This window comes from Pinus tabuliformis, chromosome 1_2, assembly GCF_031772625.1.
Source record: "Pinus tabuliformis cultivar Carrire ecotype Pingquan chromosome 1_2, CPIR1, whole genome shotgun sequence".
In the NCBI taxonomy this organism is placed as follows: Eukaryota; Viridiplantae; Streptophyta; class Pinopsida; order Pinales; family Pinaceae; genus Pinus; species Pinus tabuliformis.
In genome coordinates, this window is record NC_142298.1 from 779,074,451 (window position 1) to 779,146,539 (window position 72,089).

The 72,089-nt window shown below is 34.1% G+C and overlaps 1 protein-coding gene across 1 annotated transcript; it reads right to left on the bottom strand.

Annotated features, from left to right (window-relative positions):
* Positions 1-17,091: 17,091 nt before the first annotated feature.
* On the bottom strand, positions 17,092-17,999 carry LOC149208182 (uncharacterized). The gene has a single exon (XM_089394029.1). It carries the CDS (start codon positions 17,829-17,831, stop codon positions 17,301-17,303), a length of 531 nt encoding a protein of 176 aa, XP_089250155.1. The 5' UTR covers positions 17,832-17,999; the 3' UTR covers positions 17,092-17,300.
* Positions 18,000-72,089: the final 54,090 nt, after the last annotated feature.

Genomic DNA, 72,089 nt, shown 5'->3' on the forward strand with positions numbered 1-72,089 from the left:
GTTAGAAACCCTACAAATCTTGCCTTAAAATTCTATCAACTTATCATATATAAATAAAAAATAGACATTATCATATATAAATCAAAACTAGACATATGCACAATCAGCATCAAACAAAAATCCTAACTCAAAATAAGATATGGTATAGAGATAATAAAGCTAATACATATGAGATTGACCCTATAAACACAATATTAATCAATACAACATGTAAAACTTAAACTAAATTTTCATCACCTATAACAACAAAAACACTTTCGAGACTAAAACACTCAATTTTACGTAAAAGTTTAGGAAGGCTTTATATCAAGTGTTGAGCTTACACACTACATAAAATTTTATAAGAAAATAACACCAAAAACAAAAAAATGATTTAACTCATCTAAAAATTCCTTATCATCAAAATAATTAAAATCAAAGTGGATTTAGAAAAGAACATCCATGAATCACATAAATCATAGAAGCCTGATGTAGATGAAGTACACAAGTATTCCATTAATATCTTTGACGTAGACGGTTGCACTGAAGACCATGTTCTTGATGCGATATAACACTACTGCTTACCATGGGATACAACACTACTGCTTACCAACCTTCGATTCTGATTCAACAAGTAGGATCATGAATTGTATTATTTGAAACAATAAATCCTAGATATAAATTTAAGACTGGTTAAAAGTGAACACCCCTAAGACCCATTTATTTCTCGAAGTATTCAAGGGGTGACCTTCATTATCTGGTGAGGCAAGACGAGAAGCGATGGCGGAATGATACACAGTGTCACGAAACATAGAACTGTCCCGAAGGTTCTCCCTCCATAGTTTTGCCTTCTCTGGAGTCAAAGTTGGTGGGAAAGAAAATCCAGGCCGCCACAAAAAGTCATTTTCTCAAAGAAGGGTTTGCTCTCCAAAAATTGGCCTGAAATAACAACCATTAAGCCTGGCCAGATAGCATAAAAACAAGATAAAAATTAAGCTATTCAGCGTAGATGAAGTGTGGGAATCTATCTATGTTTTACAAGGTCTTGTACCAAAGAAAAATACAGAGAAATTAAATTACCCACTGCAGATGATACATAACATTCAATGTATAAAATCATATATATATATATATATATATATATATATATATATATATATATATGATGATGATGATGATACATGATTTTTCTGGATATAGCTAGAATATCTTACAACAAGTTTATAATTCTCGCCCTAGGAATTTTCACGGCTTTGAACGGTTGAAAATTATATAAAGAAATTTACTCTTTTCTAAACTAGAATCTTCCTAATAATATCTTTCGCTAGAATTTACATCAAACATGACAACTTCCATACAAACCGGAAAAAGAGTTGTCAATATTGTGCCAATGGTCCGTTGGTCTATATATATGTATATATGATTCTATATATAGAAGAATCATATGTATATGCGCCCCACATATGACAGTAAGTGTCAAATGCATGATCTGTCGCTGCAAAATATAATTTTCCGTGAAATGCGATATTGATATTCAAAGAGTGCTGAGAAAATATATGGAAGCGTGAATGTAGCTTGTTGAAATATAATTTCAACTGCAGCTCCATTAAACGGCGACCGTAAAACCATTTCAGGAAAACCGCCAGGCTTATCGCACCGCTTTTCATGAGCAAGTGGTATTCTCTCAAATGCCCCCGATACTGTACACCTTTCGACGCGTGTCCACAGTACTTTTTCCAAAACCACTTTTTATCGGGACGTAACGTTCGTTTGATTTGACCAAGCGATATCCATTGGATTGAGATGAAGGCTGTCCACCGTCCGATTAAGCCAAAGTTGATGTTCAGGCCTGCACATGAACATTGCGTGAAGTTTTGGGTTTGACCGCCGTTTGCTGCAGTAAAATAATTAATGATATTTACTCCTGTTCGTATAATGTAGGTAGAAATTTTAAATTTTAATGTTTTTATTTTTACGGAAGTATGGGCATAGGTCAATGTATTTTGTTATGTTTTTTTTGGTTTTGTGCATATGTAATGTTTGCTGTTTTTGTTAAAAAAAAAGTGAGATTGAACCACACAACAGCGTGTGAGTAAAAGCCATTACACAACAGTGTAACATTTTGTATGCAGAGGTAGATTGTTTCTTAATGTAATATGCAGCAGCGTGAAGCTTGTTTAGGTGTTCGTTGAAAAACGAAGTGTAATGCACAGCAGTGCAAATGAATTGTAATTTTTGTTGATTGGGCATATGAAATGAAACTCGCAGTAGAGCATATGTAAGGGATTTCTTTTACAACAGTAAATCCATGTAAATTTTTTTTCAGCAGTAAATGTAAAAGAAATTTTTACACACATTAGTGTAAAATTTCTAAAAGAGATAGAGTAATTTTTTAAGTTCTTGGTGAATCCCTCTGTTAAGAGGATGAAGTTTGTATAAGGCAGTTTATTAATGAATACAAAGCTTTTATGTGTGTTGCTGAACCTCTGTTCTCTGGAAATATTTTAAGCTTCCCTGTGTTAAAGATCCTGTGACAAAAACAGAGTATTACTCTCTGTTCAGTGATTTTGTTTTGGAATTTACCAGAAAATTCCCAACAGTGGTATCAAAGCTTGTCTAGGCTCTTTGAAGGTGTGAAAGAAGCCGAAGGAAGGACTTCTTGCTACAGCAACTTCTCAGTCAAGAAAGGATCCAGGTATTTCTCAAAGTTTTTCTCGTGTAGATGTTGAAGACAGTCAATGATTTTAAATACACAGTCAAATATTTGAAGCATAGTTTAGAGTGCAAGGAATGGCTGGCTCCAGCACCAGCACTAGCATGGGTATTTTTAATACTCAGCTCCCACATTTTAATGGGAAAAACTATGACTATTGGGAAATAACCATGAGAGCCCTGTTTGCCTCACAAGATTTATGGGAACTTGTTGAATATGGGTTTGAAGAACCAGGAGATGAATATGAGTTTAATAGATTAACTCAGGTAGAGAAAGATCTGTTGAAGAGCAATGGGAAGAAGGATTCAAAAGCCCTCATATTTTTGTATCAAGCAGTGCATGAGAGTGTGTTTCGAAGGATATCAGCAGCCAAGACATCCAAAGAAGCATGGCAAACTCTCAAGACAGCCTATCAAGGCATGGAGAAAGTGAAGACAACAAAACTACAGTTGCTGAGGAGAGATTTTGAGAACCTGTGCATGAAGGAGTTAGACAATATTGACTCATTCTTCACACATGTGATTGGTCTGATCACACAAATAAGATCTCATGGAGAAATTCTTGAAGAAAGGAGGATTGTGGAGAAACTGTTGACGGTCCTACCCTCAAAGTTCGATGTGATTGTCACCACCATAGAGGAGACAAAGGATCTCTCAAATTTCTTAATTGATGAACTTCATGCATCACTGATAACACGTGAGTAGAGGTTGAGTAGAAATGAAAACTCATCTCTAGAACAAGCCTTTAAGACCCAGATGTCCTTTGGAAGAGGAAGAGGTCAAGGCAGAGGAAACAAGAGAAGAAGAGGCAGAAGCCAAAACAGAGGTGGAAGAAACAGTCCAGCAAATGCTCAAGGAAGAGGCAACAATCCAAATCAGAACCAAAGCCAAGGCAGTAGCCAACAAAGTGGACAAATCATGCTCAAGGACAAAGGTATGAAAAATCCAATGTCCAATGTTATTATTGTAAAAAATATGGGCATTATGCAAATGAATGTAGGAAGAAGTAGCATGATATGACTAATAGATCAAGTACAAATATCACTAGAGAAAATATCAGCCAAGATAATGTGCTTTTAGCTTGTAAAATGGCTGAAACAAACAATGATGATATATGGTTTCTAGATTCTGGTTGCAGTAACCATATGACAAGAAACATAGCCTTGTTTTCGAATTTAGATCAGAGTGTGAAGTCACAAGTCACACTTGGGACTGATATTAAAGTTTCTGTTATGGGGAAAGGAGAAGTAAAAATATTTACAAAGAAAGGTGAAAAGAAAACCATAGCAGATGTCTATTATGTTCCTGGAATGAAGTGTAACCTCTTAAGTATTGGACAGCTTGTTCAAAAGGGGTACAATGTTTTCTTTGTGGATGATGTATGCACCATCATGGATAGAGCACCCACCAAACGATGTATTGCTGAAGTGAAGATGACAAGGAACAGGATGTTCCCTCTCAGAATAAAGGCAGATTTAAAAAATAAAGAAGTAATAGCAACAGTGACTCAAGAGGCTTTCCAAAGCGAACCAAAGGATGAAAATTGGTTGTGGCACTTGATATTTGGACATCTCAACTTTGGAGGTCTTAACTTGTTTAGTAGAAAATGAATGGTAAGAGGATTACCATTGATAGAGAAACTGGATAGCCTTTGTGAAGGTTGTATCTTGGGGAAACAACACAGAGAAATTTTTCCATCAGGGAAAAGCATAGGGGCAAAAGCACCCTTAGAGATTGTCCACTCAGACTTATGTGGACCAATGCAAACTCCATCACTAGCAGGCAGCCAATATTTTGTAACAGTCATTGATGATTTCACCAGAAAGACTTGGGTTTATTTCCTGAAGAATAAAAGTGAAGTGTTTGAAAAATTTCGGAATTTCAAAGCACTCGTGGAAAACCAAAGCGGGCTGCATATCAAAGTTCTAAGAACTGATAGAGGAGGTGAGTATATCTCAAAGGAATTTCTACGTTTTTGTAGAGAAAATGGAATATATAAGCAATTTACAGCTAGGTACACCCCGCAGCAAAATGGAGTAGCTGAAAGGAAGAATAGGACCATCATGGATATGGCAAGGAGTATGCTAAAGGCAAAGTATTTGCCAAATGATTATTTGGCTGAAGCTGTACACCGTGCATTATATATTTTGAATAGGTGTCCTACAAAAGCAGTCATGAACAAAGTGCCGGAAGAAGCATGGAGTGGGAGAAAGCAAGGAGTCACCCACATGAAAATTTTTGGATGTGTGGCTTATGCACACATTCCAGATCAGCTAAGGAGGAAGTTGGACAACAAAGGGGAGAAATGTATTTTCATTGGTTACAGTGAGGAATCCAAAGCTTACAGGTTGTATATCCCATCTACCAAGAAGTTTTTTGTGAGCAGAGATGTTCAATTCATTGAGGAGGAAGCTTGGGATGGAAGCATAGAGAAAACAGTGAATGTTAAAAACTGTTTGTCTCATGATGAAGATGATGAGGAGATGGCTGAAATACATCCCCAAACAGCAACACCAACACAAGGGCAGCAAGAGACACCCTTGAGGAGAAATGAAAGTGCTTCTCCAAGCACATCACAAGGAGGAAATTCAAGTGCGTCTTCAAGCACTTGTACACCAAATGAAAGAGGTAAGAAATTCAGAAATTTAAGTGACATTTATGATGAAGGTATGAATTCTTTGTTTGCTTTATATTGTCATGTTGATGACCCTATTCATTTCGAAGAGGCAATTAAGGATAAGAAATGGATAGAAGCTATGGATGAGGAGATCAATGCCATAGAGAGAAACAAGACATGAGATTTGGTTGAACTACCAAAAGGAAAAGAAGTCATTGGAGTTAAATGGGTCTACAAGACCAAGAGTAATGCTGAAGGCAAAATAGAAAGACACAAAGCAAGGCTGGTTGTCAAAGGATACAAGCAGCAGTATGGGAGAGACTATGAGGAAACTTTTGCACCGGTTGCAAGAATGGAAACAGTGAGAGCAGTGCTGTCCATAGTAGCACAAAAAAAGTGGAAAGTTTACCAAATGGATGTGAAGTCAGCATTCCTAAGTGGAGTGTTAAAGGAAGAGGTCTACATTGAACAACCTCTAGGTTATGAAAAGAAAGGCCAAGAGTACAAAGTGTGCAAATTGAAGAAAACTCTTTATGGGCTGAAGCAAGCACCAAGAGCATGGTACAGTAGGATAGATTCCTATCTACTGGAAAATGGATTTGATAAATGTGAGGGAGAACCCACCCTCTACATCGAAGAAAAGGATGGTAAATTATGAATTGTTGTGTTATATGTTGATGATGTTATTTTCACAGGTAATGATGATTGCCTTATTGAAAATTTCAAAACAGTCATGAAAGAAGAATTTGAGATGACTGACATGGGTTTGCTGAGATACTTCTTAGGAATAGAAGTAGATCAAAATGAAAATGGGATTTTTATCTCACAAGCAAAATATGTTAATGAAGTATTGGAGAGATTCAATATGCAGGGCAGCAAGGCAGCAATCACTCCCACAGTGATGGGATTAAAACTCAGCAAAGAGGACAACAACAAGGATTTTGATCCTAGTTTGTACAAGAGAACAGTTGGCAGCTTCATGTATTTGACTGCAACTAGGCCGGATATAATGCATGTTGTTAGTTTAATTTCCAGATTCATGGAGACGCCAAAAGAAGCACATTGGTAGGCAGCAAAAAGAATTCTGAGGTATGTTAAAGGTACTAAAAGATTTGGGATTTTATATACTACTTCAGAATGTTCAGATTTTTATTGGATACACTGATAGTGATTGGGCTGGAAGTGTAGATGATCGGAAAAGCACATTCGGTTATGTTTTTCACATGGGTTCAGGAGCCATTTCATGGGCTTCTAAAAAGTAGCCTATTGTAGCGTTGTCTACAGCAGAGGCAGAATATGTGGCAGCTACAGCAGCACCATGTCAAGAAGTTTGGATGAGAAGGATGTTGAGGAGCTTGTGTCAAGAGCAAACAAAAGGAACAGTGATTTTTTGTGACAATAGCTCAGCTATTGCATTATCCAAGAATTCCGTGTTTCATAAGAGAACGAAACACATTGACAGAAGGTTTCATTACATCAGGGAATTGGTAAGCAATGGAGAAATTGTTTTAAAACATTGTAGGACTCAGGAACAGGTAGCAGACATTCTGACCAAGCCATTGGATCAGAAAAGTTTTGAATTTTTGAGGAAATGTCTGGGTATGACTAATAACCCAGCAGTTGAAATTAAAGGGGAGTGTTGAAATATAATTTCAACTGCAGCGCCATTAAACAGTGACCTTAAAACCATTTTAGGAAAACCGCCAGGCTTATCGCATCACTTTTCATGAGCAAGTGGTATTCTCTCAAACGCCCCCGATACTGTACACCTTTCGACGCATGTCCACGATAATTTTTCCAAAACCACTTTTTATCAGGACATAACGTTCATTTGATTTGACCAAGCGATATCCATTGGATTGAGATGAAGGCTGTCCACCGTCCGATTAAGCCAAAGTTGATGTTCAGGCCTGCACATGAACATTGCGTGAAGTTTTGGGTTTGACCACCATTTGCTGCAGTAAAATAATTAATGATATTTACTCCTGTTCATATAATGTAGGTAGAAATTTTAAATTTTAATGTTTTTATTTTTACGGAAGTATGGGCATAGGTCAACGTATTTTGTTATGTTTTTTTTTGGTTTTGTGCATATGTAGTGTTTGTTGTTTTTGTTAAAAAAAAAAATGAGAGTGAACCACACAGCAGCGTGTGAGTAAAAGCCATTACACATCAATGTAACATTTTGTATGCAGAGGCAGATTGTTTCTTAATGTAATATGCAGCAGCGTGAAGCTTGTTTAGGTGTTCATTGAAAAATGAAGTGAAACGCACAGCAGTGCGAATGAATTGTAATTTTCGTTGATTGGGCATATGAAATGAAACTCGCAGCAGAGCATATGTAAGGGATTTCTTTTACAGTAGTAAATCCATGTAAATTTTTTTCAGCAGTAAATGTAAAAGAAATTTTTACACACAGTAGTGTAAAATTTCTAAAAGAGACAGAGTAATTTTTTAAGTTCTTGGTGAATCCCTCTGTTAAGAGGATGAAGTTTGTATCAGGCAGTTTATTAATGAATACAAAGCTTTTATGTGTGTTGCTGAACCTCTGTTCTCTGGAAATATTTTAAGCTTCCCTGTGTTAAAGATCCTGTGACAAAAACAGAGTATTACTCTCTGTTCAATGATTTTGTTTTGGAATTTACTAGAAAATTCCCAACATAGCTGATGACACCGACATAGACAACTCCCTTTACGCCCGTGGTTTCATGAGAGATACCATGAGTAAAAAAGTTCCATGAATGATACCATGTAAATTTTTGGTTCCATAGGGAAGAAAAGAGTATGTCAATGACCAGGAAAAATTATAGGGAATATTTTCAAAAACTTGGGAAGAAGTTTGAAGTGGCATTAAATGTCGACCAATGGCACAACATTGGCAACTCTTTTTATGGTTTTATGAAAATTTTCTATTTGAAGAAAGTTATAACGAAAACATTAGTAAGAAAATTTTAGTTTGGGAGCAAAGAATTCCTGGGTCAAGAATCATAAATGTGTAGTGTGATATTCTAGTTATATCGAGAAGAATCATGTATCATCCGATATTCTAGGTATAATTATATACCAACCACTTTGGTAGGCTAACGCATGTCTAGGGACTTCTTTTAGAGTATGAATAGCTGGATGATCTAATAGGATTAGAATATATGGAACCTATTACCATAGATGGTCTCTTTTACATTCAACTAATAGTTCATTAATAACCCTCAATGCTTTAGAAATTAAATATGAAATTAAAATATGTGGAGTCCAACTCACTAAACACACCAATAATAGAGCAACTCTCTCTCACCATTGAAGGATGAAAATGCTCTAACTTGAACCATACACTTATTGCCATGACATCAATATCTCTCCATTAAAACAACTTCATGATCCTCTGCTATTTTGAAGATGAAAGAAAAAATACTCTCTTCAAAGGAGAAATTTTATCCTTTCTAGGAAGCAAACTAACCCATACTTCACTAATCTAGACCGACATATTTGAGTAATGGGTGAATAACCATGTAGAACTCAATATCACATCTTTTCAACACTCTTAAAAATCCATTAGTGAAGTAAAAAAAATTCTTTCTCACCAGCTCAATTTGAATGTACAATTTATTTATGGTTGTTATCCCTTGAAGAAGTGCATACTCCACGAACAGCCTCTCTAATCCATTGGCCACCCCTCTTGAAACCTTCACCATTATCATACCATTGTTAAAACCCATACTCATCTTGTGTTGCTCTTCCCTTTTGATGACACAAAACTTGATTGACTACAATGAACCCACTTAGGGGTCTATATACTTTTTGGACTAGCTACTCGCCCAAAATTACTCAACTTGCACACACTCTAAACTCGACTTTCCCAAAATATAACTTAACTCAAACTCACTTGACTTGACTCAATGATCTGAATCTCCTAAATTTATCTAACTCTTGCATTCAAGAGTAATTACAATTCCAACACTCCCCCTTATTTACGACTGTATGACTCAACATAACTCAAATATGACTCAACTATGTCTGCTAGGCTTACAATAGAAATTTACTCAATCACCACTCAAACATGCTTGTTGGTCTATGTCTCATCTAGGCTTACAATGACTCAAAACTTTGATTGTTATGAAACCAGCTCACCAAAAGATACAAAATATAGATGAATGCCTTAGAAATAAGCCTCTTTGAGGGGGCAACCTCCTTTACATTACACAAATGAACAATTCCTGGATGATACAAATGACAAGATCTCCTTTCTATATATAGGAGTCTAAGGGGTCATAATATAATCAGAGCCGACATAACAATAATAATCTAAGGGCACACTAATAACAATATTGGGCTTCTATGGGGCACAATAATAAAAATATGGGGACTACATGGGCACAAATTTATAATAAGGGGGTTGTACTAATAACAATAAGGGGTTACAATAGTAGTATAGGGACCTAACATGACCCTCTCCTTCAAAAAATGTTGTCCTCAACACTTGAGTAGTTCTTGATGCTTCTGTATAAAATTCTTGTCCTCCCATGTGGAATCTTCAGCGAATAAGTTTTTCCACTTGATGAGATACTCTGAAATTGATCGATTTCATAGCTGTTGGGTTCTTGTTTCTGTGATTGCTCCAGGTTCCAATATGATTTTTCCTTCCTCATCAAGCTTTGACAATATTGTTTGAACTGGGATTTTCTACAACTTTTGAATGAGCGGCGACACTTCTTCATCCTTCTTCCATTCATCCCTTGCTTCATTTATCCAATCTGGTTGGATAATAGAAATAACACAAAACAATGTTTCCACATCCTCATCCCTTCTTGAGAGTGCATATGTAACAACATTTGGTTTCCCGTTTTTGTAGATGATTTCAAAATCATAACCCAACATATTTGTGACCCATTTTTTCTTTTCTTCTAAAGATAATCTTTCTTATAAACGGTATTTCAAACTATCATGATCTAGTTTTACCTTGAAGTGTCTTCCCATTAGGTAAGGTCTCCATTTCTTAAGTGCATGTAGTATTGCCAACGTTTCCTTCTCATCAATATCTTTCTTGAGATGTAGCCGTAAAAATACCCAATCGCCTACATCAAAACTTCTTTCACTGCAATGTTGATATGCCTCTTGTTTCATTCGATTATGAACCAAAGTGGCGTTATCCTTTAAAAGTTGGAGAACTTGTTGTTGATGCTTGATTGGATCTTTCACTGCTTGAACCTTTTTCTTCTTGATGTGTCCTTCTATGTTGAGAGTTTGAGTGGTAATTTCTTCCAATGCATTACAAGATATGGTCGGATTCATTTCTTGATGCTCGATGTGATCTTTCACTTCTTGTACATTTTTCTTCTTGATATGTCCTTCTATCTTGATAGTTTGAGGAGTGGTAATTCCGGCCAATGCATTACAAGATATTCTAGGATTTATTTCTTAATTCTCAATGTGATCTTTCACTTCTTAAACCTTTTTCTTCTTGATATGTCCTTCTATCTTAAGAGTTTTAGGAGTGGTAATTATTTCCAATTCTTTACAAGATATGGTCGGATTCATTTCTTCTTTCTTTGGGGTTGGTTCCTGGTGTACATCCTCTTCTGTTGATGTTTCTTAATCCTTTTCTTCCTCCTTTTCATAATCTATGTAAAATAATTTCTTCTCAGCACACTAATGACCTTTAGTGTATTTTCTATCAAAATTGTAACAAAGCCCTTTTTCTCTTTTTTCTTCCAATCGTTGCGGTGTAAACATTGTAAGTTGTGGAAGGCTAAGAGAAAAAACACTTCCATAATTATAGTCATGAGTGGTGGGATTCCTTATTTCCATAATTTCGCTTTAAATTTTTCTTTCCAACCTGAATGCCTTCTCCAATGAATCAGGTTCCCAAAGATGAACCTCATGTTGAATGTTATCCTTTAAAGTCCCTTTGAAGACATCAATCCTTTTCTTCTCTGGAATATCATTTACCCTTATATTCAATTTTTTAAAATCCTCAATGTGCTCTACCATTGAACCCTTTTTTTTGAGATTTATCAATTGGCTAAATAAGGTGTTACTCTTTGTATCCTCATAATGTGCTATCATTTCTTCCATGAAAATTGACCAAGTGATAAGTGCTCTACAAGAAAACAACCCTTTATACCATAAAAATTGATTTGGTTTGAAATATGAAGATGCAATACATACCTTTTGTAACAGTTACACCTCATGTAGATCAAAATATTGCTCCATCTGTAGTATCCAATTTATCAGATCCTTGTCATCAAACTTCCTCATATTTCCTTTTCTTGATTTTAGGAGCTCGGTCTTGAAACGACTATAACTCTATAATTTCGGATCTCCAAGTTCTAAAATTTCGTCCTGTAGTAGCCCTCTGAGTCCTCTTTCTAACCCCAAAAGTATAATCAAGATTGGATTCTGTAAGGAAGCGTTATGTCAAATCTCCCACGATGACCCGATTATAGACTAGTTCAGTAGATCGAATTTGTATGAAGTGTCTCGTGTCACTGTTTCAACCTTATGACCTAAAGCCGATACATAGAAAAGTACTGTCCGTCCTCTTTCTGAAACTTCTTATGAAATTTCAATTTGAAGCTCAGAGAGAAAGTTATGATGATTTTCCCAAGGTCACTTGTTTAGGATGTAATTCAGGATCTTGCAGAAACCCTAAATGTCTCAGATTATATCTTTGAAAATATGTGAGACAAGATCTGAAATTCGGACCCGAGCTTCACCAAGATTTCGGTTCAAATGGGTTTTATTTTTAGAGTCTGAACCTTCGTAGAAAAAACATTATAGCAAAACGTTCATGATGACCTGTTTGAGATGAAATTCTGGAGCTTGCAAAAACCCTAACTTCCTTAGATCATATCTTTGAAAATATAGCGATACAAGATCTCAAATTCAGGTGCACGGTTTAGACCGATTTCTTCTCAAATGGGTTTTTTTTTTAGCTTATGAATCTTTGTAGCGAAAAAGTTATAAAGAAAATCCCACGATGACCTGTTTGGAGCAGCGAAACCCTAGAATCCATAGCTTTGATACAAAATGTTATGAAACCAACTCACCAAAAGATACAAAAGATAGATGAACGCTTTAGAAATAAGCCTTTTCAAGGGGGAAACCTCCTTTACATTACACAAATGAACAATTCTTGGATGATACAAATGACAAGACCTCCTTTCTATATATAGGAGTCTAAGGGGTCATAATATAATCAGAGCCAACATAACAATAATAATTTAAGGGCACACTAATAACAATAGTGGGCTTTTATGGGGCACAATAATAACAATACGGGGACTACATGGGCACAACAATATAATAAGGGGGTTGTATTAATAACAATAAGGGGTTACACTAGTAGTATAGGGACATAACATTGACTATTTTGCATTTTCGTTTTCTCTACTTCCAGATTCTATATCCTCCAAATTGCTTCATTCTTAGTTGCACTTTCTTGTTGTAGGCTCCATATTTCTTTAGTTGTTGTTGCTGCGATTTTTCTTTGACTTGTCTTGAATTTGATCTAATTCGGTCTTCTACAACTTCCTCTTCAAGGATTCATTCAACTACGGATTGTTGCCACAACTCTTCATCTCCAAATTGTATTCTTCACACTGCTTCTTACGCTTCATATCCTTGAATTTCTTTCTCCATATTTCTTGATAGCATAATCTTATCTCTTCTTGACTCCACTGTTGAAAAATAGTTCTAATGCCTTCTTCCTTATTTTCTGAAACTTCCATGTCCTTCTCTTCACTTTCATCATTAAGTACTGTTGTTTTTTCCTATACTCCACACACTCAAGATCCATGTTAGAAATATATTCTTTATTATGCTCTTCAGTGAGAGATTTTTGCTCTACCTCTTCCTTCTCTGCTTCTTCACAAACCTCTGTTGCTACAAACATGTTGTCTTCCACTTGGCTTCTTGAAAGAAGTGGGTTTCTCTCACCAAATAAGAACATATCAATGAGATTTTTCTGTTGCATCAAGTGCAACCACTCATCACTAGATAGTTTCTCTTCATCAAAGTTAAAATCAACATAATTTCTAGCCACTCTATTGTGGGATATCTGAGCATGCATGTTCTCATTAACAATTTCAACTTCACCGAATCCATTAGCTACAGTTGGATTCACAAATTCACATCTCACTTTGCAGTCATCATCCACACGTGTCTCATCACAGTGGGATTCACCATCATCTGCACCATCCACGTTACAGTGGAGTCCTTGAGAATTTATATGCTCTTTCTTTGATTCACATATAGAAGCTTCAACTTCTCTCTTTGCAATCTTTGTTGCATCTTCTTCATCCATATGCATGCTTGCATAATGTCTTCTAATTTTATGGTCTTGATGACCATCATTCACTTTTGAGTGGGATTCTCTAAGCTTTGTTGTCCTCTCAGTGTCTTGCTCATCTACTCTCAGATCTACTACTGACTCAATAAATTGTGACACATCTTGCTGTTGCGTGTCACTCCCCCTTGCACCGAATTCTTGTTCCAAGATCATCCATGTTTCCTTGGAAGTTGTAGCTTTTGCTACCTTGCACATAACCGTTTCATCCATTGCTTGTTGAATGAAACTCAAAGCTAGGGAATTAGTAAACATAGGAGGTGGTAGCATGTCCACGGTACACCAATCACCCACGATTTCTTCTTTGTCTTCTGCTGGACTTCTCAGTTCCTCGGCTACGGCCTAAACCTCTCTAAACATGACAACAATCTTTGCCTCTTCTTTTCGATTCATTTTCATAGTCTTTTTCAATCGTGCTTTGCGACCCATGACTATCGTCTTTCCTCTCTCTTATAGCTGCTTTCTTGATTGCATGAAGCTATATTCCATATCACCCCCAAAAAAACATATTTTTATAATAAACACACCCGTAATGCACAATCTTCACCCAAAAGACATTATCATACTTGACAAAACACCAAAATTATTGAGTTGAAGCTTCTGTGATCCATATCAATGTTGAGAATTTTTTTTGGCGAAATGACACTTGTTAGTTCGAAACGCGTCGACAAATATATCATGATGTGATTTCGCCAAAAAATCTTCTCAAAACACCAAAATATCTTTTATAAATTAACAAACTTTGCAAAACCATAAACTTTGTGGTCAATAAAATCCTTTTATAAAATTCTCTTTATATTAAAATACTTGTCACCCCAAATCTTATCAATCCTACACACTTTTTGTTTTTTGTGTTTTTTTTTAAACTTTAAAATAAAATACCCCTTTAATGTCTTTTCAAATAATAAAGACCTTTTCAATATACGACATCAAACTTTTTACAACATAGGCTCTCACACTTTATGGATAACTTTATGAATCTTAAAAACAATACAACTTGCCGATAGATCTTTATTCATGCCCACCAACTTTTGACTTTGACCTTGCCTTTAGACTCGCACACGCTCTGTTGACTTTTGAATATTTTCCACACCCTTTTAAAAAACACCTCAAGAATTTTTTAAAAAACTTAAAAAAAAAAAAAACTTTTAAACTTGCCTTACGGGTTGGGTATGGCCTTTTCCATGTATGGCCAGGCTCACACGGCTCTCTGACTCGTTTTTAATTGGATTCAAAGCAGCGGCATCGGCTGTCAGTGGAGGCTGCTGCCTTCACTCTGTTCAGAAAAGTCGACAAGCCACGGCTTATCGTTCAGTGGCGTCCTGAAATTTTCGACCTTTGTATCAACTGGGGTTCGGGGCTCTGCCAGCGGTGGGTACATAAATTTTTTAGGTTTTTAGTTTCGATATCAATTTGTTGGAAAGACAAAGAGGAAAAATACAATAATTAACAGACACAAATTATAAGAGTTATTTTTTCTATTGATCACACAAAATTTGATTGATTACAATGAACCCACCAAGAGTTCTTTATATTTTTTGGACTAGCTACTCACCCAAAATAAGTCAACATACACACACTCTAAATTCAACTTTTTCCAAAATATAACTTAACTTAAACTCATTCAATTTGACTCAATTTAGCCAACTCTTACATACAGAAATTATTACAATTTCCAACAATACCCATCACTTTAATAATTTAACTCATGCCTAAGGGGAATTCTTGTAGACTATGAATAACTGCACGATCTTATTTTCATTTAAATAAATTAATTTTATAGCCCAGTTCTGGAGTACATTTTCGCATTTCAAAATTGAAGGAAGATGATTTTATTAGCCCATCATTGACGTTTAATAGGATTAGTATATATGGAACCCATTTCGTATTTATGGTTTTAGATGGTTTCTTTCACATTCAACTAATAGGTCATCAATAGCCTTGAATGTTTTAGAAATTCAAAGATGTGGAGTACAACTCAACAAACACATCAATAACAAAGCAACCCTCTCTCACATTGAAGAATGACAATGCTCTAACTTGAACCATACACTTATTGTCATGATATCAATATCTCTCCATTAAAACAACTTCATGATCCTGTGCCATTTTGAAGATAAAAAAAACACTATTTTTATATAAAAAAATTATCTTTCCTAGGAAGCGAAATTTGCATACTTCACTAATTTAGACTCACTCACACATTTGAGTAATGGGTGAATAACCATATAGAACTCAATATCACATCTTTTCGATAATCTTTAGACTCACTCACACATTTGAGTAATAGGTGAATAACCATATAGAACTCAATATCACATCTTTTCGATAATCTTTAGACTCACTCACACATTTGAGTAATAGGTGAATAACTATATAGAACTCAATATCACATCTTTTCGATACTTGTAAATCAAGTGTGAAATAAAACAATCTCTTTCTCACCAACGACAATTTGAATGTAAAATTTATTTATGGTTTTATCCCTTGAGAAAATACATACCTTGCAAACATCCCCTCCAATCCATTGGCCACCCCTCTTGAAACCTTCACCATTATCATACCATTGTTAAAAACCAGACTCATCTTGCCTTAAAATACTCTCAAATTATAATATATAAATCAGAACTAGACATACAGAAAATTAACATCAAACAAAAATCACAACTCAAAATAACATATGGTATAAAGATAAAAAAACTATATAAATATGAGATATTAATCAATACAATGTAAAACTTAAACTAAATTTTTATCACCTATAAGAAAAATACTTAATTAGACGAGACTAAAGCACTCAATTTTATGTAATGATTTGAGAAGGTTTTATATCAGTGGTGCGAACTAAATAAAATTTTATATCTTAATAAAGTCTAAAACAAAAATTAATTTAATTTAATTAAAGAAAAACTATCTTCAAAATAATTAAAATCAAAGTAGATTTATAAAAGAATCTCTATAAATCATTTAGTTGAGATGCTTATTTTAATGTGTAAATTTCTCTGTTTATACTTTTTTAAAATAAAAATTAAAAATAAAAATTATGTTCTAAATCAAAAAATAATATTGACTATAATTGGAAAAGAAAATGAATATGTTGTAAAATAATTAGAAGTAAAAAAAATATGTGAATCAGATATTTATATCTTATATTTTTCAAAAATATTTTAGTTAGAGATTCATACTAACTATTTAAATATCTATGTAAAGTAATTTATGTCTATATCAACTTCATATATATTTATATATAGGAAAAAATATATTAAATTTTAAGTGAAAAAATTTGATCTTTCTATTTATATTAGATCACTACTTATATGTTGATATAAATCCTAAAACCCTGATATAGATGAAGTACAAAAATATTATACAAAAATATTAAAATCAAAATGGATTTAGAAAAGAATCTTCCTGAATCATATAAATCCTAAAAGCCGATGAAGTACAAAAGTATTCCATTAATATATTTGGTGTAGACAGTTGCACTTAAGACAATGTTATTGATGGATACAACACTACTGCTTACCAGCGTTCGATTCTTATTAAACAAGGACATGAATCGTATTATTTGCAACAATAAATCCTATATGTGAATGTAAGACTGGTTAAAAGTTAACACCCCTAAGACCCCTTTATTTCTCGAAGTACTCACTAGTGACCTTCATTATCTGGTGAGGCAAGACGAGAAGCGATGGCGGAATGATACATAGTGTCACGAAACGTAGAAGTGTCCCGCAGGTTCTTTCTCAGTAGTTTTGCCTTCTCTTGAGTCAAGCGTCCCCTCACAAACTTGGAACGCTTGGGTGGAACTTCTTCCCTCGCTTTTTCATCATCATCTGAACTCCTATGCATGGCCTCGTCTATTTCACCATCGACCCATCGCTCCTGATCGGCCAGAGACCAACCATAGAGAGGAAGCCACCATGTCATGGCTCTACTCTGGTCAATATGTGCAGGAAAAATAGCATCCTCTCTTCTTCTCCTCCTTTGATTTTGGCCAGCATCCTCGTTGTCTGAGTAAAATGATCCATTATTATTACTGGAATAGCTGCATTCCGATACAGATATATTAAGAAAAGAGCGACCTCCAACTTGGTGGGAGAGAAAATTCGGACCACGGCAAAAAGTCGTTTTCTCAAAGAAGGGTCTGCTCTCCAAAGCTCCACCTGAAATAATAGCCATTAAGCGAACCAGGCGAGATAGCAGAATAACAAATAAAAATTAAGCTACTTAGTGCAGATGAAGCCTGACAATCTATCTATGTTTTACGAGGTCTTGTAGCAGAGAAAACTACAGAGAAATTAAATTATGCAGTGCAGATGAAGCATGGTATTCAATGCATAAAAGCATATGTGGGTTGCATATATATATATATGATTTTTTTGTATATATAATGATACACACAAATCGAGAAATTATACCTACAATATCTGATGATGATACATGATTCTTCTAGATATAACTAGAATATCTTAGGACACGTCTATAATTCTCCACCTAGGAAATTTTACGACTTCTTTGAACGGTCCAAAAGTATAGAAACAAAGTTACTCTTTTCTTTACTCCCGACTTAAAATTTTGCTGTTAATATCTTTGGTGAGAATTTTTTGAGCGGTCCAAAATTAAACAAATTTGCTCTATTGTTTACTCCCGAATTAGAATTTTGCTAATAATATATTTGGTGAGAATTTTTTGAAGGGTCCAATAGTATAGAAACAAATTTACTCTATTCTTTACTTCCAAATTAAGATTTTGCAAATAATATCTTTGGGAACATTTTTCAAACATGACAGTTTTCATTAAAACTAGGAAAAGAAATTTAACATGGATATTTCTACAGTCAAGTTGATGATAAAGACTTCTGGAAAATTATATGGAAATCATATGCTTAAATTTTTCTGGAAAACCATGTGTCAAAAAACGTTGTCAATGTGATACACCCATTGTTCCACATTCAATGGCACTTCAAAATTCTTACAAAGTTTGGGAAAAAATTCCCATTACTTTTTTCCGCTCAGTCACCGCCTCTATTCTTCACTCTTAAATGGTATCTCTCATGAAACCACGGCCGTAAAGGGAGTTGTCCGTGTCGGTGTCGTCAGCGACATTCACCCTTCCATGCATTTTCCCAGCACTTTCTGAATATCTATATCGCATCTCGTGGAAAATTATATTTTGCAGAGACAGATCATGCAAATTGACAATAACCGTTCGTGTTTTGAAAAAGTGAGTGAAAATGAAATTCAAGACTTCCCTGAAAAAGTTAGTGAAAATGAAATTCAAGGCTTCCCTGCAAATGGACTTTGTTGTTGATCATGAAATTTGGCTCGTTTGGAAGTAGACATTGAGATACGTATTATAATGGAAGCGGCCTCTTTTATTCGTTGTACTGATACGAATATTCGATAACTAAAATGCAATGTCCACGTCCGACGAATGAACTATGATTCGAGTAATGGTAAACAAATAGCAAAAAAACGAGAGAACTGAATGGATTATCACAACATGCATCAATATTCGAATGATTTAACCAAGAGTCACGGATCATGACACTCGATACATCTAGCATTTCATGAAATTCTAATTTTGGGATGTAAGGTTTAGACTAAGTGTGTTCCTATGAATATATAGAAGAGTACATAATATTTGTATTTACTCATTTTTGTAAGGTTAATGAGCTAAAAATTAAATAAGGCTCTTTGTATTAATTTGTGTGGAATATTATGGCTTAGATTTAATAAAAAATAATGATAAGTGATTTAAATGTTAATATTAATGTATAATATGGGCTGGTTAATTTTGTAATGAAATGAAATTTTTAAATAAAAATAAAAAAATACATTTAAAAAATTTAAATATGATTTAAACTTTTACAATAAAATATTTCAAATGATATTTTCAAATATTTTTTAACTTAAATCATTAATCTGAATTATGAAAAAATCATTTCCAAATTAATGGTAACATCAAATCATTATATGTAAAATTTGTAAACAAATGCTTTTCCAAAGGATGTGATGTGATTAAGACACTCATGATTATATTAGTACTAAGTTTTGGATTTATTTTCATGGAAAAAGATGTTACATTAAAAAAAATATCTTAGGTTTTAAAGAAGCTATTATCATAAAAAGAAGTGTTAAAGAATCTATTATCCTAAAAAGAAATAAATATTAATAGATTGAATTTTTTTGAAAATGTTGCTTTTTATTTAATATATTTAAATTATAATTTATATATTATATTTAGTTAGTGTAGTTATATAAATTAAATGGATGGCAAGTATTGATAAGTATCTATAACATACTTAAACACTTTTAGGTAATATATTTTATATAGTTAAAATTTAAAAAAATATGCATAGAAATTCATTAAATTATAATTTTATTCTAATTTATTGCTATTAATAATAATGAACAATAAAAAGAATTAATATGCAGTTTAAACATACATTTAAAAAGCTTGAAACAATATTTTTAACTATGGAGATTTACTCTCAATTTACCACAGAGATTCTTAAATAGGTTTTGTTACAACACCATGATTTATCAATATCATATGCCCAAAAAATAATAATTCACCTCTTATGACATTTGTCCACATAACATTTTTTAATAAAACAATTTAACTAAAAAGAAAAGAAAATAATAACTACTTTGGAGATATGTAACAACTGTAGTTAAAAATTGACGTAAAATTGATGTAAAAATATATTAAAGAGGCATTTTGGAAAATTTATTTATGAAAAAATTGGAAATTATGAGAAAATGAAGGTTGCATGTGACGAGGAAATTGAAGGAAAATAATGGAAAATGAAAAAAATAAAGGTCTCATCCATAAAAGGGCAATGGAAAATGAAAATAATAGAGGTCTCATCCATAAAAAGGCTTCTAAGGATCAGTGGGTCGGTTTGGTCAGTGTAACCTTTTGTTAGTTCAGCTTTGGAGCTCTCTCATTATTCTCCCTGTCTCACACTCTCGGATACTTAGAGTTTTCTTGGAGCACCGTTGGAGGGTGTGACATACTTGGATTTTTGAAGCAAGAAGGCAAAGGAAGAGTAGGAAAGTGCATCCAAACATCATAATCAATAACTACAACGAGTTTTGTTGGTAGGTATTGAGTTGACTGTATGTTTTCCTCACTAGTTTTGGCATTCATGGCTTATGCATGTGGTTTATTGGTCATGATCTGTCATTGGCATGGAGGATGGTCGAGATTGATAGTGGATTTTCTAGCCTTGCCATTTCCTAGATAGCCATGGTGATTGTGGATTTGCTTTCCTTATTTTTTTGGTTGGTTCTCATGCTTCCTTAGCTTGGGTTGAGCCATTAGTCCTGGAAGCCCTGGTTAGACAAATGCTCTAGGAGCTGAGTAAAATATGTGGGTTGAGTTACTAGTCCTGGAAGCCTTGGTTGGAAAAACACTTTCGAAGCCCTGGAAGGTTTGGATAAAGACCAATCTGATGATGGTTTTGTGATGTCAGACTGTGAGGTGGAATTAATGTTTGATGTGTTGAGGTGGATGGCCTCTAGAAGCCCTCGATGGTTCTGGATTGATGTGTTCTATGAGATCCCACATTCATGCTTGGAATATGGCACGAGAGTGAATGGATGAAGAGAGATTTGGCTTAGCCATTTTACAGGTAGGTGGAATGTGGTAGTTCCATACCGGGTTGGCCTTTGCATAATTAATATGAGGTTATTTGTCCTTGTACTTCTATGAGTAATACATTGGTTTATATGTGGATTCTATGGCTATTGTATACTTGGTATTTCTATTTTTATTATGATGGCCATGAATATGTATTATGGCAGTGGTTGTGTATGGATCCCATCATGTTTTTACTTGTATATGAATGAAAAATGTATCCATGGCCTAATGGATGAAACTGCAGCTAGACTGACAAAGAAACAATGCCTCATAGTGAATCTCAGATAAGTATGAGACCCCTATGCTCACATCTGTTATTTACACATGTAGATTACATATTCATGATATGTTTGATGAAATGTTTGTCATGGCTAGTAGGGGTCCAGTTAATGTTTTATTCAAGTAATTTTATGTGCACTGTCATTTCTCTGTTATTTTACTATTTTTGAAGATGTCATTCAATTTTGGACAGTGACCTAGGCTCTAGGCCTAAAAAAGTGGTTTAAATCTTAGGGACTCTGGCACAACACTATGCAAAATAGTCCTTGGATGCTGGCTTTCATGCCTATGAGAGCGTCTAGAGTTCCGTGGATAGTAACATGCCCATAGCATGAGAGCATCTAGAGGTCAAGTGGTCCAAAATCTTAGTGGGACCCATAGTCTGGTTGACAAAAAGGTTGGATTGGTTCCTGAGGGTCCTAATGCTGATGTTAAATGTTTCTATGGTGTGTTTTCATTAGTTCCACTTCCTTAACGTGACTTAGGATGTCTAATCATGTCATAGTAACTTATCATCACATGTTTACCTTGGTTGGCCAGTTACTTGGGTAAATGTCAGAGGACGATGTTAAAAGATAAATATCAACCTTTGATTTGTCTATACTAGAATAAAAATTTTAAAATATTTGGTAGAGATTAAATATCTACTATCCATACAACAAATATTAGTGACTAAATTAAAATTGTGGAAGTCCAGTTTCTAAATAAATAAACCTATCACCATAAAAGAATATTGAAAATTAAATTAAAAATATAATTTTGAATTTATTAAAATGATAATATAAAAAATAAAAAATATAATTTTTTATTAATAAATTTAAATGTTAGTGTTTAATATATAATATTTTTAAATTAATATTTATTTGATGAACTTGTATAATTTAATATTTTATGAGTTTATATATTTTATATTTATAAATAATTTAAAAATTATTTTAATAATGAATTTTTTTATTTTTTTTTAAACCAAATTTATTTTTCTTTAAAATAATATTTATATAAATAATGTGGAATTGTTTGAAACATGAAAACAATTTGTATGTTCCATTCTTACAAAATATTAAACATACATTGAATATCTCTACTATTCTTAAAAGTATTCAAATTTTCCAATTATATGCTTATTAAATATATTTTCTATGTGACATGATATATAAAATAAATAATTCCATCCCTAAGTAGCTTACTCCAAATATCTCTAGAGCATATTACATTGCAGGCTCCTAGGGAAAAAATTTCTTTATGGATTCCTATTCATAAAGTCTTCATTGCACTTTCCTTTACTCAAAAGTTTGACATAAAATTGAGTTTGACATAAAATTAGGTTCATTTGTAAAATAGAATGATTTCTTAAAATATTTTCCTTTGGCTCCACAAGTCTATTTTCGAGATGTAGAATTGCTTTCCATATCAATTTCATTTTAGTTTTTTCCTCTAGAAATTTTAGTTTTTCTTGAAATTGTTCAAAACATAACAATTTCTTCTCCATAACAAAAGTCTTCTCATAATTCATTTCTTCATTTTTCATCTTCAACCTATTCTTGTCTTCTTTGTTTGTGTCAAAATGACTTCCATGTAGATAACACCCACAACAACTTAAAGAATTTCTTCTCCTTATTCTTTTGTCTTTTCTTCATTTGTTCCATAATGAAATGGTCCACTATTTCATTTTTTGCCTCATATGCATGAAATTGTACCCAAATATTTTGTTTATACACCTTCTTTCTCAAATCGACAAATAATTTTTCTTCCACAACCTGCTCACAACAATATTCAATCATATTATTTTTCATATCAATTTGAGGTTTCTCACTTAAAAAATCTTTTTGTTTCTCAACACAACATCTTTCCCTTCATTATTCTATTATTCTCCTCCTATAATTTCATTACTATTTCCTTCCATCACAATCTCTTTTGGAAAATTCTCCTATAAAGTAGATGATCAGGTGCTTAGTATTTAGCTCAAAAATCAAAGTTCTCATATTGGCTTGAAAACTGTATGACTACGTTCTTCTCATAAAGTCGATCGTAGCGCAATTTGTTTCACCGAAAACAGTGTCCGGATGAAGGAGAAAAGGCTTGTTGTTTGTTTTCCTAAACAACTAAAAAAAATGCAAAATATGACAGAATGATGACATGGCAACCAAATCAACAGTCCAATCAGCAAGGGGAATCTTCTTCAGTTTTCACCCAATCTACATAACAAAAGTCTTCTCATGATTCATTTCTTCATTTTTCATCTTCAATCTATTCTTGTCTTCTTTATCTGTGTCAAAATGACTTCCATGTAGATAACACCCACGGCAACTTAAACAAATTCTTCTCCTTATTCTTTTGTCTTTTCTTCACTTGTTCCATAACGAATTGGTCCACTATTTCATTTTTTGCCTCATATGCATGAAATTGTACCCAAATACTTTGTTTATGCACCTTCTTTCTCAAATTGACAAATATTTTTTCTTCCACAACCTGCTCGCAACAATATTCAATCATATTATTTTCCACATCAATTTGAGGTTTCTCACTTAAAAAATAATTTTTTTTTTCTCAACACAATATATTTCTCTTCATTATTCTATTATTATCCTCCAATAATTTCATTACTATTGCCTTCCATCACAATCTCTTTCGGAAAATTCTCCTCTAAAGTAGATGATCAGGGGCTCAGTATTTAGCTCAAAAATCAAAGTTCTCATATTGGCTCAAAAACTAGATGATTGTGTTCTTCTCATCAATTAGATCGTAGCGCTATTCATTTCTCCAAAAATGGAGTCCGGATGAAGGAGAAAAGGTTTGTTGTTCGTTTTCCTAAACAGCTAAAAAAATTGCAGAATATGATAGAATGATGACACGGCAGTCGAGTCAACAGTCCAGTCAACAAGGGGAATCTTCTTCAGTTTTCACCCAATCTACATAAAAAAAGTCTTCTCATGATTCATTTCTTCATTTTTCATCTTCAATCTATTCTTGTCTTCTTTATTTGTGTCAAAATGACTTCCATGTAGATAACACCCACAATAACTTACAGAAATTCTTCTCCTTATTCTTTTGTATTTTCTTCATTTGTTCCATAACAAAATGGTCCACTATTTCATTTTTTGCCTCATATGCATGAAATTGTACCCAAATACTTTGCTTATGCACCTTCTTTCTCAAATCGACAAACATTTTTTTCTTCCACAACCTGCTCACAACAATATTCAATCATATTATTTTCCACATCAATTGGAGGTTACTCACTTAAAAAATCTTTTTGTTTCTTAACACAACATCTTTCTCTTTGTTATTCTATTATTATCCTCCAATAATTTCATTACTATTTCCTTCTATCACAATGTCTTTTGGAAAATTCTCCACTAAAGTAGATGATCAGGTGCTTAGTATTTAGCTCAAAAATCAAATTTCTCATATTGACTTGAAAAATGTATGACTGCGTTCTTCTTATCAAGTCGATCGCAACACAATTCGTTTCACCAAAAACGGAGTCTGGATGAAGGAGAAAAGACTTGCTGTTCATTTTCCTAAACAACTAAAAAAAAAGTAGAATAGGACAAAATGATGACATGGCAGTCGAGTCAACAGTTCAGTCAGCAAGGGGAATCTTCTTCAGTTTTCACCCAATGGGACTGTCACAAGTGTCACCTCCGATTTCGCTAATTTGGTTGTGTGAAGGTGAAGTTTCCTAAGTGGTCCTAAAGTGAAATGTGAAATTATTTTTATTTAAATATTATTATATATTATATATGCAACTATTATTTATATTATATAGTTTTTTGTATTAACTATCTATATATATATAATTTATTTAAATCCCAAAATCCGCATTCTAAACTATTTTAATGGCGCATATTTTAATGTTATTTGATATGGTCAAAGTCACACACACACACACACACACACATATATATATATGGTATTACAAAATGTGCAAGGGATGGGCAGAGGGAAGGTTTGAACCCATGACCTCCCCCTCCCAACTCTGATGCCATACCAACGGACCAAAGTAGCGGAACTTGAGAACTATAGCCATGTTCTTATATTTAAAGCGCACACGGAGCTGACGGCGGGGGCAGAGGGAGCCAACCCTCCGGGCCAACCACCTCCCCATGAGGCCAAGTGCCAAAACCAAGGTCTAGGGCCAATGCTAAGCGTGCCCATAATCATGCTTTATAGTTAATTAATCTCAGTTAACATTAATTAATCTAAAGATTAAGTTGGTGGTAGTTTTGGAGGCACACCAAGTTCGGTGGAACTGCTGGTTTTGGTGGTGCTAACTGGAGTCTCCTCCAGATTTAGTGGGGTTTCCTAGGGAAAAATTGAATGAAGCATATCTTGGTCAATTTGCGACCAATTTTGGAAAATGAATAATTAATTTTGCATGATTTCGACATTATGAAGACATTGGTACATGTTTTAGAGGCAACAGAAGCCTTATACACGTGATTTTTCCACAGGGAAGTTCAAGGAAGCCTAGAGCCACCAGGGAAGGGGGTCATACCCAAAGCAACCAGAGTCAATTTTCAGAGATCCAATAGTCATTTTTGGTTAATTTGGACATTTTTAACACATTGGTGTAGGTATCAGGAGCCATAGAGCTTTTTAAACGTAATTATTTCCACATTGAGCTAACACAGAGGCCCAAGCAATGGAAGCTGGACCAATGAGATGTAGTCCAGGAGGGGTGAACTCCTTCATCAAAACATGGTGTTAATGTGTCTATTTGATGGTTTGTTGCACTGTACAAGTTTTCTATTCAATATTTCTTTCTAAAGCTACTTTTCTCATAAATGTCTTTTAAAACCTAAGGAAATTTAATTGATTGTATGCACAAGCAATTAATGAAAACTCAGCACAAAGGAGCAATAAGGAAGCACATATTTATAAATATGTAATTGTTATTAGCACAACAAAACTAATCATACAAAAACATATCAAGTTGGTATCAGAGAAAAGGTTGAATTGCTTGATTGCTTGAGTTTGTGCAATTAGGGTTTTAATGGTTGCAAAATTGTGATGCTTACAAGGTTAAAGTTTCAGAAAGGAGAAGGGAGTTATTGGTTGCAATTCCTAAGGTAATGCCTAGAAGAAGGAGAGCCACAAGGCCATAATCTCCACCACCCAAAGTTCCAATTCCAGTTGCACTTGAAACTCCTCAAGTTTTGTCTTCAGTTGAGATTGAAGAGGTACAATCAATAAAAAGTTATGAGCCTAAATCCATAGTCATCATGTCTAGAGAAAGAAAGCCTAAGGTCCCTCTTCAAAAGAGGAAGAATTCAAGAAAGAATTCTACACTTTGATTGAGATGGTTAAAGTCCTCTATGAAGAGAGGAACACCTGAATGGTTCGAGAGAGTTCTAAACCTCCACATGGAGAAGGAAGATCAGAGGACAAAAATGATGAGAAGAAGGATTCCAAAGGGAATGGTGGAAATCCACCTCCATATCCACCATCCTCATCATCTTCTTCATCATCTCCATCATCTCACACAACATCATCTTCCACTACCACCATTGAAACTGCCCATACTCATTCCAAAATCCCAAAAGGAAAGACTCCATTAATGAAATTGGACATAAAATTCGAAATTCCCATGTACAATAGAGAAGTGAATGCAGAAAAGTTGGACAATTGGATTAGAGAGTTGGAGCTATATTGTAGAATTCAGAACCCTCAGGAAGGCGACATAAAGATCTAGTTGGCTTCATTGAGGCTAGAAGGAGTTGCACTAGTTTGGTGGGACACAAAGACTCAAGAGGAAATGAGAATCCATGGTAAGATATCCATCACTTGGGATGAATTTATTTATACAATTAAAAGACAATTTTATCCTTTAGCCTATATGCAAAAAGCCACTATCAGTTGGCAGAATTTTAGGGAGCTTAAAGGCCAAACAGTCCAAGATTATACACAAGAGTTTAGAAAAATGACTTTGTTAATAGGAGTGAATTTGAATTCCCAAGATACACTGTTGAAATATATTAGGGGTTTACATTCCTATATAAAACATACTATTATTATGTTTAATCCAAACAATTTAGATGAGGTATGTGTGCAAGTTACACATCTTGAATCTAGAGGAAAGAACACTTATGAAGAGAGTAGTAATAAAAATCCACCTAAGGGTAAGGAGAAAGTGAAAGGAGGAAAATGGAAGGGAAAGAAAAATGCAAGTGTGAAGAAAGAAGGGGCGAAATTATCTGTAAAGACTATTCAAAAGAGGGACATAATGAGGATCATTGTTGGAAACTCCATCCAAAATGAGACCAAATAAGTTCAACAATAAAGGGAAACAGAAAACTACTGCTATCACTCAAGAAGATTTAGGTTCTGAATTAGCTGATGAAAACAAAATCACTGTCATGGGAGTCAAAGGAAAATAAGATATTGCAAGCACTAGTTCACAAAACTGTAACACTAAGTACTACTACTCCAAATGAAAAGAGACGAATTGAGTTATATAATGTTAGGGTCATATCTAAACACACCATGATTGAAACACTCTTCGATAGTGGGTCAAAAGAAAATCTAATCTTTGAAGACTTAGTCAACAGATTGAATCTTGAAACTATACCTCACCATAAACCATGCCCTTTGGGATGGATAAAAAGAGACACCAGTTTACAAGTTACAAGAGAATGTTTGTTTAAGTTTGAAACCACTACAAATTTTGTTGACAAAGTAGAGTTAGATGTGGTACCACTTGATATTTCAAGTGTAGTGTTGGGTAGTCCATATTTGTATGACCGGAAAGCAGTCTTTTACCGCCATGAAAACAAGTATCACTTATTCAAGGATGGTGTGGAGTATATAGTGAGAGCCCATCGCAAAAAGCTAAACATTTCTTTGGTTAATGTAGGACAAGCAAAAATACTAGTGAATTCAAGTAAAATTTTAGTATTTCTCATGTTCAAGCCAAATGATGATATTTTTTTATGAAAATGTTGTTGCATACAATGCAAGTTTCAATTCTGATTTGGTTGGTTCAGTTCATCAGAGTGATGAAGTATTTCAGGTTGTGAAATAATCGTCCTTCAAGGAAAAAGAAACTTCACATGAAATATCTCTGCAGCAAGAGGTTTCTCTTTCTGATGTTAGCGTGCAAGGGTTGAAAAAATTGCAAAGTGTAGAGACACCTCTTCGCATGAAATATCTTGGTTATGTAATTGTTGTATTCAGGTGTCATTATGTTTTACATGAAATTTATGTTCAGAAAATTTCATACTTTCAAGATGTAAAATCGAACTTGAGTCATGTAATCCAGGTAGTGAAATTTGTCATCCATTTGCATTATATTTTGTTATGTGGTTTTGGTAAGATGGATGTTTCTTTTGATGGTGACATGGAAAAAGCCATGAGTTTCTATGAGCTTCTGAAAATGGTGCAAAAAACAGTGTAAGATCAGCTTGAAAAGGGAAAAGACAAGTACAGGTATAGAATGGGGTCCTCAAGGCAAGTGAATGTTGATTTCCCTAGAGAGGAGCTCAAGGAAACAAATTTGTCAAAAGCTAATTCGATCGAGCTTGGAAAGGTGACAACGTTGTACCCTCATCTACTTGTCAGATAATAGTGATCTTTTGGGGTCCAAAAGGCTTCTAGTGGGGAGGAATGATCAGGTGCTCAGTATTTAGCTCAAAAATCAAAGTTCTCATATTGGCTTGAAAACTATATGAATGTGTTATTCTCATCAAAATGATTGCAACACAATTTGTTTCACCAAAAATGGAGTTTGGATGAAGGAGAAAAGGCCTGATGTTCATTTTCCTAAACCACTAAAAAAATTGTAGAATAGGATAGAATGATGACATGGCAGTGCAGTCAGCAAGGGGAATCTTTTTCGGTTTTCGCCCAATGGGGTTGTGACAAGTGTCACCTCCGGATTCACTAGTTTAGTTGGGTGAAGGTGAAATTGGCTAAGTGGTCCTAAGGTGAAATTTGAAAGTATTTTTATTTAAATATTATTATATATTATATATATAACTATTATTTGTATTATATAGTTTTCTTTAGTGTATATATATATATATATATATATATATATATATATATAAATTCAATTAATTTAAATCCCAAAATACACATTTTAAGCTATTTGAATGACGCATATTTAAATGTTATTTGATATGGTCAAAGTCCACATATATAATATATATATGGTATTACAAAATATGTAAGGGACAGGTGGAGGGCAGGTTTGAACCCGTGACCTCCCACTCCCATCTTCGATGCCATACCAACGGACCAAATAAGTGAAAATTAAAAATTATAGCCATGTTCTTATACTTAAAGCGCATACGGAGACAACAGTAGGGGCGAAGGGAGCGAGCCCTGCGGGCAAGCCACCTCCCCATGTGACCAAGCATTAAAACCAAGGAATAGGGCTAGTGCTAAGCGCGCCCATAATCACACTTAGCAGTTAATTAATCCAAATATTAAGTTGGCGATAATTTTGGACGTGAACCAAGTTCGGCAGAACTGCTAGTATTGGCGGTGCTAACTGGAGTCTCCTATAGATTTAGCAGGGTTTCCTAGGGAAAAATTGAATGAGGCATATCATGCTCAATTTTAGACCAATTTTGGAAAATGAATAGTCAATTTTGGATGATTTTGACATTTTGAAGAAATTGGTATAGGATTCAGAGGCAATAGAAGACTTCTACAGGTGATTTTTCCACAGAGAAGTTCAGGGAAGCCTAAAGCCACCAAGGAACGGGGTCATACACAAAGCAACCAGAGTTAGTTTTCAGAAATCCAATAGTCATTTTTGGCTAATTTGGAAATTTTGAACATATTGGTGCAGGCATCAGGAGCCATAGAGATTTGTAAACAATATTTTTTCCACATTGAACTAATGCAGAGACCTAAGCCATGGAAGCTGGACCAAGGATATGTAGCCCAGGAGGGGTGAACTCCTTCATCAAAACAATGTGTTAATATGTCTCTTTGATGGTTTGTTGCACTGTACATGTTTGTTATTAAATATTTCTTTCTGAAGCTACTTTTCTCATAAATATATTTTAAAACTGAAGGAAATTTAACTGATTGTATGCATAAGCAATTAATGAAACCTCAACAGAAGGAGCAATAAGGAAGCACATATTTATAAATCTATGATTGTTATTAACACATAAAAACTAATCATACAAAAATAGATCAGTAGATATCACTAATTGATCTATACATATTCTCATCAACATTTTAGTGCACTTCATGCTCATTTAACAAAATGTGGTATTCTAAAGGAAAATCAATTACCTCAATATTTGCAACAACTAGCTTTATCTTATCATAGAATGTATATATAATATCATCTTCTATTTTATGGTTTAAAAACTCTTATTACCCATCATTAGCACTTGATTACTGATCTCTACTATTGCACCTCCATCCTTAAATGATAACAATGTGTTTTTCTTGCCATCCATTTCAAGTGTAGAGCATTTTTCTCATGTAACAAATTTCTTTCTTATCAAATTTTAATGGTCGACCATCCATAGGTATTACATCACGAAGTATTTTGTCTTGATAAATTCCTATCTTAACTTATATTCTAGATTGTTCATTCACCAAAATTTCATGTTCTTTGTGGAACAATGATAATTTATATGGTGTGGGATGAAAAAGTTTTCTCAAACTCAATTTCTCAAACATTTTGAGAGATACTAAATTATCTATATTACCACCATCAATAACTATTTTTCAGCACTTGCATTTTGAATTTCATTTAGCTCTAAACAAAGGATTTCTATACATTTTCTTTTTTATGCCCTTGTTTGGTGTCATAACTGTATTTTTCATTAGCAGTGATAATCCTACACTTTCCACATATTTAGCTTGCACACTCTGATAAGTATGATCTTCATGTAATAATTTGAACATTAATAAGATCTATGACAATATTCATTACATATAAAACACATATCGCAAAAGTATGCATCTTCTCTATGCGATGTATTTTTTTCTATGAATGACCTTCCCTTAGACTTTGACCTTGACTTGGAGGACATCCTTCTCTTCCTTCATAAATCCAAATTGAATTGTTTTGATCAAGTTGTGTATAACCTCTCAAATAGTTGTATCCTAGATAATTTTTTGTTTACATTAAGTGCAAGTTGGTAAGCTTCCTCCAATATTAGTGGAAAAAATAAACAAACATCATCCCAAATGATGAATTTTAGACCATTTGTATACCTTGCTACTTTTTCCACACATTCTTATATGTGACCTACTCTTAAAGTCAACTTGTAAATTTATTTTGTATACGATTTCACACTCATTTTCTTATGTCTCATTTTTCTAGGTAACACCTTAGAATAAATTTAGATTTCAAATTAATTACAATTCTATCCCATCATATGATATTTTACTTCCCTTTATTTTTTCTATCATTATGAATGCTATCCCACCATAATGTTACATAACATTTCAATCTTAAACATAATATTTTTATTCTCTTCTACGTCTTCATATTTAAAGTATTTATCCATTGATGCAATCTAATCAATCAATTCTTCTACATTAATACTTCCTTCATACATACTAACTTCTAACTAGGGTTTATACGTAACCTTCATTACTCCTTTATCATTTTTTTTCTATGCTTTCCTGCACTTCTTTTACTTTCATGCCCTCTTCTGGTGATCCTTGATCACTTATGTAACCTAACTCTATTCCACTTGACAACTACTCTATTCCACTTCTCTGAGTTGTGTCTATGGTCAACAATTTTTCTTTCATTTTCCTTATCTATGTTATCGATGACCCTGCTATTTGTTTCCTTCTCTAACTTCTACTAATAGTGCTTATCTTAAATTACATCTTTGCAATCTTCTCCTTTGCAACCATTCTTCCCTTTCTTCAACTATTATTGCACTTTTATATGGAAGATGATTTTTATCAATACCTTTTCTTCCTTAGATTCACGTTTCTTACTTTTCATTGTAAGCTACAATGTAGTTATATTTTATAGAAAGTATGCCTCACCTTTCTAACATAATTCCTCGCTTAGGTTTTCTTCCAAACTTGATATGTTGATTTTTTTAATCCTTATGATTTTTACAATATGATTATTACTATTTAAATTTGTACCAAAAAATTGGATCATTACCAATTCTTTTACCTCCAACTAGACTCTCCTAGTTTTGTCCTTTGATACTTTGGTTCTCCTTCATCTCGTTATTTTCTTTCGAGCTACACTTCATCACTATTTTGTTGTCATATCCTAATACTGTCGAGAGCATAATTATTTCTATGAAATATAATCTCTGTAATGTTCATGGTAAGATTCATATTAATGTGCGCAGACATGAGCTCTTCTTCCATGACCTTGGATAGATTATTTCCCAAGTCACCAAAATGATATATATTATCATGAGGAGAATTCATACATAATTTTCAAGGATTTGGATTTTTGGTCACATCAAATTATTCATAATCTCACTTTTCTACAATCCTCGTTATGGCTTCAATTTCCATTGCCACTATTTCTCTATGTTTTTTATGTGCCCAATGATAACGATCCTTCCAATATCCATTCACATCAAACACACATCCACCAACAAAACCATTCTCATTGTGTATTTTTTTCTCGAGAGCATTAATTCCATAATTGAATTGGAGTGCAAGAAGATTATAGTTGAATTTCCTTCAAACTTGTGGAATAATAAGAGGACTTAACGATTTCATGGAATTGAACCCTGGACTTTGTAAGCTTAAACACAAACACGGGTCTCTACTCGTTTGGGCGAGATTTTCTTTTACATAGGGTTTGGCTCATCCACAATCACTATTGGAAACTTGAATCTCACAAAGTATTCCATAGGTTCACGACTTCAATACACATAATGATGACTCAATATCTAATTAATTGCAGTTAGTAATAGATCAAAACATAATCGTGCTTCACCAAGATCATACCATATCAACTCGCCAATAATGAAAAGGCAAAGAAACCCACGTCATATGTTTTTGGAGAAAATAATTCCAATCCCCCATTTTCTATTTGTTAAGTATGATAATTATCAATCCAGTGTCATAGTCAGTTTGAGTTCAATTGAATTTAATTGAGTTTCACTCCAATAGTTTATTACTTACTTCTCCTATGTAATATTATTTAACAGTTACTGGGTAATGCCAATATTGAATTCGTTGCAAACTTTAAATATTTAACATGGTATCAATCTGTAGCCTGCATAAGACTCCTTGATATCGCAATAGAAAACATGTGAGCAAATTGGCCTCATCGAAGAAAGCTAAAAAAAAGCCACGTCAGGAAGCAAAGAGGACAATTTGCATAAGGTCTCGACCACATCAATTTGGTCAATGTGAGGCATTGCGGATTGTATTCGAGCTACGTGAAGATCGCTAGAGCATGAACCAACATGAGAAGATTTGTGTTGAAAAGTATGTTGACTCTGATGCATATGAAATTGTTTTTTCATGGAATATGCTGACTAATGTACCCTAGCAGTGGTCGCATCAATGTTACTAATTCAAACTAAAAATTCAGAAGTTGTATTAATCACGCTTAACTTGTGAAGTTCTCACCTAATGTACCTCATCTTCATTGGAAGAAGCGTTGGCCAAAAATTCGAAAAAACGATACGAAAAGGGTTGCTTGTTTTAAAGTCTTGAAAGTTTTTCAAGAAATGAAAAAGGTATTTACACATAGAATTGTAGAGCCATGATTTCATGTGAAAAGTCAATTCTAAAAGGTATTATGGGAATATTAAAATCCCTCATGTAATTCCTTCTTAGAAAAGGGCTCCAATGATATTTTATAAAAAAAATACACATGTTAAAAGGTTCATGTAATTTTTTAATGAGAAGTGAAGTGCAATGGTATTATTTTGAAAAGGGCTTATGTAATTTTAAAAAGGCTCATGTAATTTTTAAAAATGGTTTCAAAAACGAAAATATACATTAGGGGGCACTGTTAAAATCAATTGTCATCATTGAAATATTGTTTTCTGAAGAAGATTTTATGAAAGTTTTTCTAAAATCATTTTTTTTGTAGAGAATTTGTAGACTCATTTGTTTTGTATAATCATAGTAGCAGAGATGCCACCACAAAAGTGTTTTCGTTGTAGGTAGCTATTACATTTGCAGGTCAGTTTTCTTGTTGAGCTATAGTTAGCCAATGCTCAACAAATGGGAAAAGACAAGAGGCTGAGAAATTTGAAGCAACAACAAGATATGTTTGAGTTTCATTTGAAAGAGTTTGCATCCAAATTTAAAAAGAATGCATTCGCATTGAAATGCATAAAGAAATGGGTATATGATAGCATTCTTCCCCTCATTACAAATGGAAAGTAGCTGAGGGGGCTTGGGAATTCCTTGAGAGGAGTTTTGGTGTAAGGGGGAGTAATTAAGTTACATATGAAAAAGAATGTGGATCTATCAAATCAGATATATAGATAGATGAAGGGCTTGGTGAATCCCATGTGAAAGTGGATGACAATGATGATGGTGTGTTACTCGCAGTAGATAAAGAGAATACAAATGCTTATCTATCCCATTGTGCTCAGCCACAAGTGGAGGACAATTTAGAGAATATGACATCACATCTTGATGATGAAGTAAAGTTGACATTAGAGTAGCCATTGGTATGGTAAATTCAAAAATTAAAATTGTTGATGTTAGCTTTGATGAAGAATAGTAAGTCAAAGATGAGTGATTGAACATAACGAAATAGAAAAATATCATAGATATGATGTTATTTGGTGAGAGAAGACCACTTGGGTCTGAAAACCAAGTGGAACACAACTTGTTTGCAGTAGTAGAAGTGGAAGCGAGAGAGGTAGAGAACAAAGCACAAGAGGAGAAATCTCTCATTGCAGAGAAAAACAAATAGAATCTATATGGTTCTGCACATGTTTTGAAACTTAATATTATTTTTGAGTCTGCGGGTAAATGGGATGATCATGAAGAAGCAACAAAATTTGAAGCAGAACTAAAATTCCTTGAAGCCTGGCTTGTAACATCATGTTTTGCTGAATTCTACATAGAAGTTGTAGCAATGAATGTTGAAGAAAACATGGACAATGTAGAAAATGAAAATGTCAATGCATTTTTCATGAATTGGAGTCCCAAAGAAATACAATTGAAGTTAGGAAATTATGTTGCAGCAAATTGAGGATCAAGATATTGATGATGAACGCACAACAGAAGATGTTATGTGACAGCAGTCCACATACAAGTAGAATTTTTAAGATCTAGAGGACATGCATGGACAACCTGAAGAAACAATGGAAGAGTTTCACCAACAAACGAAGAAACTAAAATTTGTAACCTAAAACAAAAAGGAAAAGCTGAATAAATTTAGAGGATACAAAATCTGAAAGAAAAGGAAAAGAAAAAATCTACCTCGTCTGTTGATGTCAATATTTTTGTAATTGCAGATGAGTCTTAGACCAATGAGCATCTTAGTTTAATTTGTTTTTGGTTGTATTTAAGGGGGAGTGTTAGAGGAAATAATTCCAACCACACACTTCCTACTTTCTAGGTGTCATAACTATCAATCCAGGTTTCATAGTCAAATTGAGTTTAGTTGAGTTTAGTTAAGTTTCACTCCAGTCATTTATTACTAATGTATCCTATGTAATCTTATTTAATATTTACTGATTAATGTGAATATTCACTCTTCTCCACACTTCCAATCTTTAATAATATGCACACATGAAATTCCTTAAAATAGTGTTTTCATCTCGATAGCCTGTATCTCAATTCATTTCTTTTCATGTATAGAGGGATTTTTGGGAAATAGTTATGGGTCTAACATAATTAGAATGTAATTATATAAAGCAAGCATATATCAATATTCAAACCAATAAATGATCCATGCTCTTTACAAAGCTTGATAGGTTGAGCATGACTCCTCTAATGTGGAGACACCTCTGTCGTACTTCAACTTGGCCCATATTATACTTGTACCTTTTAGTAGATTACATAAATTTCAATAAGCATATTGGATATATGGTCAACATATCAATGGACATTTAGTGTATTTCTCAGTCAACAACAACCAAATTTCGATATCAAGCGATCATATTTATTCGAGATGTTTCCTCCTTATTGATGTTATATGTTTCCTCCGTATGCTAGATGTTTCCTTAAGCATTAATGCTTCCTAAATTGCATTGATTTTTCGATAAACATAGATATTTATATACCTCTCTCTAGATTCACTACTATGTCTCATTTATTTAGCCATGTAGAGTATATTATGTAAGTTTTGTTTTTATTCTTTCTCTCAAGCTTATCTCTATGCTCTTTTTCTCTTGCAAGCTTTGTGTGTTTTTTCTATTATCTAGGTTCAATATGAAATTTTTACATTGTGTCAGAGTGATTTTGCTTCAAGAGGAAAATAGTAGTATTTTATTTGTAGGTTCAAGAGGAAGATGTAGTTACAAAGAATGGAGTTCTCATAGACAATTCTTCTCACACCACATAAGTATTTTGAGTGGTAGTTAAATATTTTGAATCAACTCAGATGCAAAGGCTTGTATCAAATAACCGTGTGTATAGAAGTTGAGCCAACATCAATTTTCGAGAAAAATAGGTATCTCAACTACATGGATGAGGACTACAATCTTATTTGCATGTCAATGTCCCCATAGCCACTATTTCACATTAAAGCTTGTACCACTCCAAATGAGATTTGGACAAAGTTGTAATATCTCTTTAGTAATCAGGATGAAATGAGAGGTCGCATGGTCGAGGTAGAGTTGAATTCCTTGGATCCAAGAAGATTTGAAAACATCCAGGACTTCGTTAAGAAGTTCAAGTCCCTTATTCTCAACTAAAGGGATGTGGAATTGACAAATCAAATAACCACAATCAGTTGATACTTTCTATGTTGGAAAAACTTGGTTCAGAGTATGTTGTGTTTGCCTCAAGCTTTCATATAGTGAGATTCACTATAGGAGCATCATGGAAAATGCCTAATTTGGATAATTTTATTGATTCCCTAACACATGAGAAAGATAATCTCATCAAAATGGGGACAATCAAGGGTTTCAATGCACATGCACGCGTCATACGTGTTAACAAAAACACATTTAATCCAAAGTCAAAGTAGAAAGGAAATGGAAAGGAACATTCTAAACAAAAGAAGGAAGGAAATTCCAAAAACTTTGATTATTCCTTTAGCTTCAAAGGCGGGAAGGGAAAGAAAGGGAAGTCAAAATGAAGTTACTGCAACTGCAGTTAGAATTCTGAATCATCTTGCGTGAAAAAGATAATAGATCTCATGGAAAAATAACTTGTACAAAGAAATATTGGGGACTACATTTTTGAGAATGCGAAGAAGAAGTTGAGTGACTAACTGCTGGACAAACGAGTTAATTCTCAATATTTAATTGGTATTCATTCTTATCCCAATGCATGGATTGTGGATGCAAGTTCATCCCATCATATGGCAGCCACAAAAATGTTATATCTTCTATTTCTACATGCATGGATCCTCCCATCCTCATGGGTAATGATAATCCAATAGAGGTCATTGGACAAAGGAGAGTAGAGCTTGAACATGGAAGTTTTGTGAATGTCTTGGATGTTCCACACCTCTCCGTGAATCTACTCCACACTCAAGCATAATAAAAAGAGTATAATTCACACCTGATTTTGTAACAATATATGATACATATGATAACTCGAGGATTCTTGTTGGTGAAGAAAATCATCAGTCTTGTTTTTATACGTTTAGTAAGTTTATTAAAAAATAATATTCTTCTCTATTCCTAGCACATGTCGATGATCATAGTAGACTCTAACATGGGAGGTTTGGTCATTTAAAATTCAAATACATGCAACAAATTTTCATGTACGAAATGGTCACCAGATTTCCCGACATACACTTTCCAAAAGGAGTTTGTCAAGGATGTGTTCTTGGAAAACATCCTAAAGAAAAGTTTGCAAAAGGAAAGGCTTGGAGGGCCTCCTCTCCCTTGGAGCTTATCTAGAGTGATCTCATGGAACCCTTTCCTCATCCATCTATTATAAAAGTAAGGTATGTGCTTATGTTCCTTGATTATTTCTTATGATACACTTGGGTGTATTTTCTTAGGTAGAAGTCTGAATTTTTTGAGCATATAATGGACTCCAAATTTCTTGTAGAGACTGAATTAAGGAGGAAGATTAGGATTCTCCACACATACAATGGGTGGGGAGGGATATGTGAATCAAAATTTTCAACATATTTTCTCATAGGCTTTTATACAACAATAACCTACACTCCGTAGAAAAAGTTAGTAACAATGTGAAAGAATAGATCCCTCAAAGAGATGACCACTTGTATGTTGCACGCAAGGTCTCTTCCTTCCAAGTCATGGGCTTGGGAACATAACTATGCCAACTACATTGACAAATTATCTCCTCACATATTTTCAAGAATTATACTTAGTTTGAGGCATGGAGCGGAAACAAACCAGAAGTCACCCACTTCTAAATATTTGGATCATGCGCATGGGCCCACATACCCTCTAAAAATATGAAAGCATTAGACCCTCAAAGAACTACGTGTATCTTCGTTGGTTATCCTGATGATGTGAACGGATATAGATTAATTGATCCTTTAACTAACAAGATCTTTGTTGAGCGAAGCATCTAGTTTGAAGAAAGTTTGTTGCATGCACCATTGGAACCACAAGTGGAGATATTTGTTCCTCTCCCTCCACTACACATCAACGATGATGAGTTTAGTCATAAAGATGAGATCTCATATAAGATTTTAGAATCTGATTTTCATGAACAGGATCATAATCTACATCCAAGCCCCAATATGACTTCCAGCGGCGACTCATTATCCCTTGTGAGAACTCAAAGAATAAGAAGCTTAAGTGAGATATATGCACAAGACCACCTAGCTGCATGTAGTGATATTCTAGGGGATTTGGTGGATCCAAGGATGATAAGGTATTAGTTTAAGGAGCCTACACTTGCACTCACATCGACTAAGCCAGTTATTCCCATGCATTATTAGATGGCTATAGCCTTAGAATCATAGACCTGTGTAGAGGTTGCAAGGAATCCCTTCTGGGAAACAACAATGCAAGAGGAGTATAACTCTATTATGGAGAAGCAGACTTAGGATCTAGTTCCACTTCGTTTAGACAAAAATATTGTTAGGTAGAGATGGATCTATAGGATGAAGAAGGAAACAAATGGACAAGTGAGCATGTACAAGGAAATATTGGTTGCCAAAGGATTTTAGCATATCCATGGGATAGACTATGATGAGACATTTTCTCCAGTAGAAAATATGGACTCTATCTAATTGGTCCTTGTCGTTGCTACAACTAGAGGGTGGGAAATTCACTAGATGGATGTGAAGAATGCCTTTCTTCATAGGAATCTTTCAGAGGATAGTTACATGGAGAAGTCTTAGGGATTCATACAAAAATCATCCTTAGTATGCCGACTTAAAAATTCCCTCTACGGCCTCAAGAAAGCACCTAGATGATGGTATGTAAACAATGATGCTTAATTTCTTTCTCAACACTTTGTGAGGTGAAAATGAGATCCAAATGTCTACATGTTAAGAACCTCATATTCCTTACTGATCTTAGTTTTATATGTTGATGACCTTGTGATCACACGAAGTTTGGCCTCAATAATTGTTATGGTCAAAGACCTTCTACATGATAGGTTCTCTATGACAGACTTAGATTTACTACATTATTTTCTTGGTCTCGAGATCAATCATGATTATTTCTCCGTCAAGCTATCTCAGACTAAGCATGTCAAGAATCTCTTGGTTAGATTCTACATGACCAACTCGAAGTTAGCACCCACACCATTTTTTTCTGGGGTACATATTGTGGATGGTAGGGATACACCATTAGTGGAAAACACCTTGTATTGATAGCTTTAGGGGGAGCCTTACGTATCTTACCCATAATGAACTAGATATCTCATATGCAATAGAGGCACTTTCTAGGTACATGTAGGATCTGCATGAGTTATATTGGAAATTTCCAAGCACATCCTCAAATATGTTCAGGGAACCATAAGTTATGGGATCCATTATGTAGTAGGTTGTGTATTGGATCTCATAGGCTTCACATATTCTAATTGGATTGGTTATACACTGATTGGAAGTCAAATTCGGGGTACATGCTTAGTTTAAATTTAGGTCCCATTTGTTGGTTAAGGAAAATGCGATCAACAATTTATTTATCATCAATAGAGTTCGAGTACCAAGGAGTAGTCAACATATCTATTCAAACACTTTGGCTTTATAACTTTCTCACTGAGCTTGGCATCCAGTTCCATCATTTGACTATCATTTGGTGTGACACTCATAATACTCTCAAGTTTTGCAAAGATCTAGTGCAATGATATGAACCAAACATATTGAGATCCATATGCATTTCATCAAAGAGATGGTTCATGACTAGATCGTTGATTTGTAGTATTGTTTATTCGCTAACCAGATTGTAGATATCTTCACCAAGACATTTACTAAGCAAAAGTTTCACTATTTCTGTGGTTGTCTTAGAGAGAAGGACACAATCACTTCATACATGCCTTTTATTTCTTCTTCTTTCATACATTGTACTTTGAGGGGAGGTTTACTAATGAGTTTTTCCATTTTTCTTCATGTTTAGTTATTCTATGTTATTTAGATGCATTGTCAAATGGGTATCTAACATGGATTCTTGTCAGGATCCATTCATTTGGTTCTCCCCAATAGTGCTACAACGGGGATATCAGAGATGTTTCCTTATTGGAGATTTTTCCTCCTTATTGGTGTTAGATTTTTCCTCCTTATCTGGGATGTTTCTTCCTTAAGTATTTGTGTTTCCTCAATTACATGGATGTTTCCATAAACTTGGATATTTCTACACATCTCTCTAGATTCACTACTATAGCTCATTAGTTCTACCATGTAGAGTATATTATGTATGTTTTTTTTTTCATTCTTTCTATCAAGCTTGTATTAGCGATCTCTATCTCTTGCAAGCTTCATGTAATTTTTCTATTAGCTAGGTTCATTGTGAAACTTTTACAATATTATCATATGAAGACACCACTCAAATGTAGACTTTTCTCCAGTCCTTATTGTCACATGATCGCCCTCCTCACAACCATGTGGTTGTCCTCAATTCTTCACGGCAATCATTTGCATGGATCCCCTAACTAAATTATTTAATAGGTCAGTCTACATGTGTATTGTACATACTTTTGTTTCATAAGGTGATAACTCCTATCAAAATAACAACGGTCATAACCTTCCTTCTAGTCTATATGCAAGAATAATTTAACACCACTGTTCAAATTACATTGAGCATTCTCCTTCAACATTAATCCACCACTGTAATTTCCCCTCAGTAGCATGAAAACAATTTCACATTGTTTCAACTATGCACACAACAAACTCAGTGTTTTCCAATAGGAAAAAGCCAACATAATCATATCTCACAAATCTTCACTCCAAACTCTAATACCAAAATGATGCAAATCACACTCTCGGTAGTAATTATTAATTTTATTATACTACATCTATGAACGTACATTCAATCCACAAGAATCATATTTATAAAAATAATGAGGAATTGTTTGAACAATAAGAGAATATATGATATCCTCCATTCCTATAAAATACTAAACCTAATCCCTTGAATATCTTTACTATCACTAAAAGTACTAATGCCTCCAACTATATGGTGATTTGATATATTTTTTACATTACATAATATTTGAAAGAAACCATACATGTAGATATTTAATTTTATAAATTTATATATATTTAATTATTTGAATTTATAATTAATTTTTAATGGGAAATATATATTAGGTTAATATAATTTTTTTTTTCTTATTTTAATAATGATGTCTTAGTTTAATAAATTTAAAATTTTGAATATAACTTTAACAATAATTATAATAGTTTCTAGGGGAAGTTCACTTGGAAATGCATGTAAGTGGGTCATGTACATTATGAGGTCCTTCTTTTAATCCACCAGCTTAACCTATGTACACATTTGGTATTTGATGGTTGTTAGAGTGGTTTTATAATGCCTTAACAAAACAACAAATAAAAAAATCCTAAAGAATTTGGAATGTCAAATATTCCAAATTTAATGAAATATTAAGGATTGGTAAAAATACTCATAAAACTGAAATTTTAAAATTTTCTCAATAAGTCTATGGGGTGTAGCTTAATTGAGAATTTTCCTCATATGAAGTATTGTATAAATCAAGGTATCGAAGGTTCAGATCTTCTAGAGTATCTTGCTTTACTTAGAAGGCATGTCATAGTCCCTAGAGATATAGTGGTAGCAACCAGAATCGACCATGAATCATGCTAGTATGAGACACACTAAGTTTCCCATTCCTATGATTACAAAAAGAAAATTTAATAGCCTTGCTCTCATTAAAAACACTCTATCAAGAAGAATGTTATTTCTTTTTATAAATTATTAAAGTATATTATTTATATTATCATAGAAAAATATATACATTATAGTCTAAATATATTACACTTCAAAAAAAAACTATGCATTGTATAATTGGTTATTTATGACATTCTTTATAAATTTGAACAATTTTAATGTATATTAGAAATTTTGATATAGATTATTTTATATATATATATATTCAATTTTAGATCTCAAAAAATTTAATTTCTCTCTACACATAAACTAGATAATCTAAACCAACATATCTAATAATATTTCATTATACTCGTAATAAACATATCAAAAACTAAAATTAAAAACTTACCTTTAAAGTAGTGTCTTCAAAAAATCTACAGATTTGATTATGCTCATACCCATCATATTAAAATTCTTTTAAGATTTTACAATTATATTTTTGAATGTAAAAACCTACCCTCCATAAATGGAGTCAAATCGAGTCAAAATCACTAAGACCCTTGAAATATCTAAATATATAATTAAATCAATAGGTGAGATAGATAATTTATTTAAAAAACCTTTCTCCAAATAAAAACAAACCTCAATAAACCAAAAGAAAATGATGTGCGGGATTTTTGAACCACGACATGAAACTTATATCTAACGCTAACGTAGCTAGTAGATATAAATTTTCCTTGGAAAACCTTGTAGAAACGGTTTTACCAATCTCAATAATTCAATAAAAAGGGTTGGTTTCAATAACTATAATTATCATTTTTTTTTTTAAATTTGTGGTTTCCTCAAATCCTACTAATTCAATAAAAAGGGTTGGTTTCAATAACTATAATTATCATTTTTTTAAATGTGTGGTTTCCTCAAATCCTACTAATTCAATAAAAGGGGTTGGTTTCAATAACTATAATTATCATTTTTTAAATATTTTTTTAAATGTGTGGTTTCCTCAAATTAAAATATATATTTGGTATATTATCAAACTCTTAAATAGGGAGATTTTTTTATTGAGCGGAAATTTCAATAAAAAAAAATTATATATTATTAAGTTTTTTGATATCTGTATATGTTTTTTTAAAATATATATTGAACAAATTAATATGACATAGATAGAAAAGTATAAAAAAGAATAATAATATATATTTATTTTTTATTATTTTTACTAAAACTTGTGTTACAATTTTTTTTATAAAGCTTCACAATCCTCCACTCTTTTTCAACATACATTAGGAAAAAATTGCCTTTCAATAGAGAAACTTTAACCTTGAAAGCTCTCCCATACTTTATTGGTACACAGCCACATATTTGAGTAAGAGGGTTTTCACGCACACAAATAACCCTATAAAGTTCGATATTCATCATTTCCGCACTCTTAATGATCAACTCATAAAGCAAAACAATTATTTTTCCACTATCCCTCATCTAAATGTAAGGTTCCGGTGCTTTTGAGGAAGTCCATAGACCATGGAGACCCCTTCTAATCCTATCATGAACATCCTTTCTGATGTAGTGGCTATGGTTCTTCTAGGCTGCACGAGTATCACAAAGCTACTAGGAGCCCTAGTCACGCCACGCTTCTTGGCACTCAACCTTCTTCAACAACCACAACTACCTCTTAAACATTCGGTAAATACACCCAATTTATGATTTATAATCAATATTACACCTATAGACAATATCACCACAAAAGTGTATGAATTGTAACTACACAAATTTTTGAATATACATACCAAATAAATAAGATTTCACAAAGTTGTATGTATAGTAGCCTACACAATTCGATACTTAATTGTTTCTTCTATGAAATATTCGATGACACGTTTGTAATTCTCAACCAATTTCGATACTTAATTGTTTTTTCTATGCACAACTAGAATATTCGATCACACGTTTATAATTCTTATCAAGGAATTCTAATAATAGAATTTTTTTGGATACGTTAAGTTTTATTAGTATAATCATTTGAGGATGGGCCTAGTATACTTATTTGAGGATTGGTATAGTCAACAAGATAACTTAAAATCAAATTTTATGGAGTGGTTGTGTCTTATGCTAAGATACTAGATAAAATAAAAAATCTAATCAACTTTAAATTAAGTGGAGACTCTTCAAACCACATATCAAGCTTAAAGATCAAATACAACTTAACAAACAACAAAAATACAAATTTTCTAAATTATTCAATGTAAACTAGGATAATTATTTGAAGATAAACCTAGTCAACAAGATAACTTGAAATCAAATTTTATGAAGTGATTGTGTCCTATGCTAAGATATTAGACAAAATAAAAAATCCAATCAACTTAAAATGAAGTGAAGACTCCTCAAACCACATATCAAGTTTAAAGATCAAATACAACTTAACAAACAACAAAAATACAAATTTTCTGTAAACGTTAAGAGTTTATAACCGGTCATGTCGATGTCATTGATCCCGAATCTTACTTTATGCATGCGATTTCCGTGTATTTTCCCTTCCAGCGCAATGACAACGACAAAATTTCTTCAAAAATGCGTAGCAATAAAATATTTTCCTCGGTGTAGTATCGTTCATTGAAACCGTAAAGGGAATTGTCAGTGTTGGTGTCATCGGTCCTCATTCACGTTTTATGAAGGTCAATTCCATGTATTTTCCCTTAATGGCACATTCCAATAATTTCGAAATATTTGGAGGGTATCTCATATCAAATTATATTGGCAGCGAGCAGTCATGAAACTGACACCGACCGACACCTACCTTATTTAACAAAAGATCCAATTATAATTTTTGCACTAGACTTTGTGTTTGATCAACGCCCATTGGTATTTGGTGAGGGGTTTGGATGTTTGTTGAGTTTTATAGTTTAATGTTTGTTGCTTTTTATAGTGGAATATGGGGTAGATTTTATATAAAAATGTAAACGTAAATGTAAATATAAGCAATCCGGTATAGGGTAGATCTCACATACAAACATAAATATGTAAATGTAAACGTAATGTTTAACATTTAACATTTTTAATGTAATGCCGGCCTTATTTAAAAATCAATCTAATTATTTGTATGTATAAACAAAATATAAATTTAAAATATAAAGAGGTTTATGAACACTGAAAAAAGATTTATAGTAAATAAATAAAAATATAAATAAACTAGATGTATGGTAAATAAATAAAACTTTTTTTATATTTACTCGAGTTATGGTAAATAAATAAAAATATAAATAAACTAGATGCACCGTAAATAAATAAAACCTCCCTTTATATTTATTCCATAAACCTCTTTATATTTAGGAAAATTCAAAAAATATGTTTTATTTAGGTGAAGTGTGTAGGACAAATACCATGGGACAAATAATTATTAATACCATGAGCCAAATACCATATTTATAAAACAGGTATGGTAAATAAATAAATATAAAAGATGTATAAAGAAGTATGATAAATAAATAAAAATATATCAAATAGGATTAGAAATCAACATCTAATTATATACCAAGCCTATGGGCCAAATACCAAGGTAAATAAAAGAGATATGATAAATAAATAAAAATATAAATAAACGAGATGTATGGTAAATAAATAAAACTTTTATTTTTTTATTTTTTTATTTACTCCATAAACCTCTTTTTACTTACCAACCCTCAAAAAATAGGTTTATTTAGGTGACCCCTATGTGCCTAATATCATGGGCCAAATTATTATTAATACCATACAAAAAAAAACATTATTAACCCTATTATTATTACTATTACTATATTCATATTAATATATTAATATTATTAAATTTAATAAATTTGGATTAATATAATATTAAATTTGTTATATTATAATATATATTAATATATCATGATATATATTAACTCTAGATATATATGGGAGGGCACAACAAATACATAGAGTGATAGAGGTGCTGAGATAGGGGGAGTGACAAGGGAGAGATCGAGATAGACTTAAGGATAGGGGAGAGGAGGAATGAAGAGAGAGGGGGGAGATGAGTGAGAGATGTAGAGAAGGGTAAGAGAGGGAGAGGGAGACACAAAGATGGAGGGGGAGAGAGAGAAGGAGAGATGGAGGGAAGAAGAAAGACACAGATAGTGAGAAGTGGAGAGAGAGGGAGTAACAAGAGAGAGAGAGAGAGAGAGAGAGAGAGAGAGAGTATGTTTAGGGGTGAGATAAAGAGACAAAGAAAGAGAGATAGAGAGAAGGGGGGAGACAAGGAGAGAGGGAGCGATATAGTAACATAGAGAGAGAGAGAGAGAGAGAGAGAGAGAGAGAGAGAGAATTGAAGAGTGAGAGAGAGAGAGAGAGAGGAGGAGAGTGATGGGGGAAGAGAGAGGATTGGAGGGCAAAGAGAGAGAGTGATGGGGGAAGAGAGAGGGAGGTAGGAGAGAAAGGGAGAGAGAGGAAGTATGAGAGAGCGGGAAGAAGAAATACATATAGAGTGAGAAGAGAGAGAGAGGGAGTGACAAGGGAGAGATGGAGAGAGAGTGTGTATGTTTGGTAGTGAGATAAAGAGACAAATAAGGAGATATGGAGAGAATGGGGGAGAGTAGGAGAGAGGAGAGAGGGAATGATATAGTAACAGAATTGGAGGGTGAAGAGGGAGAGAGAAAGAGAGAGAGGGAGAGAGAGAGGGAGGGAAAGAGAGATAGAGTTGGATAATAATAAATAAATAGAGAGAGAAAGGTGGAGAGAGAGAGAGAGAGAGTGATAAGAAACAGGGAGAGAAGATAACAAGAGGAAAGAGAGATAGAAGCGGGGGAGACGGAGAGAAGGGGGAGAGAGAGAGGGAGGGAGAGATAGATAGATATATTGGAGAAAGAAAGTGTGTGTTTTGGGGGTGATATAGAGAGACAAAGGGAGATAGAGATATAGATGGAAAGTGAAGAGAGGGAAGAAGAGAGAGAGGGAGGGACAGAGAGATTGATAGATATGGAGTGAGAGAGCATGTATGTTTTGGGGGTTGAGATAGAGAGACAAAGATGGAGAGATGGAGGGATATATATATATATATATATAGGGGGGGGGGAGAGGGAAGAATATTTATTGCAATAGATGCATTGATTTTAGTGTAGATGTTGATTTCTATTGATATTTGATTGTTTGCACTAGATGCATTCATTTCAATGTAGATGATTTCTAATCCTATTTGATTGCTTTCACTAAATGCATTAATTTTAGTGTAGATGGTGATTTCTAATCATATTTGATTGCTTGCACTAGATGCATTGATTTCAATTTAGATGTTGATTTTTAATAATATTTGGTTGCTTGAACTAGATGCATTGATTTCAATGTAGATAATTTCTAATCCTATTTTATTGCTTGCACTAAATGCATTGATTTCAGTGTAGATGGTGATTTCTAATCTTATTTGATTGTTTGCACTAGATGCACTGATTTCAGTGTAGATGTTGGTTTATAATCTTATTTTCTTACTTGCACTAGATGGATTGATTTGAGTGTAAATGTTGATTTCTAATGGTATTTGATTGCTTGAATTAGATGCACTGATGTCAGTGTAAATGTTATTTTCTAATCTTATTTGATTTCTTTGATTAGATGCATTGACTTCAGTGTAAGCATAAAAAATTATTGATAATGTACATTGATTTTTGTGTTATAGTAATTCAACCTATTAATATTGGAGAGAAAGGCAGACAAGGTATGATGTTTACCACAATATCTCGAGCTAAAGATTTAAATGGTTTACAATTTAACCTATCCTTTTCATATAATCAATATGAAAAGACGACAAAATTAACAAAGGGTGACAATAAGAATAGTAGAAGAAAATAGTTTGAGATTAATCACAATGAAAGACTATTTGTAATTTACTATATTCTTATTATTCACATTTTCTATCATTCAATACTATTACATTGTCACTTTACATTCAAAATTTGTATTTCATCATTTTTTATCATTAAATTTATTCACAATATTTATCATCTCAACAAACTAAGGTAACTAAGAAAATTTAAAATTAAAATGACCAGATTAATGTCAGACATATTTAGCATATTTAAAATGATTATATTTAATATTAGATGATTATACGACTGAAACCAGCCTAGATCTATCTTAACTCTAGATCTATCAAGCACCGAGATGGATCAAATCTCTCGAGATGAAAAACTTTCCTAATGTTTTTCACTCAAAAAATAGGTTTGCACCTCAAGAGATTTGATCCCTCTCAACACTTGATAGATCCAGAGTTAATATGGATCTAGGCTGGTTATTACAAATCATTGCTAGTTTATGGTTTACAAAAGTGAGTGAAAACAAAATTCCAAACCTCCATTCCTGGACTTTTTCATTTAGAGGATTGAGGGTGGACTTTTAAGTTCAGGGAGGCCGCTTGTCAATTCGAGAGGACTTTTAGGTTGCTAACAGAATTTTCTTCTTTAGTTACAATTATCATTTTCAATTCATTTATATATATTAAATGAAATCTTTACTATATTATTATTAGCATAGATCCATTTTAAGTACAAAGCTAAATTTATTCAAGTGCAATTTGTTTTACAGTGCAAAATACAGTTTTATTTTTCATTGTTTAAATTGTATTTTTGAATGCTAAACAGAGTATATATAGGACCAAATATAAAACTTTAACCATAAAACTTTTATTTTATTTTATTTTATATGTAGATATATATGAAGTTTAGTTAACATAGATTTCCAAACAGTTTATTTAAATCTCTTGTTGAAATATTTTTGAAAAGTAGAAGATTTAAACATCCAATTCACACATTCTTTTTACTTCTAATTACTTGACAACATATTTTTTTTTTCAATTATAGATGACATTATTTTTCTATCTAGAACATAATTTTTATTTTAAAGGACACTGACGGACAAACTTACACGTCCCCTCATACTGGGTTGTAGAATGAGCTTCTCGTCTCAATTATTATTATCCAATATTAAGGTCACAGCCAAGCCAGACACCACATTTGTGTATAAGACCCCCTTGTTTGTGGGACAAGGGACCCACCTAAGTGATTTGACTACTAAGTCTATGAAGGCATACAACTCTACCCGCCTCTCCTTTTGATCCTGTGTCCTCCTAGGAGGAAACACATGCTATTAATCATTAGGCTCTTAACCATTAAGAGGTGTATTGAAGATGTATGATTTTTTTTGGCTTTAACTTAAAGCCAAATACATGTCTTTTCACCTCTTCTCAAGGATTCCAGTTCCAAATCCATGTCTGAAACTTCAATTAAGTCTTCGATCTATTGAGAAAGCTCTCGATCCTCTATTTGTTCACCCTGCTCCTCTATTGCTGGCTAGTTTTGTTCTTGTTCTTCAACTTATGTCAGTGTTGTTGCTCCTGCTATTGCGCCTTTCATTTTCTTCTTCTTCTCTTCTTGTTCTTTCCTCCTCTACTCCTCTTCTTCCTTCAATTTCTATTCTGCCTCCTACAACTTCAGTTCCGCTTCTTGCAACCTTTGCTTTTCTCTCTTCTTCCACTCTACTCTCTATATCCTCTGTTTCCTCTTTGCTTCTGCTCCTAATGATTATGTCATAAGAATCATATCTTCTTTCAACTTGCAACTTTGTTCTCCCCCTGAACTTTCTGTAATCTTTCTCTTTCCCTTTTCCTGCACAATATTAATGCCTTCTGCCACCATTTTAGTGTTGACTCCTTTTCTATAAACAATTGAGTGTTCGCATATACTAGCAAGTCTACTGGCATTTTCTCAACTGCTTCCCCAGTACTACTTTCAATGGTCTCTTTTGAAGAAAATCTCTAGGATTCCATGGTAACAATGACTACTAGAGATAAGTGCTCAACAACTGTGGTACCTATCGGACAGAAAAGGCACTCATGGCAAGCAAACATTAGATTTTCAAAATATACGTTCAAAGCATGATCAAGCAGCAAACTGGGAAACTAGTGAGAGGGATTACGCAGTTTCCATGAAGAACTGAGGGGGACTAGTCGTGGGAACTATGCATTGCTTAGAACGAATAGTCAAGGATGTAGCCTGAGGCTTGAGACTACACAATGTGTAGTTCAACCTAGGTAGAGACTGGGAGAGACTATGCATTGCGCAGCCTTAGTGGCCAAGGTAGTAGGTTGAGCCCTACAACTTCACAATGTGCAGTTGGGCTAGGTTGTAGGGCATACTATCAAGTATCATAGGCCAAGCTTTCAGCTTGATCCTTAGGATTGCATAGTACCCAACTGGCCAAGGTGAAAACTAGACAACGGAAGTGCAAATATGCCTGGTGGAAGTGTGGAAAATGAGCAGATATAAGTGATAATGTGAGTTCGCAATTAGATCTGGTTAAGTATAGATTAATCAATGTGAATCAACTGTAGAAACTTGACAAGCGAAAGGAAAAATAAATATGTGAGGAGAGTCACCAAAACAACAATCATTGGTGCAACAACAAAAAAACAATGTGACAGTTGTGAAACGGAAACAACAAATTGAAACAAAAAATTATACAAGCTAAAATAAGTTGAAACTCCAACAACGATGAATAGAAATAAGAAAAAAAACACTCACACAAGTTAAACAACAAAAAGTGACAGAAAAAGTGGCAAAAGACGATAAAATCAAAACTCACCCAGAAAATTGATGAAAATTGCACCGAAGGTTCCTTGATTTCCTTGGGAATGCTATAGCTCCAAGATTGAATATCCAAATGAGCCCTAGAGGTGTCGATTAAATATATGCGAGCAAATTAGGATTTATAATGCGCACGCGTAAAATCAAGGAAAAAATGACACTTGGCGGAAACTTCTAAAAATAGAAATGTGCCAACTTCGAGAAGCTAATAATAGATCCCTATTTTCTAGGGATAATTTTTCACATTTTAACTTTTTTGGGAAAATTTCCATGCACACTGCTGGGAGAGATTGCGCAATTCCCAAGAACTGGGCCACTTTCTGGCTCAGTGCACTGCATAGTTTCTGAGCTTAGTGAGGGACTGTGTAGTTTATGGGCTCAGTACTGGGTTTCCTTCCATGTCTGCATAGTTTCTAAGCTAAAGGATGATTTCCAGTCTGTATTGTGCAAATCCAATCATCAAGGTTCATTGCCCTCAAGGATTGCACAATTTTTTGAGGAAAACCCAAAATTGTTGTGTGACCAAGTCAAGAGGTTAGCTTGTGACTTAGAAAGATCAACTAAATGTAAAAGTATGCAAACAAAAGCACAAATGAAAAATATAAGTCTTAGTAAAATCACAAGTACTTGACAATAGTACAAGATAAGCTCCCCAAGTATAGGAAAGAAGGCTCCAAAATCAAAGCATAGGAAGGAGGGTTGTTATAGCCTCTACAACACTGGCGACACATTGGTAGAACTCTAACTCTCGGTATGGATCTTGTCTCAATTAGAACATGTCTAACTCTTCGGGAAGTATTTTTATTTCATTAATTGTCGCAACTTGTTCACTTAGCTTGAATTAAATATATAGTCACTACCATTTTCTTCATAGATTTGTGACTCAAATCATCCACAGTGTTGTGTGCCTCTTGTCGACATTTCGAATCCTAACAGGGATCCATCTTCAAGACATAAATTTTGAGTGATAGATTGAAGGAGGAGCTTGCCAACCAAAACAAAAATAAATACCTAATGGATAAAAACAAAAATCCAACTAATTTTGAAAACTAAACCTAAGCCTATGTGAGACTAATAAATAGATAAAAATATTTAATTTATTATATTAAATGTAGTTGTTTTAATATTAAGTCATATTTAATAATCATTGCTTTTAATTTTATAATCAAATATCCAAGATTTTAATTTTATTTCCTAAAGATCTTTAATTTAAGTGAAAGTTACATCCTCAAACTAATTTATTTTATAAAACTTATTATTTAATTTATTTTATAAAATTTATATTTAATATGTAATAAATTATTGTCTTTTTAATAAGAAACACTAAATTAATCAATTTGTTTTTATTATTAATAAATTAATATTGACAAAATCTTATTAAAAGTGAGAAATTACTTAATAATAATAATAATAATAATAAATGACTAACACTAATTTAATAATTTATATTAAAGTATCTCTTTGTTTTAACTAGCTCAAAGAAGAAAATTAATATAGTCAAGATTAGAATGAACTCTCATGAGCTCCATAGTGAAACAGGTCATTGGACAGTTCCTAAAACACCATGGATGGAAAGGTTCTGCCATCTCTGTGAGAATACGAACATCGAGGATGAAAATCACTTCCTCTTAGAGTGCCCTGCGTACAACCACATTAGATCTCAGTTTCAAAATCTTTGTTGCAATACTGACCTTCGTAGCCTTTTACATTGTGAAAATTACAGTGAGCTCGGGAGGCTTCTCTCCAAGCTTTTTGAGCATAGGAATAAAATCTTAAATCAAACTAAATAATTCGTTTCTTTAGCTCCAATAGACGAAAGTTTGGTCTCAGTGGACGTTAACCATCATCATCATCATTATATTTATTTTATGATGAAATATATAGTTATCTATGTATTTAGAATGTTCATGTTAAATTAATATTAATATGTACTAGTAATAATAAGAAGGGCGTAATTTTTTTTTAAATAGAATTAATAAAATCTTATTTATTACAAATAAAATTATAATGAATATTAAATAATAAATAATAATATTATTAATAATAATTGTTTATCTATTTAGTTAATAATGATTAATTATTTAATTCTTAATGAATGAATAAATAATTATTATGAATAAATAATTATTAATAATAAATTATTTATTTATTAATAAGTAATACTTAAATGGGTGTTCGTTAATTTTTTTTAATAAATTTCTTATAAGATGTAATTTTTAATTATTAATTAAATCAACTTATTAATGTTTACAAGTATTTATTTATTTAATTATTAATTTATTAATGTTTCAGAAACATTTAGAGAATAAGGTCAGGAAAGAGGGTTCATACCTAGAGTATTATACCTTAGAAGACATGGAAGTGCCGATATGCCTAATCACGGGAAACCAATTTCCACTGATCTCATTCTCGCCATCCCTGTTGAGGTTATTCAGACATTTCCTAATCTCAAGTGCCTCTTTGATTTTCCTTTTTTGGTAATGATCTTCCCTGGCGATAATTTTGTCGTTCTCGAGACAAACATGATGCTTGGTTTTTGAGGAGTTCTCTGCAAGTGCTGAAGTGTGTGATCTCCCATTCTTGATATCTGCTCCATGTTCTTTAAGTCTTGTTTTTAAGGAATGCCCTGTCTCTCCAATATAACTTCTACCGCAAGAACAATCAATCTTATAAAATCCCTTGAGCCGCTGTTGATCGATGCTATCCTTGATAGATCTAATCCTTTGCGTAATTGTTCCACAAGTCGTAAACTGAGTGAATATGTCCTTCTTTCTTAGAACCTTGGCGATTTTATCCGTATAACCCCTTGACTGATTGGAAGGTAAACTATCCCGCAATTTTCTTCAGGGCCCTTAGGGAGGACCTTTCCTTCAACCCTTTTTATAGCCTGCTTAATATCTTTTTCCTTGTATCCTATATCTTTAAAGACAAAGGTTAAGTGCTTAATCTCCTCATCAAGCTGATCGACATCAGAGATTCTAAGGGCTCTAACGGCAAGAGTTTTAACGACCCCAAATTTTTGGGATGGATGATGGTACAAATCAACATGAAGGTAGCTCTCAGTTGGGATTTCTTCCTAAAGTCCTAGTGTCCCAAAGTACCATCCTCGTTTCTGATCACGAGGACATCTAAAAAAGGAATTTTCCATTTTTCTTCAAGCTCCATAGTAAACTTAATTTCTGAAGAGATAGAGTTAAGGTGATTAAAAAACTTCTTAAGCTCTGTCCTACCATGGGTCCATTTTAAGTTAGTGTCGTCAACAAACCTTTTCCACCATGCTAGTTTCAAGGGGTAAGAGTCAAGAGCCCTTTTTTCAAAATACTCCATTTATAAATTGGCGACTATTGGTGAGAAGGGGGTACCCATTGCGACCCCAGATATTTGCTAATAATAACTACCTTGGAAATGGAAGAAAGTGGAACGCAAACATATTTCCACAAGTTTCGTTGTTTCTGGATCAGTAACTTCTTTTATAACATGAACAACCTCATCCAAGGGGATCTTGGTAAATAGGGATACTACGTCAAAGCTAGCCAAAATTTCATCCTTATCCACCCTCTCAATTTTAATCAATTTTACGAAATCATTAGAGTCTTTTAGAAAAGCGTTTGTGTTCCCAACTAGAGGTTTTAGAATCTTTGCAACATATTTAGCTAATTCATCGGTGGGGGATCCAATGGTATTAACTATTGGTCTCAAAGGGATCCCTTCTTTGTGAATTTTTGGCAACCCATAAATCCTAGGGATAACCACACAGGAATGCAACAACTTATTTTTTATTTTATGATCAATGTTGAACTCTGAGATTGCCTTATTGACTTCTTTAATAACCTTGGGAATGGGATTGGTGTTAATTCTCCTATAACTACCACAACTGAGATGATGATTCATTTTTCATATGTAATCATCTCTGTCTAAAACAAAAGTTTCTACTCCTTTATTTTCCTTAAGCACCACGATCTTGTCATTATTACGAAGGGGTTTGAGAGCAACCTACTCATCCTTTCTTAAATTAGTTTTTGGCAGTTTTTTTTTCTCATTATAAGGGAGCATTCTTGTCTTAAAACATCTTTGTCATCTGAGAAGAGGTCATGAGTCCCATTCTCAATATTAAAAATAATGCTCTCAAACGGAATGCAATTAGGAGTGACAACAAACCCCAAACCCTCACTGAGAACCTTAAGAGTATCAGGACTGAGCTCTAGGGAGGAAACATTAACCACCTTCTTCTTGTGATCAAATCTTGAAACTGGGTCGTCAACAATAGCGCTGTTTGAAAGCTCCTTGCAGGTAAGGACTGAACTAATCTTTCCGTAACATTTTTAATTCTTATGCTTAAAATGCTCATTAATTCTAAGGTTCTTATGCTCTCAAATCCTAATGTTTCTGGATCTCCCTCCCAAGTCAGAATCAAAGGGGTTGTTATCATTATTTTCGATAATCTGGTTAACTAATTTAATGGAGCTGCTATCCTTGCCTTTCAAACGACACCAGCATCCACCTTCATCACTGCAATCGCCTTTCTCTAACCTGCAAACATCATTCATGATAAACCGGCTTATGCTTTTTCTGGATCTGCTAACCTTATTTGTCACAAAGTATCTGTTGCTGCGTTCATTGTTTCCTGAGTTGACCTCGAGAAATCATTGCCCTCTTCAAGAGAGGTGCCCATCCTTTCCATATTTCTTAACTCAAAAATGCAATCTTCAGGACAACCTCCATTACTTCCTAAATCTTTGATTGCACCAAGGATTTTATCTTCACAATCGGAATTTCTAGAAAAAACCTTGCTACCTTGAGCGTCTAAGCTCTCCTGAATCTCGTAAATGTCCATGGAAACATCAAATGCAGTAATCAAATCATTGGTGGAGCTGTTTAAGAAAACATTGTGTTCCTTGATTACGCTGTTGCTGCTACCATTAAAACCAATATGACCATCATAGAAATCCTTGTGAAGAATTTCACACTCAGTGCTCTCCTCTGCGATGTTTATCCTCGCTAACGAATCCATGGAGATAAAGTCGAAACTGCCTGGTTTACTGGAGTGCTAAATCGGAACCGTGTTTGGAGAATTGCTCCCCAACCTCGAAAGATTTTTGTACTGTCTTTGAAGAGCGATTTTCCCTTCTTTTTCAGCTTTGAGGGAAGGCTTCGCATCAATGGTTCTCCATAAATCATAATTAATAATGTTGGCTAACTTCAAGTGACTGGTAAGTGCCAAACGACTTAGCTTGTCTAGGGTAGCCCTAGTTTTCTTGATTTCACTATAGATGAGTGCCAAACTCAATTTGAAAAATGAATTATTATTATATCTATTAAGAAGCATGTGTTTTATACTAGCAATTGGAGGAATAATCTTATTATCATGACAATTTTTCAGAAAATTCAGGTCAACCACTCTTCTTTCAATCTTAATCCTTGAATTTTCGAGAGAACATATCTCATTCCATATATCCCCTCCGTACAGGGAAATTATGTTAGATTTTAAGCTTCTATGGCTATTTTTTAGAGATTTATGATTCAGATCATCCACAGTATTGTGTGCCTCTTGTCGACGTTTTGAATCCCAACGGGGATCCATCTTCATGACATAAATTTTGAGTGATAGATTGAAGGAGGAGCTTGCCAACCAGAACACAAATAAATACCTAATGCATAAAAACAAAAAGCCAACTAATTTTAAAAGCTAAACCTAAGCCTACGTGATAATAATAAATAGACAAAAATATTTAAATTATTATATTAAATGTAGTTATTTTAATATTAAGTGTTATTTAATAATCATTTCTTTTAATTTGATAATCAAATATCCAAGATTTTTATTTTATTTCCTAAAGATCTTTAATTTAAGCTAAAGTTACATCCTCAAACTAATTTATTTTATAAAACTTATTATTTATTTTATTTTATAAACTTTTTATTTAATAAGTGTTGGCATTATGACACAAGTTTGTGCTATGACACAGGGGTTGTCCTTGATGGCAACTCACTCAGATGACAGATCACATTTCAGGTTCTAAGAATGAAAGAAAAAGAGGTATACGCAGGTTTCCCTTGATCAAGCCGCGTATACACACGGGTTCGCAGTCCAGAAAGCGCGTATGCGTATACACGCACTTTCACGCAAATAAAAGCACGTACATGCTTGAAAACATGGTTTTGGTCCGTGGTATTTTGACCCGTGATATTGATCCAAGGTATATTGACCGAAGTGTTGACCCCAGGTATTTGGTCCAAGGTATTGCTTCTAACTGGTTTTGGACCATGGTATTGAGTAAGGCCTAAGACTATAAAAGGAGGAGGAGATCATTAGGCAAAGGCACTGAAGTATTGAATATCTTATGAAGAATAAGGTCTAGAATACTAGTCATTGGGTTATGGTGCATAGCTGTATCTGAATCAAGGAGGAACCTGAGTGCTAGAAGAAGGATAAGTTCTATTGATGGGTCAAGATCTTAAGTCTTGAAGAGAATTATCTTTGTGAGATTTTGATTTTTTATATTTGGCGCATGTCTTGATCTGTAAATCTGATGATCTGGGTATAACTGATGTCTGAATAGTTGAAAAGGGTAAATCATCTTTTACAGATCTGTACGCAGGTTCAGTATAGAAAAGGCGTGTATACACGCTGGTTCGACAATTCAAAACAGTGTATATGCAGGTTTGCCTTCATATAACAGCGTATGCACGCAGGTTTGACACATTGAAGTAGCGTACGTCTCATAAAATATGTTTTAGCTACTTCTGTTTACTGTTGCAGTGTTCTGGGTTCTGGTACTGTTACTGTATTTTGGTTACAGCATTCAGAGAAGTGATTGTTTGATTCAGTTTTGGTTAGTGCAAGCGACATTGATTGATGCAGATATATTTTGATGTTTGATTGATGTTGTTGATGGATCCAATCTAAAAATTTATGAAACGTGGTCCCTGGAAGAAAAGAGAAGGTTGTAATCTTCTGTAGGTCACCACCTACGTACTAGTACATCAGCTAGTACGGGGTTGTAGCTCCCTTCCAGGAGAAGCTGGAGAATGAGAGAAGGTTGTAGCCTTCTATAGGTAGAAGCCTACGTATTGGTATAAGACTACACCAGTACAGAAATATTGTAAAAAGAAGTTTCTTATTAAAAGAAGATAGAAACGAATTACAGCAGGTGGTTTTCACCCACATTAGGTTTCCACCTTATATCTTGTGTTCTTGTGTGTGATTGTTTTCTCTGTTTTTACTGTACATGTTACTTCTTATATGGTTCTAATGCACAGATTAAAGATCAATTGACTAAATAATAAGTTTACAAGGCATACGCTGGTTGCTCTAAACACAGTTGCGTACATACGCAAGTTGCATTAATTGAAGTAGCATATATAAATCTGTTTATGGAAATGAAATATTGTTAAGTTGCTAATACTGATTCACCCCCCCTCTCAGTATTATTTCCAACAATTGGAATCAGAGCAGGTCCTTCAGAAGAAGCTTGATCGCTTGAAGGAAGATCTAATATCATGAGAAACTATGAAAGAGAGGCATCCATCAGGCCACCAATCTTTGATGGGAGCAACTTCGTCTATTGGAAGGTAAGAACAACAGCCTATCTTCAATCTCTTGGAACAGAAGTTTGGGATATCGTGGAAGGAGGATACACATTTCGATGAGCAACTCCTACAGATACGACAGGTAAAAAGCAGTATGAAACAAATGCGAAGGTTGTCAATACTCTATTGGGGAGTCTGTCACAATTAGAATTCGTCAAGGTTATGCAGCTCAAAACCGCCAAAGAAATATGGGACAAGATCATTCTAAGCTATGAAGGAGACAATCAGGCAAAACATGCAAAATTACAATCTCTAAGAATTCAATATGAAACTCTCAGAATTCACAATGATGAAAGTGTAGCTAATTATTTCTTACATATAGATGAGATTGCTAATCACATGAAAAACTTGGGTGAAGAGATAAAAGAAGTTACTGTAGTTGAAAAGGTTCTAAGATCCTTGTCTTCTAAGTTTGAATCAAAAGCTTCTGTGATAGAAGAAAAGCAGGATCTTCAGAGTATTACTATGTCACAGCTGCATGAAATCCTAACTACTTTCGAAATGAGAAAAGGGGGTCCATCAGATATGAGAGAAGCCACAAGAAAAGGAGAACTCAATGAGTAAGGACATACGTCAGAAGGAGAGGAAAAATCAAACTTTGTCAAGAACCTTTAATGAGGCTCTGGAAGATTCAGAGGTAAACTACCTTTCAAATGTTATTCTTGTGGAAGAGTAGGTCATTATGCTGCCAAATGTCCTCACAAAGATAGGCTTGATAAAGGTAAGGAATCAGCAAAATGGAATAGAAAACAAAGTATAAATAAGAAGAGCTACTATACACATGAAGATAGTAATGGTTTATCAAATAGTGATGAAGATGAAAATAATAATGATTACAGACTTTTGATGGCTTTGGAAGATGATGATTTCTTGGATGCTTTAGATGAAGATGGTTTCTATGAAGAAATTTCTAAACTTAAAATCTGTCTAGAAGAAAAGAGTATGATTATAGATACTCTGACATTCCAACTTGCTGAAAGGGAAAAACACAATGAAAAGTTAGAATGTGAAATTGTGGGTCTAAGAAAAGAAATTGAGAAAACAAAAGCTCTCAATCTTAGGTTTGCTAAAGGATCAGAAACTTTAGATGAAATTATCAAAGTGCAGCGTTCTCCTTTGATAAAGACAGGTCGTGGATATACTGAAGAACCATCTCAAGCACAGAAGCCATCAACCTCCAAAAGTTATCTTGATGCACCAAGGAGAAGTGAACATGTTGACAATCATCAGCAGAGGCTTAAAGTAGATCACCAGGTAAATTGAGTTCAATCTACTTCAAGGATGAATAGAAGCTATAACCAACTTCAGGTAAATCATTCTCAATTTTCTTCAAGAACGAATGTCAATGGAAACTACAATCATTAGGTCAATAGATTCGATAATCGCAGGAATTTCTTTAATGGCCAATGTTTTTCATGTCATAACTTCGGACACAAAGATTCTCAATGTGTTGCTTACAAGACCATCATGACTAGAGAAGCATGAAATCAAAGGAATGTGACTGGGATCATGAAAAGGACCTACAATAACTTTTCTGCTCTTGAAAATGAAATAGAATGCTCTATCTGTAACAACTTTGGTCATGAAGACTCTGAATGCAGGAGTAAATTTCGGCAAACACCTCAGAAGGAGCAAGCCTCATTGGTTCCCAAAACATGGAAAAAGAAAGAACCGCAAACCGAAAGATGTGGTATAGCCTTATATGCAAAAGGACAAGAAAATCAATGGTACATCGACAGTGGATGCTCGAAACACATGACAGGTGATAAAGAAAAACTTCAATCATATAGTGCCTTAGAAAAGGAAAGGAAGGTCTCATTTGGAAATGACACCCCTGCAGTCATAAAAGGTAAAGGCTCTGTTCTCTTAAAAGAAAAGGTCAAAGCTGGGAATGTTATGTATGTTGATGGTTTAAAGCATAATCTATTGAGTGTTAGTCAAATGTGTGATCAAGGAAATGAGGTAGTATTTCAATCAAATGGATGTGTTGTTCGTGAGCTTGATACAGGAGAAACAATGATCAAAGGCATAAGAACTCCAAATAATTTATACATACTCAAGGGAGGACAACAACAATGCTATCTAAGAAAAAATGATGAACACTAGCTATGGCATAGAAGATTGGGGCATCTAAGCTTCCCTCAGATAAGGAAAGCATGCAAATACCAGACTGTTCGCGATCTTCCTAACATTAGAATTCCAGAAAATACAATATGCAAATCATGTAAATTTGGTAAGCAAACCAGAACACATTTCCCTGAGAAGGAAGGATCAGCTAGTAAGCCACTTGAACTTGTCCATACTGATTTATGTGGTCCATCAAGGAAAAGGTCACCTTGTGGAGAAGAATACTTTATATTGTTCATTGATGACTTTTCCAGAATGTGTTGGATAGGAATTCTGAAGCATAAAGACGAAGCATTTGAAAATTTCAAAGCCTTCAAAGCTTTGGTTGAAAATGAATCAGATTGCAAAATCAAATGCCTTAGGTCTCATCGAGGAGGGGTATTTACCTCAGATAAATTTTTCGACTTTTGTGAAGAACATGGAATAAGAAGGGAATTATCTACCGCAAGGACTCCTCAGCAAAATGGAGTGGTAGAAAGGATGAACAAAACTGTTCAACAAATGGCTCATGCCATGCTAGATGAGTCTAGAACTCCTACAACCTTCTGGAGTGAAGCTGCATTTGCTATCGTTACTGTTCTCAACAAAACGAATGTTCAGGTAAATAGCACTCAAACTCCTCATGAACTTTGGTATGGTAAGACTCCTACTGTGAAATACTTCAAAGTTTTTGGAAGTAAATGTTACATCAAAAGGACTAATGAAAAACTTGGAAAGTTTGAACCTAGAGCAGATGAAGGCATTCTCCTTGGTTACTGTTCCCAATGTAAAGGATACAAGTGTTATAATAAAAGACTAGGGAAAATTGTTGAAAGTATTGATGTTGTGGCTGATGAAGTAGGCGAAAATTCAAAGCAGGTAAAAACTGAAGAGTGGGAAGAAGATGAGGATTATCCTTCCACATCAAATTAGACTAATGCTGAAGAAGAAGAAACCAATGAAGCACCATAAGAGTAGATAACGGTAGAAGAAAAGACTCCATCCAAATATGTTCAGAAAAATCATCCAGAGTCTCAAATTTTCGGACAGAAAGAGGCAGGTGTATAGACAAGATGAACTATTATAGAAGCTTCAAGCTATCTAGCATTGCTCTCCTCCATCGAGTCGCAAAATGTACATGAAGCATGCGAATATGAATGCTGGGTCAAGGCCATGAATGAAGAGATTGAGCAAATTGAAAAGAATAATACTTGGGAATTAGTTCCTAGATCTCATGATAAGAATATCATTGGAACCAAATGGATATTCAAAAACAAGTTGAATGAAAATGGGGAAGTTGTTAGAAACAAGGCTAGACTTGTTTGTAAAGGATATGCTCAACAAGAAGGTATAGAATTTGAAGAAATTTTTGCGCCTGTTGCTAGACTTGAAGCCATAAGAATGTTCCTTTCTCTTTCTAGCTTTCAGAAATTCAAAGTATATCAAATGGATGTGAAATCCGCATTTCTTAATGGATATCTAGAAGAAGAAGTATATATTGAGCAACCAGACGGATTCATCCTTGGAAATGATCCAAAACTTGTATGCAGTCTCAGAAAGGCTCTCTATGGTCTAAAACAAGCTCCAAGGGCCTGGTATTATCGTCTTGACAAATACTTTCATCAATAAGGTTTTTCAATAGGATCAGTTGATAGCAATCTATATATAAAAATTGACAATGATAAATTGCTAATACTTGTTGTGTATGTTGATGATATCATTTTTGGTAGTAATGAAGAAGCTATGAGTCAAAACTTTGCTTTGGTAATGCAGAAAGAATTTGAAATGTCCCTCCTTGGTGAACTCACATATTTTCTTGGCTTACAAGTTCAACAAAATAAAGATGGCATTTTTCTATCACAAACCAAGTACCTCAAGTAGATCTTGAAGAAATATGGAATGGAAGATGCTAAACCAGTATGTACCCCTATGGTAACAGGATGCAGCCTCAGCGCAAATGATGAATCAGAAGCAGTGCATCAACCAACCTACAGATCTATGATTGGTAGTTTGCTCTATCTAACAGGTACCCGGCCAGACATCATGCATGCAGTGGGAATAGTTGGAAGATTCCAAGCAAATCCAAAGGAAGCACACCTTCAGGCAGTCAAGAGGATTTTTAAATATCTTCAAGGGACACAAAAATTTGGTTTATGGTATCCCAGAGATACAGATCTTACACTTCATGCATATGCAGATGCAGATTGGGTAGGAAGCGTGGATGATAGAAAAAGCACTAGTGGTGGTGCATTCTTTATGGGTTCCAGATTGGTGTCTTGGCTCAGCAAGAAACAAAGTTCAATTCCATTATCTACAGCTGAAGCAGAATATGTGGCTGCTGCATCTTGCTGCACACAACTTCTTTGGATGATGCAAACATTGCAAGACTTTCAAATCACATGTACTCCACCCATCTCCATTCTATGTGATAATACAAGTGCAATTAGTATTTCAAATAATCGTGTCATGCATTCCAAAACCAAGCACATACCTATCAAATATCATTTTCTCTGGGAACAAGTGCTTGAACAAAAGGTCAAATTGGAGTATGTTCCCTCCAAAGAACAGGTTGCTGATATATTCACCAAACCACTACCCAGAGAGACATTTGAATACCTCAGACAGAAGCTGGGAGTAGTTGATGCATCTTCTTGCCATTGATTCTTATTTGTTTCAGAGAAAAGTGGGTGTACGTGGGTTTCACGAAGTATATACGCGTACATACGCCGGTTTCAGTGGATACAGGTGCATATATGTTGGTTTGAAGAATATCAGTGGGACAAACTCAGGATGAAAAGAGTCTGATATGGGTCTGGCAGTGATCACCTGGCACAGGTTCAGGGGGAGCATATACTTCTAAGAATACATTGTTGGCATTATCTTAGAAGATTTTGGTACAATCTCACAACTGTTTTTGGTTCAGGTGGAACAGGTGCAAAGGGAGATCATGGTTGCTGATGGTGATTGACAGATGCTACTGGTGATAGTTTTTGATAACTATCTCGTTTTAGATATTTTGTCTCTATGTCATGTATATCTTTTATTATCAAGGTCATGTAATGACCTATTTTGTTTCCCCACTATGCCTGGGATGGATGTTGTAATGTTGCTATCTTGTATAATCTATTGATGTATCCCCACTTGGTTGGGTGGATGAGTTAATCTTGGTATATCCCCACTTGGTTGGGAGATGGATGTATGTATAAGTCGTTGGATGGATGTATGTATGTATAGGAAGGTCATTCATGATGCATAGAGTCTTGTTCTTCTTGTAGAACATCTTGTTGCAGACCTTGCTTACAATCAGGGGGGAGCATGAACAACACACTTCAGCATATCAAAGATTTCAGCATGTACTCAGGGGGAGCATAACCCTTTTCTGTTGATGACAAAGGGGAAGAGTGACTTGGAGTTGCCATCAAGTTCAAAGGGGGAGATTGTTAACACTATGACACAGGTTTGTGCTATGACACAGGTGTTGTCCTTGATGGCAACTCACTCAGATGAAAGATCACATTTTATGGTCTCAGAATGAAAGAAAAAGAGGTATACGCAGGTTTCCCTTGATCAAGCCGTGTATACATGCGGATTCGTAGTGCAGAAAGTGCGTATGCGTATACACTCACTTTCACGCAAAGAAAAGCGTGTACATGCTTGAAAACTTGGTTTTGGTCTGTGGTATTGATCCAAGGTATATTGACCGAAGTGTTGACCCCAGGTATTTGGTCCAAGGTATTGCTTCTAACTGGTTTTGGACCATGGTATTGAGTAAGTCCTAAGACTATAAAAGGAGGAGGAGATCATTAGGCAAAGGCACTGAAGTATTGAATATCTTATGAAGAACAAGGTCTAGAATACTGGTCATTGGGTTATGGTGCATAGCTAGATCTGAATCAAGGAGGAACCTGAGCGCTAGAAGAAGGATAAGTTCTATTGATGGGTCAAGATCTTAAGGCTTGAAGAGAAGTATCTTTGTGTGAATTTGATATTTTATATTTGGTGCATGTCTTGATCTGTAAATCTGATGATCTGGGTATAACTGATGTCTGAATAGTTGAAAAGGGTAATTCATCTTTTACAAATCTGTACGCAGGTTCAGTTTAGAAAAGGTGTGTATACATGCTGGTTCAGCAATTCAAAACAGCATATATGCAGGTTTCCCTTCATATAACATCGTATGCACGCAGGTTCGACACATTGAAGTAGCGTACGTCTCATAAAATATGTTTTAGCTACTTCTGTTTACTATTGTAGTGTTCTGTGTTCTAGTTTGGGTTCTAGTACTGTTACTGTATTCTGGTTACAGCATTCAGAGAAGTGATTGTTTGATTCAGTTTTGGTTAGTGCAAGAGAGATTGATTGATGCAGATATATTTTGATGTTTGATTGATGCTATTGATGGATCCAGTTTGAAAATTTATGAAATGTGGTCCCTGGAAGAAAAGAGAAGGTTGTAGCCTTCTGTAGGTTAGCACCTACGTACTAGTACATCAGCTAGTACAAGAGCTAAGGGGGTTGTAGCTCCCTTCCAGGAGAAGCTGGAGAACGAGAGAAGGTTGTAGCCTTCTACAGGTAGAAGCCTGCGTACTGGTATAAGACTACACCAGTACAGAAATATTGTAAAAAGAAGTTTCTTATTAAAAGAAGATAGAGACGAATTGCAGCAGGTGGTTTTCACCCACATTGGGTTTCCACCTTATATCTTGTGTTCTTGTGTGTGATTGTCTGCTCTGTTTTTACTGTACCTATTACAACTTATATGGTTTTGATACACAGATTAAAGATCAATTGACTGAATAATAAGTTTACAAGGTATACGTTGGTTTCTCTAAACACAATTGCGTACATACACAAGTTGCATTAACTGAAGTAGCGTACATAAATCTGTTTATGGAAATGAAATATTGTTAAGTTGCTAATATTGATTCATCCCCCCTCCCCCCCAGTATTATTTCCAACAATAAGTAATAAGATAATGTATTTTTAATAAGAAACACTAAATTAATAAATTTTGTTTTATTATTAGTAAATTAATATTGATAAAATCTTATTAAAAGTGATAAATTAATTAATTTATAAGCAATAATAATAATAATAATAATAATAAATGACTAACAATAATTTAATAATTTATATTGTATTTATTTTATGATGAAATATATAGTTATTTATCTATTTAGAATTTTTATGTTAAATTAATATTAATATCTACTAGTAATAATAAGAAAGGCCTAATTTTTTGTTAAATAGAATTAATAAAATCTTATTGCATCAAGAGGCACTCTACAACACAATATATGAGGGAGATGTTGTCACATTACATTAAAAAATATTAAAAGAATATGAGCGAGATGTTGTCACGTAACCTTACATTAAAAAAAATATTAAAAAAATATGAGGGAGATGTTGTAACATAAAGTTACATTAAAAAAAATACGAGGGATACGAGGGAGGATGTTGTCACGTAACGTAACATTACATTAAAAAAAATATTAAAAAAAATATGAGGGAGATGTTGTCAGGTAACATTACATTAAAAAAAATATGAGGGAGATGTTGTCACGTAATGTTACATTAAAAAAATATTTAAAAAAAATATGAGGGAGTTGTTGTCACGTAACATAATGTTACATTAAAAGAAATATTAAAAAAATATTTGTGTAGGCTAATATATATTGTATATGCGGAAGATATGTGTAACCTTAATATATATGTGTTGGCATATATTGTATATGCTCAAGATTTGTGTAACGTTACTTTAAAATAAAAAAATAATTATAAAAAAAATTATGAGGGAGATGTTATCAGGTAACGTTACATTAAAAAAATATTAATTTGTGTAACGTTACTTTAAAATAAGAAAATTAAATATAAAAAAAATTATGAGGGAGACGTTGTCATATAACTTAACTTTACATTAAAAAAATATTAAAAAAATATATGTGTTGGCTAATATATATATATATTGTATATGCAAAAGATATGTGTAATGTTACTTTGAAATAAAAAAATAATAATTAAAATAAAAAATGCGTCGGTTAATTAAAAAGTTCAATTTTGAAAACGATATATATATATATATATATATATATACAATTTAAAAACATACATATTTCATTGCGTGGTTTCAGTTGTAGGAAGGTAAAGTCAATATAATGGAAGGTGCTCAATAAAATTAATAGGAGTGGGGAAATATTGAGTAAAATGTAATATTTAGGGTCGCGTGTGACCTGAAATATTAGGTAAAATTTAATAATATTACATTTTAATTAGTATTTGTCCCCACCCCTGGCCACTACTTATTAGGTGGGGGTGGTTCTAAATATTGGGTAACATATAATATTGTAATATTATATTTCATGTAATCAATATATTTGTAACAATTAATATAAATGTGTTCCATCTATAAATTTCATTAATAAGAAGATAAAAACTTAATATTTACAGTATGACAAGATTTTTAATCATGAATATTTACCATGGATATTATTAACTTCTAAGTAGGTTTTTTTACAATACCATGGGCCAATACCCACAAGAGAAAGATTGAGAGGGAGAAGAGGGAAGAAAATTATAATACCATGGGCTACTACCATGGTTTATCAATACCATGGCCCATCTAGACTTTTGATTATTATGTTATGGATCTAGGCTTTTAATTGTTACAATAACATGGGCCAATACCATGGCTAATCAATACCACATGCCCAAAAACAATAAATTATTTCAAAATAAAAATATTTTAATTTAATTTAATTTTATAACATTTTTTAATTAGATCTAAGAGCAGAAAGGTTATAATTACTCTTGAGGTATATCTAAACCCTCCATAGTCACGACTACTAACAATATTTTCATAGAGATTAAATGGAGGTTTTAATAGATTAAAAGATGAGAATACTTTAATATATACATATGTGAAATTTATATAATATAAATAATATTATAAAGAACTAGGATAGATGTATCTTAACCAAGGATTGAAGCGATAAAAAAGCAAAGTGATTAACAATGATAGAGAAAATATAGTGCGTCATTCTTTTAATTTTTTTGTTATTGTATTTTCTTTAACATGATTGATCCAAAATATAGGTTTAATATTTTACAACCAATTATGTTTTTTTATTAATTTTTATACTTTCTTAAATACAATACAATGGGATCATATTTAAGAAAGAGAGTGAGATGGAAGGGGGAATAGAGTGTGGGAGAGAGAGGTGAGAGACACAATGAGAGAGATAAAGGAAGAGAGAGAGGAGGGGGAGAGAGCGTCGGAGAGAGATAGATTTGGAGAGGGAAAGAGAGGGAGTGACAAGAGAGAGATGAATATGGAATGAGGGAGAGAGGAGATGAGGGAAGAGAGAGAAAAGGAGAGGATAAAGATAGGGAAAGAAGGGGAAGAGACAGATAGGGAGACATAGATATGGAGGGGGGAGAGAGGAGGAGAGAGAGAAGGAGAGAGGGAGGGAGATAGTGACATAGTTGGAGGGTGTATAGAGAGTGTGTGTATGATGGGGGAGAGACAGAGGGAGGTGGGAAAGAAGGGGAGAGAGGAAGGAAAAATACAGAGGACTTAAGAGAGAGGGGGAGAGAGAGAGATAGAGTTGGAAGGGGAAGAAAGACATAGAGAGATAAAGGTGGAGAGGGAGTGACAAGGGAGAGATAGAGAGTGTGAGAGAGAGAGAGAGAGAAGGGGAAGAGATAGAGATGGAAAGGAAGAGGGACAGATAGATATATAGATAGATAGATACGAGGAGAGAGAGAGAGAGAGTGACATATGCTTAGGGGGTTAAGATAGAGAGACAAATAAGGAGATATGGACGGAGGTAAAAATATAGATAGCAGGGGAAGAGAGGAAAGAAGAGAAAGATAGAAAAAGTTAGGGAGAGGCAGATAGAATGAGACGGGTGATAAAAACATAATATATTACCTAAATGGCTCTCCAGGTGAGATACCTGGACAGTGTAAAAACACTCATTCACACACTGTCTATATTCAATCAAGAGAACAACCTAGTACATATAGGCTTTCACACAACCAGGGTGGTTTCAACCACTCCATAGATAGTAGGATCTGAAACCTAATCTTAGAGTCTCAATCCTATCCTTAAAACAACTAATTGTATCTTTCTCCATTAATTCTAACACTCCCCCTTAATGGAGAAAGTTTACTGAAAAATAACATACGCCTGCTGGTCTCAATCTCAGCTAGGCTTACAATGGTAAAAGACAGATCTTTCATTTTTGTCTTCTTGCAGCAGAGCCCATACTCGTTCATTTGTGGATGAGGCTTCATCTTCACTTTCTTTGGCATAAGAAAATGATGGAGCTTTGCCTCCTTTTTACGTTTTCTCCCCCTCCGGAGGAACACATGAACTCTTATCCTCTTCTTTGAGTATATACTAACATTCTTTGCATTTGATGTTGCAGGTTATTGGGATTCTTCAATTGCTTCTTCTTGTCTCCCAATATCTGCAAAAAAAGCAATGTTAGATTTATAAAGAGGACCACATTTGTTTTTGTCTTCCTGCTCCTTCAGGAGAGATTTCATTTCTCCGTCTCTCCCTACTTCATCCCTTTCTGCTGACATAGTTATGCCTACAACCTCATCACTCAGTTCTGTTGCTGCAGTCATGTTTTGCATTTGATCTGTATGTGAGGATAGGCCTTCCTTCTCTCCAGACAGTAATTCATCAATAAGATGTTTTTCAATAATCAAACTGATCCACTCATCATGAGGTATATAAGTCTCATCAAACTTGATTTCTGCATCTGGAAAAATTTCAGGTTCTACAATAATGGATGTGTTTTCATCATCACAAGTTTCAGTTATAGACACACATTCATCACCCATCATTGCATCTTCAATTTCAAAATCAAATATGGGATCATTTTCAAGAGCAATATCTTCAGCATCATTGCCCTCATTCAAACAATATTTCATTTCTAAAACATCCCGTAAGAATTTTGTACTAAGAATCTCTCCATGTTCATATATTATGCTGACTATGATGTTGTCATCTAATGCAGATGTTATAAGACTTAATGCTGATGCATCTCCACTATCATTGATAACATCTTCAACATAATCCAGTAAATTTACCTTCCATAATACTGTTTTCATTTCATTTGCCCATATTTCATAATTAATACCTGAAAAAGACGGTAAATCTGGCATTAAGCATTTAATAATCTCACCAAATTCCAAATCTGCATGTTGATCAGCTACAAGTCCATCAACATCAACTCGAAGCTCTTCACCAAATTCAGCAAAACAATATATTGCAGCTATCCCTTGATGCTTTCTCCTTAGTTTCTTTCGAGACTCTTTCAATCTCCTTTGTTGACCCATTTCTCCTTCTATTTTCTCCCTTGCATCAAGCACGCAAGAACTCTTCGACCAGGAATATTTGTGTCTGATCTTTGCTTACAATTCACTAATTTCTCCAACCCGTCTCTGGTTTTCGGGACTTCTGTGATCCTTCATCGATCTTACCACAAACTGTAGTTTCAATCAGCAACATGACACTTATTTCGACCAATACTCTGTTTCAATAACAAGAGTTTGACTCTAGTTAACTAAAACCACATGCTGTAGAGCCTCCTCCAATGGAAATATTGTTATTTTTGTTCCAACAAGTACCACAATCTTCAACAATTAAAAAATACAATACTGGAATGATTTACAATAAACCACAAGTTGACCAAAGACGCACAATCAACTTCGTACCAGATCTCTATGTCTTTAATTAAGAAAACAAATAGCTTTCTAATTAGCATTACTAATGATCTTACATATGAACGATTTCAAAGATGGATTGAATCTTCAAGGCAACGAATCAAATATTTGAACCAATCTCTAAACAAAATAGACCCTGGATCTCAGTTTGTTTCGCTGCAACTCATGACAACTCGCACAAGCTTCACGCAGGCAGAACCAATAGAGGCAGAGAAGTTCTTTGAAGAAAAAGGATAGTCGTCTCTGCTATCGAATGACATCCATTGCAATAGGCATTTACCTCTACTGAATGACATTCATCTCACTGAGTAGAGCAATAGTTTGATGAGAGGTGGTTGCTTGTCAAGGAAGTGCCACAACCAATTAGGGTATTCGTTGTTTGGCTTCACGGGAGGATCCACTCCTTCTTTCAAGATGTTGGCCCCCACAGTTGTGCTTGATTTAGCTCTTTGCTAATAGTCGGAGCAGCAGGGGCGCCCGCTGCACCCCTTTCGCCCCCTTCTTTGCTTTCACTGTGAATGACCATGCGTTGTTGGCTCCTCTGGCCTTCAATGGATCTCAGCACCACGATCTTCTTCCAAATTCTCATGTGGCCATTAACATGCAGCATGGTAAATCTGTCGACAGGCAGCACGCAACACTTCCTCCGGATCTGTTTGGCGATTTTCCCTCATGGTGATCCGGTCTCCCACCTCACGTCGGCATTCAACAACCACTGAGCAACAATTTCTTTTGTGCTGTCGCCGGTCTCATGCAGTGCCTCCTCAGACCACTACGCGTAAGTCCGATCTATGCTACCGATCCACACAATTTTAAACACAACTTTAAGAATGGATGTTTACAAAAACTAGTTCCACCATGCAACCAAATCTATCTCAACTTGCAAAATACACACTTATCACTCTGCACCAGAGGATTCCTTCACAGATCTGATGGTTGATTCGAGAAAATCAACAAGCCTTCAAACCTCTCAGATCATCCACAAAATTCACTCAGGTCTCACTGCCCCTCTGACCACACACAACTTTCAAAAACAAAACACGTAGCCTTTTCACCGCCAAAAAGAAATCACACAGGTCGGTGCAAGTTCGCACCACAGATTCACGAAGGTCTTCGCGACTGTACACGACAGACCTGCAATG

Excerpts from the sequence above, each read along its gene's own strand:
- LOC149208182 (XM_089394029.1), bottom strand. The coding sequence starts at position 17,831 with ATGGCTATTATTTCAGGTGGAGCTTTGGAGAGCAGACCCTTCTTTGAG.